This window comes from Coturnix japonica, chromosome 8, assembly GCF_054131305.1.
Source record: "Coturnix japonica strain WE chromosome 8, WE-NBRP24, whole genome shotgun sequence".
NCBI lineage: Eukaryota > Metazoa > Chordata > Aves > Galliformes > Phasianidae > Coturnix > Coturnix japonica.
In genome coordinates this window covers 19,036,267-19,099,390 of record NC_140670.1, presented here as the reverse complement: position 1 = coordinate 19,099,390, position 63,124 = coordinate 19,036,267, and the positions used below count along the sequence as shown (strand labels likewise).

Here is a 63,124-nt window from a genome sequence, read left to right as displayed (position 1 = left end):
ATTCCAAGTTGCTTCTCTAGTTTCCAGACTTGAGAAGAGTTGTAGCCTTATATTCTTCTGTTTTATATCCTTTCTGGAGTAAAGTAGTATCTTCCACCTAACTTTCAAATGGCAAATCAAGCCTGACTATCAAATTATGCAGCTCTTCCATTGCTCCCTGATCCAACAGCATCACCAGTGTCTACTGCATTTTTATATTCCTGAATGAGAATTAATCCTTCTCATCAGCTCATGCTTGACACTGCCATCCTCTTTCTCACCTCTTCATTCAAATGCTACATAGAATAATCTGACCATCTCTCAAATTTGGCTTTCTTTCCTAAGTAGAAATAAATGCATTTGTCAGGAGATTTTGTTTAAGGTTTTCATAGGCAGTTTTACACTTTGAGGTCTTTCATCCTTCTGGCCAGATGTTCTGTTTTCTCCTACGTGTGGTTTAGTTATCAGCCTAGAATGACCTTTTTCAGGACTAGAGTTGACTTCTTTCATGGCTGGAGAAGAGCGCATCACTGATGACACTTAGGTGATAGGTGGGTGTTTCTGCATTTTAAACAAGTGTCATTGCTGGAAGCATAATAAGTACACAAGGTGAAAGTCATGGCACAGTCTTAAACAATGGGCTGTACTTAGCATATTTCTTCTTTGCCTTTCCTGGTGTTTTGTCTGCCTTGTTCCACATTCAGCAGAAGTTCAGCCAGCTGCTCATCCTGACCCCTATCTTGTTCTTCTGTATAGTTTGTTTTTGGAACCCATCAATAAGTGCCTGTTTAGCAGGATTGTCTCTCCCATTGTGTAACCTTGCTCTTGCCTGCAGTGAAATTTACATTCCATCATGCTGCTTTGAATGACAGTTTGATTGCTTGTCATTAAATCATCAAATAAGCTTTGAAACCAAGAAAATCTACAAGGTAAGTGCAGGATAGGAAGGATGCTGAATTTCTTGTGGTCTGATTTCTTTATTCACTCGAACGTACAGAGGATAGTGGAAATATCTTCAGCCACTCGACATCCGTGTGAATCTGCCAATGGAGAATGTATGTTCTCTTCCCTATCAAATGCAAAATGTCTCCATTTCAAGTAATTTCTTCCATCTTTTGTGGGTAAAAATATAGGAAGTAGAACAAGTGTAACAGTGGGCTTTTCTTGTTGGGATTTTGCTCCTTTCTGTGAAAGGAGAACGGAATATTTTGGGGTGTTTTCTCTGTAATAGGGCAGCTCTCTATAGACATGGAAATACTTGAGCTTCCTTGGGGTTTGATTTGCGCTGCGACAGAAGAAAAGTCAAGATATGAACGAGAAGTGTGTACGTGGGGTGCACGGCCGTCTGTATCCTTGTGCGCCCACACGATGGCGCTGAGGCCCTTATGAGCCTTGGTCAACAGCCTTCCCTCTGCCAGCGGCGGTCAGCAAGAGCGCTTCGCTCCTTTCAAACACACCCACATGTCGATACGCGTAGCTGGGTTTCACAGAGCGGTGCTGCTGGTAGTGTAACCCCTTCAGCTCCTGTATTTCCGTGTCACCTGTGGTGAGCATCTCCACTGCAGTGCATTCAGTGTCTCTCCCTTTTGTTGCTCCTGGAGCTACCTTTCACGCACCTGCCCCGTTTAGGAGATGTACTGCACATGAGTTGTGTCAGAATGGTGGTCAGCACTTGTTGAACTTCTGTGCTATTTCCTCTACTTAAAAAGGGACTGAAAAGCACATAGCCAAGTTCATCTGAACCGCTTACGGTCAAAAGTTTGGCTGCCCTCCGCATGCTGTAACCCAGTGTCTACATTGCTTGAAGTTTTTCCAGTTCTTTTGCATGTGTTCAGAAAATACAACTGTTTGAGCAGGTGTGCTAAAAGCTCTGATTTTCACATGTTTTGCTGTTATTGCTATTCAGCTGTGCTCATGGTTAGTGAATGTAGTGAAGCTGAGCTTCATTCAGCACCTGTGACTTACAGCTGATTCAGTACCACAGCCCACTTCCAGGTGACTTCGTCAAGGACCGCTTGAAAATCTTCAGTGGTGTAGCTTCCCCTATAGGAGAATGTCTTAGAGAGAGAGGAGTGTCAGTGTTGGCCTAAGTCTCCTACTGAAGTCAGCAGGAATTCCTGCTGCTAATTTTACTTGGAGCAGGTAAGTGAATGTTGTGTGCTTTTCCAAGGTGGCTACTGCTTGTGAAGCTGGGTGTGCAAGATGGAAAGCAGTCTAGAAACTGAATTGTTAGACCTCTAATGAACACCCATTATTGCTCCTCAGTACATCTGTAACAGTCCTTAGGACATCCTCTTGAAAGCTCTCTAAGTGCAGATTTATTGCAGAAAAATGCATATTTACAGAAGTGGCATCAGTTATGCCTCTACATTCTACTAAGTTTGTACAAACATCCTTCACTCAAAGTGAAAACCTGCCTGTTTGTCAGAAGCTCTCAGGAGACTTTCTCGCAGGCTCACAAGCTAAGCCTTTATGTTTGTTTCAGCTGTGTAGTCTTATGCACACACAAACCTTGCAAACAAAAACTACAGCAAAAGACCTGCTCCTTCAGTTGTTTAGAGCTTCTTAGATGTGTTTCTTTTTTTGCTGTGATTTGGAGCCTCTAAAATGATCTTTCATTGTGAGCCTCCACTGCCAACCCGGTCCACACAGGGTTTGCCCTGAAATGGCAGCTGCTGACACTTCAAAAGTGCTGCCAACTGCTTGGAGACAGGCTGGGAGTCAGTTGGTGGGTGGTGAGCAATTGCTTATGTATCACTAGTTATGTACACGTGTACGTATGTCATGATGGTTATCTGAGGTCCTTTTCCTTTTCTCAGTCTTCGTAAACAGTTTTATTTTGACATATGAGCTCTACTTTATATATATATATATATTTTTATTCTCTCCCCCATTCCACTGGGAAGGGAGTGGGGGGTGAATGAACAAACACCTGTGTAGTGCTGAACCACCTACTGGCTTAAGCCACAATAGATGACTTCTGATATTCTAACATTTCCAACTGCTTGAAGTGTGCTCTGTGTAACTCCTTCTCATCATAAATGTGGTGTCTCAGCATCACTTTATGTCAGATGGGAGAGAATGAAAATACTGGGAGAAAAAGTGGAAAAGGACAGGTGTGCTATACATTAAGATAAAGCACTGTACCTTATGAGCAGGTACATCTTGGAGATCTCACTGAAAGTGGTGAATTTTGGCCATATTTGGAGAAAGCTGTTTAGTAATGCTTTCATGTGCATATGGTTCATCAAGAAAGATGAAGGTATTCTTGTCATCTGTAGTTGCTAGTCTTAAAATAGCATTTCCAATTGGATGTTTGCCGCAAAATAATACTAAAATGATTATGCAGGTTCTGTGCAAAATCCCAAATACTGTTCCCTCCCTCAGTGAGCTCCGAACCCTTAGATACTGTTGGATGAATTAGCTGAAAGGTTCTCAGCTGGCAGTATGTCCTTGTGTTGTCTCCAAGACCAAAAGTTCCTATAGATTCAATTGCTCAGGAGGTAAAAACATGGATGAAAGCCGACTTGGGTGAATATTTAGAGTTTGATGGGAGTGAATTGCCTTAAAAGCAGCTGGTGATAGAACAATATACTGCTTGTATTTAAAAAAACCCTCAATCGTATTATTTGTTGCTGTGCCAATAAGCTTTCTCCTTGCTTGTAGGCGTGTGAGATCCAGGTTTGCAGAAAACAATCTGTGAAAAATCATGGGAATCATGTGGTTTTATACTCAGCAATCTCATTAAAAACTTGAACTGACTTTTAGAAGCTTTTCTCCATGGTGTTAGCTGGACAAATCTGCACGTGGATGTCAACATGGAGGTTTTTATTGACCTGGAGTAGAAAACAGCATTCGTACCTACCAGGTGAGATGGGCAGCTACTGCACAGGTACACAGAAGAAACTGATGGAAGCATAAGTACTTGAAATCACCCTCTTTCCTGTTTATTGACCTATGTATGTGAATGCCATGCATGAATGCCTCATAGCCAGATGTCAAAATGGAACAATGCTGCCTGAAGTGGTTGGTGACAATATGGAAGATGGTTCTGATTAGCTGCAGTTTGCAAATTACTTGCAAATATTTCATATCCAGAAGACTGCAATTTATCAGCCATGCGATATTGGAGGCAAAGTCATTGCAGGGGATGAGAGTGAACTACTTTTGTTACCTGTGGTTCATTTCACGTCAGGATTCTAGCGTTAAGCCTCCGCGAATCCGACCTGGTCCAGCCGGGGCCCATTTAACTCCACATTCACACCAATATGGTGAATAGCTAAATGACGTTTTACTGTGCGTGTTAACGGTTTAAATAAGCCACTATCTACTTTGTCTACACCCCTTCTACATATGCATAACTCCTTCTACATATGCATAACCGAGCAGGGGAGGGCCTATCGCGTTACATCCCGAGTGTTCATGCACGCCTAATACAACATACTTGTTCCAGGAGCTGTTAATAGAGCTCTCATTGCTACTGGGTACATCATGATATAGACTTAATTACACTACCTTTCAAATGGTATTTTTATTATGAGAACAGCCTCACTGCTGCCTGCTGCTGCATGGGAAAAGTAGTTGCACACTTGGTATAATTATATGTGGTTCTCTGCTGCAAAACTGATCTTTTACAAAATGTCACATGTGGTGTTTGGTGCGTCTCAGACTTGCCTAATTTCTGTGCATTTTCGTAAGGCACAGCAAGTACAGAAAACAGGTTGCTTAGTTTAGGGAAAAGAAAAAACAACCAGGAATGTTTAACCACAGTTCTGTCAGTTTCACAACCCCTGGCACTTAGGCACTGTGTCTTAAAGTATCTCAAAAAGCTGTTGACTTTTGAAGGCTCTGTTATCACCAGGCTCCATCTGAGCTTAGGCTTTGCTGAGTGGCAAGGGCAAGAGGCACCATTACTGCATCGCTTTTCAGCACAACTCTTTTGCTGCTCAGTATTCCTCTGAGCCTTTTGGAGCTGCTGAGAAGCTAGAAGTCTTGGTTTGCTTTCAGCAGTCCAATGAATAATTCTGAAACAGGGGAAATGATTGCTTTGTGGGCAGTCTGTGTGCAGGGTTCTATGGATGTCAGACTTTCCAAGAAGTTTAGCCAGCAGAGGCACATTATCCAAATAATTACATTTGAGTAATCTTTGTTTTCATTGAAGTTATTTTCAAGCAAATCTTCACTCGGGACATCCGAGGTGCCCGCAGCGCTGCCGTTGGCTGCATTTGAAAGGACTCGGCGGGCGTTAGCGGGCGCGCTCTTTGGCCGGCGGCGGTGGTGCGCGCAGGTGGGCGGCGCAGGGGGGCGCTCCGCACGGGATGAGCGGGAGCGGTTGGGCGGCGCGGTGCGGGCACGGGAGGATCCCGCGGGCCGGCGGTTGAAGCGAGAGGCAGAGGCGGCGTTAGCGGCGGCATTAGCGGCGGCGTTAGCGGCGGCATTAGCGGCGTAACTGCGCTTGCAGGTCAGGTGGGAAGGCTGAGCTGTGTGTTGGTACATCCCGGTTTTTTCTGATGCTCCTGGAGAGCAAAAATACGACCGCATAAGAGGCAGTGCTGTCAGCGAGCAAAGGCGCTTTGATCCTTTGGTCCCATCGGTCGTTTAAACGGCTGGAGTTTTAAAACGATTTATATTCCTCATTCGCACTTACAGACACCGTACGAGCCCTGCTGTAGCATAGGTGTGAGGGTGTAGTATTGGAAGACAGCTGAATCTCAGTTCAAGCTGTCGGAAGTGAGGCAGCACCTAAAAGTGCTTTTTGCCATGATATCCAAGTGATACCCTGATAAGCTATTTCAGCGTATTAATAAAAACTGCAAAAGTGCCAACTGTAGTATCACAGTAAGAAGCAGCAGAAGAATGAAGTGTGGACAAAACATGCAGGTATTTTTAGTCAAATGTACTTCTTAGAGGTTATTTTGATGTTCTGTCTGCTATCCGTAACACTGAACCAATTACACTTTCCATTTCTGTTGCAGATTCACTGCTGAGAAGGAGTTAAATTACGAATTTAAAAACCAACAGTTGTACTCTGCCACGAGGTTTTCTGATTTCTACAGTGCCCTCTAAATAGCCAAAGCAACCAATTAGACTTTGCAGTGCCTCTGAGCTCTGTCTAGTGGTAAACTGCATTGAGTTATCCTTTATAATACCAACAATTTATTATTATTACGCTACAGAGATAAGCCATTGCATTGTTTTATTTTAATAATCTTTTATTATGCTCTAACTGCAAAATGAGATGCTGGGTAATGTTATGTAGAGCAGGATTGCTTTTATTAAGTGACATCTGTGACTACTTCCGTCAGCCATCAGGGCTCTAGTGAGGCTGTGCTACATGCAAAAGGGTTTTTCTTGATGGGCATTTGTGGTGTGATTTAGTCTGACAGGCAATTAGGCACTACACGGTTTGCTCCTTGTAGTGAGATGGAGGGGAGAATAGGAAGCTGGTTGAACTTGTGGGTTTGAGATAAAGAAAGTTGAGTAGAACAGAAAAATGGACGAAAAAAGCGTCAGTACATACACACAAAGCAAACTGCAGATATCTCTTGGTCCCATCTAACAGAGGTTAGGAACTCTACATCATGTGTGGAAAGAGCTAAGAATAATTTTCTTTGTATTATTTTGAAGAATGGAACAAAATTCAGATGAAGATAAACTTTCAAGACCATCCTATGTAGATTGTATGGAGCTTCCTGAAAGAACAGAAGCAGTAAACGTGGAAGACATCAAAACAGATCTCTCTGATGAGTTTCGTTCAGCTTCATCAAGCTCAGACACGAGCCGGGTAAGAAAGCTTTAATATTAAAATTAATTGGTTTTTTAAAATAAACTTAATTCTTTTGTATATAAGAAGCATTAGAATCTTACAGAGGAGATGAAAATCATCTTCACTATGCTTTTAGACTGTGCATAGACTAGACCAAGATGTGTGGTGTTATTTGATACCTTATGAGGAGCACCGGTATTAGTGGATGAAGCTAACATTGTCTCAGAAGCACAATAATGGAGTACTTTTGTTTATAGTTGGCCTGAATGCAGTACAGGAGTGTGTTGCAGTAGTACTTGTTCTGAAATTCTAGGCTCTGACAAAGAAGTTTAGCAGGGTCCAAAGCACTTGTGAAAACAGTAAAATATTATTACTTCCTGTGTTAACAAATGAGTCTGTTACAATAGGATGATGAAAATAATGCTGCTTTAATGTGCTAATCATCAAACAGAGGATCTAGTCAGATTTCTAACTTCCAGCTCTTTAATTTTAGAGGTCTAGTTTGGAGCCTAGAGGACACATACAAGTTTGCCTGCGTATTAAGCCCTTTACAGCACGGGAGAGAGCAAATGGATCGCAGGTAAGGCATTTATTTAATCATAAACAAAAAAACAACCCTTAAAGTATATATGTTTTCTTTCCTGTAAGATGACTTTTTAAAACTTTTTTCATGCCTGCATTACTTGTGCTTCCTTGTAATAGGGATGTGTTTCACTTGAGGACTCAACCAGCATTATACTGAAGTCCCCTAAGAGCTCATTGGGAAGAATGAGCATTAAAACTTTAGGACAGACAACACAGAAGTTCACCTTTTCACAGGTAAATTAATTGTCTTTAAATGATTTTAAGTTATTTGTGGAAAAAGTTGCTTGTCTTCTGTTACTTCATAGAAAGCAAACAAGTTTTTCTTAACTGTCTTTAGAATTATCAAGGTGTATCTGACTCCTTACAAGTACCTAAGTATTGCTTAAACAAAATAAAGAGATTAACCAGCTTCTTGGTAACATTCAGGTGTTTGGACCTGAAGCAACTCAAGAAGAGTTCTTTGACGGTACTATGAAGCAACCAGTGAAAGAGTTCTTAGAAGGATGTGATCGCCTTGTTTTTACGTATGGCGTTACAAATGCTGGGAAAACTTACACATTCCAAGGTATGAGCAGAACTGTTTTTTCCTTGAATTAATTTCATAAAGTGAGAACTACTTCTAGAAGACAGAGATGTTATGACTTCTTACCTAGTTACTCAACAGGCCTTGTACGTTGCCTTCTTTTGAATATTAGTAGCCTTGAAAAGTCGTCTTCTTCCATAACAAATATTACTAAATTTACAAGTGTGTAAGACAGTCTACACTACAATAACTTTGGTTTTTGTTCCTACTATAAAGGCGTGCATCTTAAATGCTGTTCTTTATTTGAAGGCAAAGTATGTCTGAGTTTGTTTGATTTATTGTAGGCAGAAATTAAACGTTCTGAAACATTTGCTCAAGGTATTTCAATCTTTTTTCAAATTTCTGATTTTAGTAATAACAGCAGCATAGGAGATTGTGTTCCCTGAGCTTTAGTAGTACAGAAATAATACATCAATGTCCTTTCTGGCTGGGAGCAGTTGTTTTTTATGTTTAATACTGTCATAACAAATGAAACGATTGGGTTCACAGGAAACAAATTCCCCTTATTTCTACTGCTTACTGTTCTGTTGCTATGCATTTCCAATAGTTTTATACGCGTGGAGCTGAAGACTTTCCCACAGTAATACCTTTTTAGGACTTAAATATTAAGAATCAGCAGGGTAGTATCTTCAAAAATTATCTTTCTATGCACCTTCCATACAGCACTATAGAAATTCTTCTGCGTATTGTCCTCTCTTGTGTTCATGACTGACTTTAAAACACTGAAGCTTGCTTGGTATTTAGTGACAGTGGAAAAACTAAGGCGTGAAGTAGTCAAGACGTGGAGGTAGTTGTGTGCTCCAAGAAAAGGCAATGGGAAAGGAGCTGAGTTACTTTAACAGTTTTTATGAGACTTGTAGGTATTTATAAATAGGGTTTGTGGGACGAACGGAATGTTGTAGCAGAGACATCACTCTGGTTGTATTTCAGGGTTGTTTCAGAGCGGGAAGGAAGCCTGGTAAACAGTTGAAAATCTGCAAGTCTGTTAAATGTGGGAGTTTGCTGTGGGTTATTTTTTCTTCTTAAGGCTAAGCTTATGCAGAATATTCTGGCTGTTTTAAAGTGATGCCCTGTAATGTCTAAGGAATGGGATGTGAGCTGTTGCTTAAAGCCAGTATTTTTCAGGGAACAGTCTAGTAACACTGCAAACATTGCTTCAGACTGTAACTGGCCTCTAAATTCTTTGTGTATACCTTGAGATTAGAATCAGTTATCTTTGTCTTCATTTATGTTTATATGTTGCTTACAATAGTAACCTGGCCCTTCTTTTGTGTATTGCTTACAGGGACAGAAGATGATGTTGGTATTTTGCCAAGGACGATGGATATGTTGTTTAAAACTATTGGACGAAGGCTATACACAAAAATGGATATGAAACCTATTCAGTGGCGAGATTATGTAAAACTGACAAATGAGGAAGTGAGAGAAGAAATTGCTCTTAAAAATGCATTGCTTCTTCTGACAAAAGAGGTAGGAAACTACTTTATAAAGAAATGATGAGTACATGCATCTTGTGATAGTTCAGTGTTGTCCTTTCCATTCTGTAATGAAAGAGGGTTCTGTATTTACACACAGTTTTCTATTTGTCTTTCTGTTCCTGCTGAAAAAGAATGAAGCATCTTATTAGCGGTGTGCTATACCGCACTGTGGTATTTTAGTTGTGGAGTATGTTAACATGATCTTACTGATGAGTTGGTTAAGTGTGGACTTCACAGTGTGAAAGGCAGGTGGCAGTAAAATTCCTTCTGAATTATTTCAAGAGCGCAGCTGAGTATGAAGTCCAGCTCCAATGATCTTTAAGTATTTCGGGGAAAAACAACACCTGTCTTCTACATGAACCAAAGATGTGTAAAACTGTTCTAGGTTTAGTGAGTATGTGGAAAGAAAATGCAGTGGACAGCTATATGCTGATCTCATCCTACTCCATTAGAGAGATTAGATGCGATCATGCAATATAGGTGCCTCTTCTAGTTTCAAGAACCGTGTTCCTAGGTAAAATACTTGACCTTATAAGCTGAGTAGGTACAAGCTTTGCTGACTATACAAAGCCAGATCTGGGTGAGTGTCATGTAGATGAAAACTTCTATGTTAAAAGTTTTACTTCTAAGCATACTGTATCTGGTAGGTGAGATTCTTCCTCTTCAGTAGATGAGAATTTCTTTCTACTTTTTTGCTCTATAAAAAAGCAACACAACCTGAAGCCTGGGAACTGAGTATACATCTATGAACATCATGAGATCTACATTTTGGGAGCTATTCTGTATTTTCTTTGACCAAACTACTTAATAATATTATATTTACAAAATTTAGTCATAACTTCATTTGTGTAACACTTTGATAGCCTGAGTTAAGAAATAATAAGCTGCTTATCTACATTAAGTGATCAAGTATTCTACCTTAACTTCCATTTCTGAGAGTTGACCTAATAAGCCATAGGATATGGAAGTCCTGAATTAAGAAAATCCCAATAAGAAAAATATTTCAGGAGTCCAAGATTCATGAAGGGTAAAATGCAGATTATAAATGGGCTATTGAAAATCATCCTATTAAATAACTCCTTTTCCTGTTGGGGATTCTCTCCCTATTTGTTCTTTTTCTTTCTGAATCAGAAAGCTGAAATGCATCAGATCTTATAGTAAAGGAATTGTCAGAAATGAGTAGTAGGGTGAAACCAGTCAAAATGTGTAGCCAGGTTTTTTGTGTTGGCACCTTGGAACTATACTGTATTGTTTTCTGGTAGAACAATACAGCTGCTTTAAATAAATAAATAAATAAATAAATAAATAAAAGCAACCAGTGGTGTATTGGTGCTGTACATCAATAATAAATCCTAAAGCCTCTGTTTTCTTTCATAGGTAGACCATCACAACAGCACTAATGACAAATCCCCAGCTGATTCTAAGGGTATGTTTTATATTAAACAGTAGCAATTAGAAAAGCTTCTGTAAGGTCAACGACTGGCTTTTTTGGCTAATGCTGATAATAAAAGGATTGTTTAGCTTTTATTTGTAACAGAACGGAATAATGGGCAGGACATCTGGGCAGAAAACAGAAGGAATAAAATGGCTAGGAGACTACTGGGACATCTATCGTAACCTGGTTTTATGAGGTGAAAGTAAAACAAAGAAAAAGAGTATGATTTGTGATAAGATCCCTCGTGGTTTTCTGACATGCCTTTAGGGCACTTAAGAACTCACTAAATACTTTTTTTCCCTAAAAAGTCAGAACAAAGTGTCCTTACTAGTTCAGTTCTCTATATCGTAAAGACTGAAGAGTTCTGAATATTTCTAACCCAACTATAGATGTTAGATTGGGTTTTGGAAGTGAAAAAGCAAGCTTTATAGCAGGCGTGTCTTTGCAAATGTGTAGGGCAAGCGTCTTGACTTCCAGATACCTGGTGTTTGTATGAGAGCTGGGGGTTCTCTGTGTTCATGTTCTGGGAAAAGTTTTAAGCTGTAAGCTTAACTATTCCTTATTTTTAAATGCAGCTAGTTTTACTGTCTCTACATTGACTTGTAATATTTTCTACTTTGCAGGTGCAGAAAATCTCTCAAAACTATCAGACCAACTTAGCAGATTATCTATAGATGATTTTGTGAAGTTCTCTGTTTGGGTTTCATTTTTTGAGATTTACAATGAATGTTTTTATGATTTACTGGCTCCTTTATCAAATGACAGAAAAAAAAGGACACTTCGCCTTGCTCAAGACATCAAGGGCTATTCTTACGTAAAAGGTAACTAGAATACTTTGCAAACTGCCAAGCTTGTCATGGAACAGTGTAACAATGTTTCTTCTGAGATAGAAAGCTCTTAAATGTGCTCAGTGTAGCTCTAGAAGTGTCTGCTTGAATGCGAAGGCAACAAGCTACATGTATGTATCTGCATCTTCAACAGTATTCTCCTTATTCCTGTACTTTGCGCATAAAGCCTGTGTGAACTCCACTGCCTTCATCATCCTTGAAAATGAGAGCCATACAGTCGTTATAATGCAGACAAAATCCAGATAACCCATCCCCAATAAAAACTACAAGCTAAAAGAAAAAGCTTCTCAGATTGACTTCTGCACCAATGAACACAAACTTTGGGCTTCTGTAGTTTAAGAACTTACCTTTTGTACTTTCAGTACTAAGGCTGCTTGCTTAATTTGGATGGAGCATTCTTTAGTATTCTGGTAGGATAAACTGTTGTGCTATACTATACCTTGCCCTTTTCTGTGGGAGGAAGAATCTCAGTCTTATCTGCCATCAGCTTGTCGTGTGTTTGAGGCAGAGTTAATGAAGTATTTTATTGTCTTAACTAAATGTTCTTAGTTTGTATACCTTATTTCTTGTTCACTTTCTCTTTTGCTAATGAAGCTTGCAAAAATCACTTTTCCTTCTTTTGAAAGGTTTGCAGTGGGTTCAGATTTCTGATTCTAAAGAAGCTTTCAGACTTTTTAAACTGGGACAGAAACACCAGAGTTTTGCGAGCACAAAGCTAAATACTTGCTCCAGCCGAAGGTGGGAAACTTTCACTAACATTGGGTGTAACATAGTGTGGGGAAGAGGGATGAATGAAAATATTGTCTATGGCTTTTTTCGGGGAAGAGGCTTTAAAAAGGCTTGATATCTAGTGTTCCATGTGATATTTTGTGACAGTTTGTGATTCTAGTGCTTTAAACTAGAGGGATTAGTCCTTCAAGCAGATAAGTGCATACAAAAGCTAAGTGTTTTATCAAAAACTCTCAACAAAATAACTAAGCCTTCTTCCATGTAAGTAATGGTGGTTCATGAGGGGGAAGAAAAGCAAAATAAACCAAGAAAGAATGTCCCTTTAAAAGGTTTAATGCATCTAGTAGAATTATTGTTAATTGAATCTGGAATAAATCCAGCAGTGTTTTGAACAGATGTTATAGATTTTAGAAAATGCGTGTATTTCTGGCTATTGATCTTGCTTCATTTCTCCTTTTAGCCACAGTATATTTACAATTAAGGTACTAAGAATCGAAGACCTTGAAATGCCACAAGTGACACGAGTCAATGAGTAAGTTCAGAGCAGAGTTCCCTTCTTTTTTTAGGATGAAATTGTCAGTTACTTTCAGTATTGATGTATTGATATTAGGCTACGGACACTAGGTTCCCTGATACAGCCTCCTGGATGAGTGGTGGTTCCCCATTTCCTGTCATCACGCAGTACTAAACCATCAAGTTGTAATGCTGTTCTATATCTTGTGCCCACTGTTACACACAGTGTTCCTTTATCCTTCTCACTCAACTTCTGAACTAACGTAAATCCTCAGAAGGAAGAATATGGCAGAAAAATGGAAGCTGTGTTGGAAAAGAGTTTGGCAGGAAGTAGTGTGCAACTTCACTAGGAAAGCAACATTAAAAAGCATGAAAGGGTTCAAGAAATTGTACCTCTGTGAGGAGTGGTTGTGTTGGAAATGATAAATAATCAATGTGCATTCAAAGGCAAGAAAACTTAATTTTCCTTATCTGCCTTCAGATTATCACTGTGTGATCTTGCTGGTTCGGAAAGAAATACCAAGACGCGCAATGAAGGTGACAGACTGAAAGAGAGTGGAAATATCAATGCATCTCTCCTAACTCTAAGCAAGTGTATTAGTGCACTCAAGATCAGTCAGCAGTCAAAGTAAGTCCTTGTACAAACTGTAAACTAGTTGTAGATTTCAGATATCATGTACAATGTTTTAACTATTGTTTAAAATGCAGAGTACGAAAGTACGTTATGAGTGAAAACTATCTGTAGGCTTCTGCAGATGTGTGAAGACTTAATGATCTAAGAAAGTGATCTATTAACTTGCCTGCTTTGTGTTGTTTTTTGTTTCTGTTTTTTTGTTTGTTTGTTTGTTTTTCCCAAATAAAACCATTCCAGTTCTAAATTTCTGAATGTGTTATCATAGACTTAAGCAAATTAGCGTTGTGGGTGGTTTTTTTTGTTTTTTTGTTTTTTTGTTTTTTTTTTTTTGTTTTTTTTTTTTCCTGGCCTTGCCTTCTCAAACAAGTTTCGGGACAGATTATAAAATTTGTTTTCACTATTTTCACTTTAAATGTGTGAAATGTTAGACCTTTTCCTCCTTTGTTAGTTAATTGCATTTATCATTTAGTTCTGCTGTAACAGTTTTCCTCAGGGATATTGCTGTGCTTTGTCCTAGCCAAGAGACATGGTCAGAATATACATATATATATATATATATGTATATATATATATATATATGTATACGCACGCACACACACACACACACACACACACACACATTATATATACATACACATACATTATATATATTTGGAAAAAAAATTATATACATATACATATATATATATTCTTTTTTCCAAATCTTGATGCAACTTCATCATTCTTTCTGATCTAGCTAACCAAATTCTGAGAGAAGAAAAGCCTGCTTACTACTTCTGTCTGAGGTTGTGCTCTAAATGAGTGCAGACAGAGCTTTCTGTATTTTAAACAATGTAGTATTTATTTACAGTCACAGCTGGATATAATTGCAGAATTCTCTGCTGATTCTCATTTGAAGGTGTCTTTCTGTCCCAAAGATTAGGTGAGCTCTGTGTTCATGAAATGCCACACTGTGCCTGGTAGCCTATTCAAATATCTGTTATGCTTAGAAGTAGATGAAAATAGGCCTTGCTACTGGATTAGTCTCTTGTCTGTCTGTGCTTTCTAGGGAAGAAGGATTTCTTAAAATTAGCTGCTGCTTAAAGTGCTTTGATTTATTCAGAACTGTTTTATCTGCTGGTCCTGATCACTTGAAATTTTAACAATACAGGGGAAATGTAGTGATATGACTTTGATAGTAATTTTCTTTAAAATAAGAACTCATTTACCACTTCTGCACTAAAGCTACTTATGGGTCACGTGTGTTGTGACAGGAGCATAGCTATGTGAAGCTTTTAGGTCTGTTTGCAGAATTCAGTAGTTGTAAAGAGTCCAGCAGGTAACCTCACTAGAGAACAGTGTGTTTAGTCATGCTTTAGGAGTTCTCTTCTAATTTTCTGTACATCACCAGCTGTTTGATTCAGTGGCTTAACCTTGGTTTAGGAAACACCAGAGATGTTGTGATAAGTATATGCTTCTTTATTTCCAAAATATTTACTTTTGTCCTTTCCTAGAGACAATATACTGAGAGAGAGGTTATCTCTGATTTTGTTGGGTACCGTTTTCTTAGAAGTAGATAGGTCATTTTGCCAACTGTGGTATGGGAAAGAGAAAGGTGAGAGAGAATTTAAGCTAACGTGAGGCTGTAGGACCTATCTTAGGCTGGATGTTGAATGTACTTTTTGTTTGAAATGTTCTCGTGGGTTGTCTAAGAAGATAATGGCCGCATAGTAGCTGGAACAATCATACAACCTGTCTGCAAACTAGCAAAAAGTATAAATTCAAAACAACCCACAACTCAAAATGATTTAAAGACTAGTGCAGTTATTAATGTGTTGTCTTCCACTTGGATAGCTCTCACATTGAAATGAAGCTGTTAACTTCTGGTAATGGGATTTGTTGTGGTTTTTGTCTTCAAAGGGTGCAGCAGCACATACCGTTTCGTGAAAGTAAGCTAACACACTTTCTTCAGGGATTCTTCAGTGGAAAAGGGAAGATACACATGTTAGTAAACATCAGCCAGTGTGCTTCAACCTATGAAGAAACACTCAATGTGCTAAGATTCTCAGCTATTGCACAAAAAGTGAGTATGTTGTAGTCTATTTTGTTGATCAGTACTTATGATTTGCATTTAAAGAAGAAATTCTGTTCTTCTAAGAATATGAATCTATTTGTGTAGTATCTGTAGTGAATCTAGGTGTTTGTCTCCATACAGCAGTCAGGTTTTTTAATTTAGTGTTTTAGTTGAGCTTAATTTTCCTACAGTTTTCTAAAAATCTCTACTGGGGTCTTTGTGTTTCTTTGGGGTGTGAGGGCAGAAGCATCTTCTGAGATCTCATTCCTAAAAAGTATTCAACCTAACAAGAACCAACTTGTTACATCTGGAGGAGATTTTATGCTGTTTACTTAATTTTTCGCTCTTCTCAAAATATGATCCCATGTAGGAAAGCAAATTCAGCTACCCCATATGTTGCTGCTGTTGTAATTTTGAATACTGTCCAGTTCAAGCGTTGACAAAAGAAGTGGAGCAGCAAAGAGTTTGAAAAGCTGTGTTATGACCATCAGAGGCTTCAGTGGGAAAGTGGGGGTTAAGCGGAATGGGTAGGTGCGAGAGCTATGATATAACACTGAAGAAGTTAAGCTGTCAGATCAGTGCTACAGTCTTGATGGAAAACTTTGAAGTGCTGGGAGTTTGTGTTTGAAGCACAATTGATGGATGTGTGCCCTTGGATTGTGGCCTTATCTGAAAGAGGTTAAGCGTGAAAGTAGAGGGAGCAGCCTATGAGGGTGATGTGGCGCTGCAAGACAAAGAACTGAAAAGATGATGATCAGTTGCGTTGAATGCAACTGGAAACTCAAAACATAAAAAAAAGCAGAAATCTATGGCTGCATGAAGTGGCAGTTCTTGTACATTGTTTGCCTAGTGAAACTCTTGAGGTTAAAAGTAGGATTGGAGTCTGCAATAACTCCTTTGTACTTTCTTGAAAACTGGTTTAAGTAGTGACCAAACAAAGCGTAGGCCATAGGAGCAGGAAGCTCAGGAGAGGAAATCACAGCAGGTACCTCTTGAAAGTTCTAGTCAAGGTTGGAAAAATACTGATGGCTTTGTCTTTTATTTCCTGAGTAGGTTATAGTTGCAGATGCATCTGTACCTCCCAACGATGTGTCATTTGGCCAGAAATCCGCAAGTGAGTCACCAATGCCTTGTTCTAAAACGACCATCCCAAGGAGAAGCACTGGTTTTCTATGGGACCGAACCCTAGAAGATGTAATGGAAGGTGATGTTGAAATGGATAAAGAACATGAGTCAGGAGAAGAAACAATGCTGAAACATGAAGAAAATAAAGTCCTTATAGATAAAGAAGAATACTCAGTAAGTGCCAGGACTACTTCAAGAATTAGTGTATCGCTGAAGCTTATAACAACATCCTTCTTTTCCTACATCTCTCTCCTATTTCTTCTGAACACCCTTTTTCTCCGTACGTTCAGTGGTAAGAACTAAGCAGAATGACTCTGATTTACTGTCTAGTGTGGAAAGGCTGTGTGAAAGGTGTCCAAATTCGAACAGAGCAATGAAACATGTGGACTTGTTTCTGTCTACTTTTAGTTACTTGTGGTCAGTACATAGCAAGGATTACATGTGGGTGATGTTTTCGTTTGTTTTTAGCAATACAGAAAACTTTTCCCTCATTTTTTTTGTTGGGAGGGGGAAGGAAGTTTGTTAAGTAACAGATGTTTTAGTCTATTTTAGGACTGTGCTTCTTTTAGAAGTTACTTCTGAGTAGAGCAAAGAGGCAGAAACAGAAGGTTAGAGAATACTTTGGCATTTAATTAATATTATCCCTCATTTTCAAATAGAGTGAAAGGAGAAAACTCAGTTCTAGGGAAACCATCGCTTAATGACAAATTTAATATTGCTGTTATCCTAGGCACTGCTGAGTCTTGTAGAAGACTTGAAGAACAAACTTGTTGCTGAGAAGGAGGACAAGTTACTACTGGAACTGAAAATTCGTGATGAAGTGGCACAAGAATTTACCCATCGTTTTGCTGAGCAGGAAAAGCAGTTCAAGTAAGTTAGCTTTAAATGTTCTTAAAATTGTTGGTTGAAAAGGAAAGATTGAGGGTATATTCACCTGTGGCCAAGAGTTGGATTGGAGGAAAGTTTTAGTCTACTATTCTGCTGGACTTGTTCATTTACTTCTCCTTAGTCTCTGTTAAGAAATCAGCTTCTGTTTGGACTGTGATTTTTAGGAGAAACACGGTGTAGGAACGGCTTTGATGTGGGGGCTGAGGAGTGCTGGGTATGTTTATTTACCATTTTCTTAGTGGCAAACAGAACTATTCTGGCTCGAGGAACTCATAAAAAATTCTTCTAGTGAACGTTTGCATCTGTTGTTATCTGCTGCTGCTCTCTCTCACCTCCCACAAATCTTGGGGAGAGGGAAAATACATTTCTATGTCACTGTAGCAGTAATATTCTGTGTATTATTCTGTTGTGTCTAAATAGAGAAGCATCTTTGTTTACAGGAAGCTATACTAAATAGCTTAGCGGTTGGCTAACTTAGCTGACTTATCTTTTCTCTTTTGTATTACAGAGAATGCCTTTACCATGAACGAGAACGGCTTGAAGAAAATTCTGAGAAGCGCCTTGAAATTTTCAAGGAACTTGTAAGTGATAATGCTAAAATCCCAGCTGAAGAGAAATTATACAATCTCTCCTTGAAGGAGATCAACCTGGGGTATTATTTAAAAAAAAAAAAAAAAAAGATTCCTCATCATCAAATACTATAAAATATATTAGCTGTAACTAGAATGCCACTTATCTTCCCCCCATACGAATCACTGTCATGTTGTATGTGAATTTGTGAGGTGGGTTTTGAAGCTGAAATTAAAAACTTCTTGTATGGCTGTCTTCATAGTGGCTATCCAGACTATCTGTAGAAATAACAGCTATTATGTAGTCAGCTATTCACCAGTTTTAACTTATTATAAATTACGTTTCAGGGTGGAGAACATAGCATAGTGCCTGACACCTGTGTTGATCCTGAGGGCATTCTTGATTCTGTGCATTATGATGTCATGTATATTAAAGAGCAATTCCAGTAGGCTCCATTAATAGATTTCTTACCGAGCTTAGCTTAACTGAATTTGCCTTTAATGCATTGTGTAATTCAGCTACTTAACACTACATTAGAAACTGATGACTGAATTTTTTTTATTTTTTATTTCCAAGAGAATGAATGCACAAAATGAAAGGATTCGAGAGCTAATGGACATCGTGGTGCAGAAAGATGACATTACTACAGAGCTTCAAGACTTAAAATCTCATTCAGAAGAAAATGTAAAAGATTATCTGTGTTTTACACATCCCAGTATCCTTATACAAAAAAAGAAAAACACTAACCCTATGCTTGTAATCAACACATTTTTGGAAAACTGATTTTCTGTATGTAGCTGGTACTCGCTTGAAACTGTAAACAATTCAAATTTATTTGAAGGTAGTTGTTGTTAACACAAACAACAAAAATATCAGTGTGTTCCACTAACTCCTGCCTCACACGTCCTACATCAGAGGAAGAACAACAGTAAAAGTATATTGAGTAGAGTTTGAAGTATGAGTATGAATGGTCAGGATATCTCCACGTTCTATGCAGTCCATAAAACTTTATCCTGACTAACGTACTGCGAGCTACTGAATATGTGAAGACTAGCTTGATTAAGTATGTGTGCATACCACTTCTGGTGTTTTTTGTTCATTTTTTGATGTTTGGTAGCCTGAAGCAGCTCTGAAAACATTTATAGTTAATTCTGTCACTCAGATCTCTAACCTTGTAAGCTTAGCAACTTGACCCTTCTTAGTCTTTGACTGTCTGCATCACTGCAACTTAGTATTTCCATGGTATTAAAGCTGACTGTGATGAGTAGTCATGTCCTCTCCTATTACTTCTTCCAAGAACAAGGCTCCAACTCTATCTGTGAGATTGTGTGGCCTGAACACTTCTGAAGCTTTTCTTTTCATAAGTTACTAAAGATGAATAATCAGTCCTTGGCAGTGCCAGCATGGCTTAACAATCGTCATCTTGTAAGTAAGGAAGCTTCACTTGTGGTCAAGGACACAATCTAAAATATGCGTGACAGAGCTGACTAAGTTTTAAGGTTGGATTATATCTGTCATGATGAAATTGATTTTAGCAGCTTAGCAGAAGTGTGATGTGATGAACTTGTATGAGAGCTGACCATTTGCTCTTTGACCATGTTTGTAATTTTGTTGACTTCTTGGAAACAGGAAATTCTTTGATAAACTGGTAAACTCTTGATTGTGTGCAAGTCTTTTACTTTGTAACCTGCTAGGCTCTTGCTTTCCCTTGTATACTCTACCGAGTATTGCTCTTGTCATTATCTGAAGGTGTACTTGTTCTGTCTGCTATTGAGATTTGTAACTGATGTCTATAGAGTCACTGGGTAAATATTTTAGCTGTATGGTTTTGTGTAAATATTTGCCTACAGAAGATTACTGAGACTTTAGTGCTCCTTTTGTTAAGCTTCAATGTAACTGATCTTATATCAATACAGGAAAAGACTACCTACCATTTAACTACCATTAAAGCAGAACCGACAGAAGAGAACAGTAATAAAGGAACTGAAAGCAGCCAATTTTCAGTGCTTTCAGTTAAAGCACTGAAACAAGAGAAAACTGAGTTGGAAGTGGGAAGAAAGCGCTGTACTGATGAAGATAAGCCTACTGTGGAAGAGCCACCTCCAAAGAAAGGTACAGTTTCTTCCATCGTTGAACGAAGTGTCATCCAAAACAACAAATTGCTTCCTATTCCGGATCGGAAGCAAAAGGCTGTGAAGCGCGTACCTTATGGTATAAGGAGAAAAGCCACTGTGTTAAACTGTAAATAGAAGTAACTGTTATGTAAATATTCCTTTTTCAGAAGGTCCTATGCTGTTCATTTTTGAATGCTTAAAAATAAAAGTTTTTTGCACTATTTTTTTCCTTTTTGCTGCTTTTTCCTCATCTGTTGATGCACTTGCAGATTTGGTAATAGTTTTAAAGCAGTTTCTTTAGGATTGTTTCAACTGCTGTTGCTGATCCTCTGAGTAGCATCAGCTGTTCAAGTGCTTTTTATTTGTTTGTTTGTTTTGTTTTTCCTGAAGCAAATATCAAAATTGTTGACGACCTGCTAATTGCTCGCTCATGGGCAATATTTGAGCAAAATGGTTTGGATAAGCTCTGATGCATTTAACTTCATTTCTGGGCACAGCTGAGCATCAGTGTTCCTAGAATTATGGAAGGCATATACAATGTAGAAGGGAAAATCTAAAACTTAGCTGTAGTCCCTTCCTTTCTTGTATTCCTCTTGCAAAATACGTGCAAGGGAGAAAGTCAAGGCCTTCTTTGGATGAGATGCTGTTCTTGGATGATTTGTCCCTGCTGCCTTTATTTGGCATAAATATTGAATCCTAATGTGTCCACTGAATGGCATCGCATATATGCATCTTACCAGAGACTGAGGGAGGGATGTGGACTCCTCCATACTCCAAATAGTAGTGGGTTTGTTATAATCATATGACCAAAGCTCTCATTTAAAAATTAATGACAGCAGTGCTCCACATAGGAATTAAAATGGGTAGCTGATAGTCACGATGTCAGCATTTAGTTTTCTGTTAAGAAGTACTGAGTATTCAATCATGTTAAAATTTTCTTCTATTTGTGAGTATTTATAGCGTCCAATTTCAAAAACTGCTTAATATATATTCTTTAGCTATGTTAAATATACACAGTAGAACAATGAGCACAGGTATGTTGTGCTGGTTCTTTTGTAGAATTAGTTATATAAGTAGCACGAGCAAAAGTGTTTTAGGAGATGCTATGTTATCTCGGCTTAAAGTTCAGGGTATTTACACCATTCTCTGAGCTTTTAGGTCTTGTTTCCTATGCTCTGTAATAATGCTTTTTCCCTACTTCCTGTGTAAGGAGCTTCTAGACTGAACATTACACATCTTCTCCCTAGTCTTATTTATCTTCTTTAGTGCTTGCTTGTTGTTTTCAGCATAAAGTGTTTAGATTACTTATAAATCATATTCCCCTCACTAGTGTTGCTGGGAGCAGCAGTCAAAACCCAAAACCTGGTTTGGGGTGGAATATGCCACTGCTGTTTCTTCAGTATGACTTTTAAATCAGTTGAGGGCTGTATATAAAACTCCTTAGATGAGTTGAGAGGCTGTTTCCATGCAGTACATGTGAATCTGTATGTAATGCAGGCTGCACGTGGGCGCTATAGAATTCTGCATTTCTGTAGTTGTAGTAATAAAAGGACTGTACAAGAATCACCATGGAATATATTGTTGTGGTGACCCAATCCCCAGTAAGTCTTGACTTATTTTTATTTTTTTAATACTTAAAGTATGCATATTATGGAATGGACGTAATTGGATGAATTACAGCAGAATTTACGTAATTGATGAAATACAGCAGAAGTCGCTTTTGATAGAAAGAAAATGCATGTGATTTTAGCTAATTGCTCACCAGTTAAAGAAAAAAACAGCCCCAAACTAATGGAATATTTATGGAAACTTGAATCTGCAAATTTGTACAACTTTATGAGCGAACTTTATATGCAAAAGAGTAAGTGTGGACAGAAGTAGGAATCCTCATATTTTGTTTAGAGATCAACTGAATAAGAGAGACAGATATCAACACTTAAGTGATCCACTTGTCCAGGGTTTTATCTTTCTTTTGAAAGTAAGAGGACTGTGAGTTTGAATGAAATTTCTTAGAGAACTGTTTATCTACCATTTAGATGTAGATGGAGTGATTCCTGGCTGCCTTATAGGGATTGCTGAAGCAGGGAAGATAGAAAGAATATAGCTGTGAATTATCTATCTCGTTCCCATGTTTCTTAAATCTAATTAGATTTTCTACTGGTGTGGAGTGGAAGGTTTGAGTAGTGCCATGGTAAAAGTGTTCTACCAGACTGAAAACCTTTTGCTGTTAATTCTGTATAGAAATCTGAGGCACCTGATTACGTGTTCAGAGGACTTTAATTCCTTCACTAGTATCAAATACTATGTGATGTGAGGGTATGGCTTGCATATTACAACAGTTTTTCACTTAGAAGTTGCTACTTGGTGTTGTGAACTGCTATGTAATAATGATTTTAATCAATCTGAGCTACATTCCTTTTCCCTTTTTATTTTTGTTTGTTTGTTTGTTTGTTTGTTTTACAGTAGTTGTAAATGAGAGAGAGAAAAAGAACACTGTAGAGCAAAAGAAAATTGAACACATGAAACAAAAGTGCTCCGCGTATGAAAAGGAAGTACTAGCACTGAGGGAAAGAACTGAAATCTTGGAACGTCATTTAGCTGTGCTTGAAGAACAATGCGGAAGAGAAAAAAATAAAAAAGAAGATTTCGGTAAGCAGGTAACAAGCCTGCGTATTGAGCTTTCTTTTTCTGAAGAAAGAGCTGATGCCCTCCGTGAACAAATTCTGCAGTGTCAAGCTGACTATCGGGGAATTGCTTCTGAACTGGATGAACAGCGATCTATAAATATGACACTAGAAGACCAAAATGCCCAACTAACTAACAACATAGAAGTTGCCAAAGAATGTATAATTGATAAAGTGTCACAAGTAAAAGAAATGAGGACCAAATTAGATGAATTATACAAATGTCACTTAGAGTTTCACGCTATCGGTACTGACTTTGTCAATGTAAAGGATTCCTCAAACTCTGAAAAAGATGAGCCAGGGACATCTCAAATTAGTTCTGCATGCATTCAGTCACGGACTTCTTCCATTTCAGCTCTTGTGCAGGACCTCTCCTTTTACTATAGTCTTGAAAGGATTTGGGAAGTATGCAGAAGTATTGTTGATGTTTCCTCACAAAAAAGTCAGCACATCAAAGCACTGCTTCAAGACAATGAAAACCTAAAGGCGGGACTGAATAATGCTGAAAATCATAATCGTCAACTTGTAATGAAGCTATGTGAGATTACAACTCACACTAGTCAGAAAGATGATCTTGTGAATCAGTTACACGAGCAAATAGAAAAGAAAACTCAGGACTTTGAAGAAAAGACTGCAGAAGATCAGAGAGTGATTGCACAATTTCAGAAGGAAGTTGCCAACTGTGAGGTAAAAATAAGAGAGCTTGAATATCTCCTGGAGGCTTCCAAGACAAAGGAAGACAATGTGTCAAAACTCAATGAATTACTTAAAGAAAAAGAATCTATTATTGTTAATCTAGAGACAGTTACAGCAACTCTGCAGGAGAAGTCTGCTAATGCAGACAAAAATGTTGAAGAGTTAAGTAGCAAAGAAGCAAATCTGATTCAAGAAGTTATGCAGCTGAAAAATAGCTTGGAGCAGATGAAACACTCTCATCAGGAAAAGGAAAAGAGTGAAATGGAGAAAGTGCAACGTATAGAATCGTAAGTAACCACTGAGTTAACTTAGAGCCCTTTGAGAATGAACTAGAGTTAAAAATAGTTAATGGGAACATCCCTTTGACTTAATGCATCTGCATGCTTATCAATAGCCAACCTACTACTTTAGGATGCTTTGGTATGCTACTTGAGTTCCAAGGGAAAACAGGAGTGTGCAAGGAAATAAAGAATAATATGGGGATTTCTGGTGGTTTTGTTGTACATCCCTCAGAATAGCATCTGAATAATTTATTGCTTCAGAATCTGATTATGAGAAGCAAGCTGAAATTCGAAAGTAATTGTTTAAATCTTGTCACTGGTCTAGATAGATTTAAGAGTCTATTTACAAATAGAATTTAACAGGTCAGGGCATGGATTAAGCTGTAATTGCTGTTTCCATGAGATGTGTAACAGTAATGTTCTTTGTCTCTTCTTTTTTAACATAAGGCTAGAAAATATTCTTTCTGAGAGTTCTGCCCTTATACTGAATTTGAAAAAAGATTTGCAGAGGAAAGAAGAAGAGTATGCAGATCTAAAAGACAAACATTCTGATGCCGAGAGACAAATTGAGGAAATTAAAATCGAGGTTTGTAGTCAACTGAGATATTTTTTCTGTAAGATTATGCTTGGCTTTCTGCTGTTAAAACTTCTCAAACTTTAACTATGAAGCTGGAAATTTCACACTAGTGTGGCTAGCAGCAAATCTTAGGTAAAGTTGCCATTGAAGCTCTAGAGGGGAGCAGAAGTTAAAACGTGGTTTCACATAGATAATGAACAGAGGAAAGTAAAGTTGGTTGGTAGTCTGGAATAAGGTTTGTGAAGAGAATAGCTAATCTGCCTCTGGAGGGGACTTGTTATTATCTCTACGTTACTGGTGACTTGCCATTGGTATCCGTGGTAACTCCAAAGCCTAAAACCTAAGTCTTGTGAAAAAACGCTGATAACTGGAAAGAAGAATGCTATTTACTTGAAGAGAAATAGACTAATTTCCAGAGGCTCTTTAATATAAGTAGTATATTTTTTTTCTTCAATTTCAGCTTCAGTGATGTTAATAGTTAAAATTTAATTATTAAACAAGAAGATATCTTAAAACCCATTTTGCGGGATCTTAGTCTGAAAGTTTATTGGGTGTGCTTGGGGTGGAAAATTGAAGCTTAAAAATGAATTCATGTCTTCCTTGCACTTGCTGTCGTTTTCCTACTCAGCACTTGTTTCTGAATTCCTCTTTATTTAACAAAGAAGTATTTGGCCAGGTTGGATTACAGAAGTCTTTTAATGAACCATGAGCTGTGCTTACATTACAGGTGTCCATGATGCGTTCTGTGGAGGAATCCCTCAGGAACAGGATGGATGAACTTGAAAGGATTAATAACCAGTTTAAGGATGAGCTGGATTATAAAGACTATACTATCCAACAACTTAAACAGGTATTCTACTTGCTCTTAATTTTTATTACATGAATGATGCAGGTTTTCCAAACAACGGGGAAAAGGTCAAAAAAAACAATTGGAGCAAAATGAAAGTGGCCAACTGAAATTAGCGGTAGACCATGAAAGATATTCAAATAATTAGTCACTACAGAGCACTGGCAGATTGCTTTAAATACAATAATCTGCATAGTAAATACATATATAATACATGCATATAACCTGATCTTGTTGAGTGACATCACAATATGTTAATTGAAATGTCTTACCATAAACTCTTTTTATCAGCTGGAGTCCTTATTTATGCTATATGAAAAACTTATTAATTCTAGGCTGTCTTAAAGATTCTGCTTTTTTCTACTGTGTATGCTTTTCTTTCAACATGAAATATAGGAGCTGGAGGAAAAGGACCGTAATCTTCAAAAGTGGCGTGAGGAGAAAGATCAGTTAGTAGAAGCTTTGGAAGAACAGCTCAAAACTTTGGCTTCTAATGCCATACAAAAAGAGACAGAAATAGCAGAACTGAGACAATCTGCCTTAAAGGATTCAAGCAAGGTCAGCTCTCCTTTCTTCCTACCTGATTAGCTACCCACAAATTTTGTAAAACTCTTGTACCTGCTCTTTGTATTCTGGGTGTGGTTCTGTTCTTGAACACTGTCGTATTGACATCATGTGCAACTAACCAAAAAAAGCACCAGATTTTATTTTTGTTCTTCAGAAACAGAATTTCTGTTAATTACTAAAATTTCAAATTTTTCAGTAGTTCAGATAAACAGATGTCAGTTTATCCTACAGTCCTACAGTATCCAACAGTTATATATCCTACAGTTATATCCTACAGTTATCCTACAGTCAGACTGGACATCTGTAGCTTTTTCCGATAATTCACAGCATTTCCGGATCCCAAGCTAGGCTCAATACTCAGATAGTAGCTCCGTCTCAGGTTTCTTACTTCCTTTGCTTTCTCTGAGGTAGTATCTACAATGGCATGAAAAGACAGAAGGGGACGTGGAGAGAGATTAAGGGAAGCATCAAAAAGCAGAGGGGGGATGATCTCTGGAAGTTCCATTTCTTATTTCAACATCCAGCTTTTAATCAGGATAGCCAATCTAAGCAGTAGCATAGAATTTCAGAAACTAAACAGAAGACTAAATGAGTTGTGCTCTTTTGAGAATGTTTGGATTCACTTTCTCTGAGAAGAAAGATGTTCTCATAGCAAAACTTCCCCTACAACTGCTGACTTTCTCACAGTACCGAGGATTTGGGAACAAATAAAAGCTCGGGTTGTTATATCTTAAGAAAGATGAAGGCTGAAGCACATAAGTAAAATAGAAGAATCAAAATATATTGTATTACAACTTCCCAGGCAATTCTGTGACTACTGCACTTCTAACAGTGACCATACAAATCTGTGAAATGTTACTGTTCTTGAATAGTTAACTGTTCTAGCCTGCAATTCTAAAACTGATGCTACTAAGTAATTGCAATACTGCTTGTGTGTGTTAATTCCTTTTGCCAGTCCCACAACTCAGCAGTTTTTACTGTTTATTAGGATAATGCAACTGTGATAGAAGAGTTAAGAAAAGAACTGGCTGACAAAGATGACTTTATAAAGGAATTAAAACAACGCATTAACCACAGTAGCCTTCAGTCTTTGCCGGAAATACCTTTACTTGAAGAAAGACAAAGTAGAAGGAATGAGTCTGTAAATGAAAAGGTATGATTATATTTATAGAAAGTAAGTACTTAACATCTTGTTAACTCCTTTTTGTTCTTCAGTTTTCCTAGGAGATACTGGAGCTAGAATCATTTTTCTTAGCATATAGTCCTTTAACTACATATTCAGTGATGAGTACTTGTTGGTTCTTTTTGTCTTCCACTCAAACATGTGCTCTCATCTTCTCAAAAATATTTGATTTACTAGAACACCATCTCTCTGTGTACATTATGGGACTTTTCCATGCAGTTTTCCATGTATTCGTATGTGGATGCTGAAGATTAGGCAGAGGTTTAGCCTTTGGTGTTCTAACATAGCAGCTGTGAGCGTGCAGAGTATGGGGGGAATGGATGACAAAACGACCAGCGTTACAGATTTTGTCCCTAAATAATGTCTCGCTTTCTCTCTTTTGGAGGCAGAATACTGCCTGAGACTGTTAGTGAGACCCAGTAGGGTGTATCTGAAGACCACACAATGAATAGATGTTACTACCTTCCCACACTTGTGCTGTGTTTCAGCTTACGTGTTCATGTGGCGTCTGAGTTTGAGGTTTTACACTGTAACTTTAGAAAACTCAAGATATTTTGGAGGTCTAATGCATAGCCTAATCTTTACTCGTTTTAAATATTTACAGCCTAGGAAACAACAAAGCAAAACTAAAACTGGAGAAAGTATTCCATTAAGATGCAAAGCTGAAGACAATTATTTGTCACATCGATGTACTAGGAGCCTCACTTCGTTAAATGAATCTAAGGTCAGTATGAAACTTCAGATCTGAACATGTTGTGATTGTATTGCTTTTGATAAGGAATGAGTAGGAAAAGATCTCAAGTTCTCTAAACAATTCTCAGTTCTCTAAAAAAGGCAAAAAAGAAAAGAAGTGACGACATGGATGAGGTATGACCTAGAACAAACAGAAAACAAAATATCTGATGCCTTTTTACCATTCTCATTTAAGCATTAAAAAAATGCTATTTCTACCTCAGTAAAGTAGTTGAAGAGTTGAATCAATGAACTGCTTTAATGATACAAAACTAATAGCCAAGCTCAGTGATAAAGGTTTAAGAGAAGGGAATTTCTCTTAACTCCATTGTGTATTTTCTTTGAAACCTGTAGACATAAATTAGCTTTTTAGACATCATGAGATGTCTAATACTGATATCTTAATGTCCTGTTTTTATAATTGAATGCTTATTTATTATTTGATTTACAGTGGAATAGTTACCACTAGCAAATACTTCCCTACGATTAGCAAAAGTGTTTAAAGTGTTCACTTTTGTGACATCAATTGTTCTTTCCAAAAGAATCATGGCTGAAACTTGTCTTATTTTCCCAGGATTCTGTGAAAAGTGAGAACAGGAAAAATACAAAATCTGTCATGGCTTTTAATTCACCCTCTGCAAGTGACGAGAAAACGGTTGGTTTTTGTTCTAGTTTTGAAGCTAGCTTGGCACTTCCTGTAATTGTGTGGTCACACGAAAGAAGCAGTGTCTTATCCTTATCTGTATACCTGAATGGGAATCTTACATGCTTATGAGCTCTTCCAATTAAATTCCATAAGCTAACCAAAGGGCAAGTCAGTCTGTCCCCAGAGCGTGGAATGGCTGTACTGTGTAATGATTTGGAGGGAAGGATATTGCACACTGAATAGTTGGGAAGAGAAGCTTTAGTGTATTATCGTGTGCTTTTGTAAGTGAAGCCCTTGTATTAAACTAAGGTTCATATCATTAATATGCATGGCAGTTATTAAAAACAGATGTTCACATGTGATAGCAGTATCCTTGGCATGGTCAGAGTATGAGTAGTAGATTTTTCCCATCTCTTGTCTTCTGTTTGTATGTTTGTTTATTTTATGTAATTAGAACAGCTTATGTGAGAAACAACTCCACAGCTCGGGAGCTATTTTTAAAAAAACTACTGCCTTATTAAGAAACTTTAAGAAACGTATGCCTTGAAATAGCTGAAATTTTGACAACTCCCTAAAGGGTATAAAATTGTCTACATTACTTGCCGTTGTGGTATCATCAGCATAATGAACAGAGGTGTCAGTAGTAAAGCTCAAAATGTCAACTTAAAATAACGTTGAACTAAAATGAAGTTTAAACAATGCTTTTGTTTCACATGTTCACATCTCTGTTTAACAGAAATCCGGAAAAGACTACTTCCCGAGAAAGCGAGGACATACTTCAAGACTGACAAAAAAGAAGGATGAAACACTGCAAAAAACTGGAGATTTTATTCAAAGCTCTCCTTCTATTATACACTCTAAAGGTTGGTGTAGAATAAGTTTTATTCCATGTTTCCTAGGCATTGTAGAATGGCTTGTTTCTGCTGTAGGCTATTAATGTATGTGTTCTTAGAGAACTTGTCTGCCATGTTAAGTTGTCCTTTGATTTATGAAGTAAATGCATTTATTCGTCTTGATTGTCTTTCATACTCCATTTTAATGCGTGATTTAAGCTGCCGTACCTGAAGCTATAAACTGTTTCAGCTATAGAAGCAATAAAGAACCTCGATGAACAAATACAATTTCTGAGTATTTTCGCTTAAATTTTGCGTGTCATTTATAAACCAAGTTTGTTACGAAGCTTTTTTTGCATTCTTTGATTTAAAGACTCACAAAACCAGTAAGTTGATTGGTTTATGAATCAAAACAAATTTCTTCTAGCCAAGAAGCTGATTTCAGCAGTAAGTTCTCCTAAATCTAATGAACCTGAAAGTCTCGAAGAAGGAGAGACCAAGCCAAAACGATCCAAAAGGAAGCTGTATTCAACTGACATTTCTGGCCCTCTAGATATACCTGCTTCTTCGGTAAGCGATTATACTGTAGTCTTGGCTTAAAATAAACTACTAAGGAGTCCAAACAGACTGGAGGTTTCATCTATTTGCAGGAGGAGGTTGAAAGTACTGAGGTATTTCTTTATTCTACCAAGTCATTCTTGTTGGTCTTCCTGCTGTTCTGTTTTATTTTGTCCTCAAAGATCTCTGTGTTTGGCTGGCTTACAATTTACTAAGTAGGTGATGTAGCAATCACGGAGATGTCTTCTAATTTGGAATCATAGATAATTTCAGTGTGTTGGAGTGGGATTATTCTACCACACGCTTTTCTAGAGCACAACTTAGACAGCTTTTTAGGTATGCTTAAACTATGATCTCCTGTCTAAGCCAACTTGCAAAGGATCTGATGTGCCAGTTTCATGACTCTGTCAGCAGCTATTGTGCTAAGAACATTCTTGCTCTGTTGGAACTGCATCTTTTAATTATAGAGTCCTTTTTCTGTTCAGCATAGTGATCATTTGCCCATACTGTAATATCCCTCTGAATTTTTTGTTGATTTGACGAAAGATAGGGGCAGAAACCAAAATGTTATTTTTTTTTGTTAGAGGATGAAGAAGATGAGACAATTTCTTCTCTCACTGTAGTTCTGAGAACATGGAACTGAACCGAGAACTGAAATTCTGGGCAAACCATAGCTACAGGGTTTGGGGCTAAAAATGTTTTCTGAACGCTTCATGTTTCACAAAACAAGCATAATAAGCAAATTCCATTCTGAAATCCATTTAGGGCAAGAAATATGTTTGCGTGGGTCAAGAAGAGCTTGTCAGACTTGTGTAAAAAGATGAGTAACTTTTGAAATGTTTTCTTCAGGAATTTGAGGAACCAAAGAAGGAAAGTGATCATCTGATCATCAAGCGACGGCTGAGATCCAAAACAGCTAAAAAACCTTGAAGAAGCACGTTTGTTCCCCTTTGTCAGGACATACTTCTATCATATTATTTAAACTGGTTGTTAATAAAAAGTAACAGTTACTCCATGTTCTTGAATTTGTATATAGGTGTACAGTGTCTCTCTGACAGTTTCAAACTGACTCTATTGAGGCTGAAATAAATACAAGCTTTCTTAAACTGTGTTTGGATTTTATTGTGGTTAAGGGTTTATTTATTTTTGTCTTGCCTCCCCTGTACAGGAACATTATCTCTAGGACTGATTGCTATTTACCCATTGTGCAGTAATAACAATCTATTTTATAGATAATTAACAAAACTTTTATTTTTATGTTGTTCATTAAAACACAAAAAGAGGAACGTGCACGGTTCAGTTCCATACATCCTGAATTGTAAGATCAAATTCTCATTCCAAGTTGCTTCTCTAGTTTCCAGACTTGAGAAGAGTTGTAGCCTTATGTTCTTCTGTTTTATATCCTTTCTGGAGTAAAGTAGTATCTTCCACCTAACTTTCAAATGGCAAATCAAGACTGACTATCAAATTATGCAGCTCTTCCATTGCTCCCTGATCCAACAGCATCATCAGTGTCTGCTGCATTTTTATATTCCTGAATGAGAATTAATCCTTCTCATCAGCTCATGCTTGACACTGCCATCCTCTTTCTCACCTCTTCATTCAAATGCTACATAGAATAATCTGACCATCTCTCAAATTTGGCTTTCTTTCCTAAGTAGAAATAAATGCATTTGTCAGGAGATTTTGTTTAAGGTTTTCATAGGCAGTTTTACACTTTGAGGTCTTTCATCCTTCTGGCCAGATGTTCTGTTTTCTCCTACGTGTGGTTTAGTTATCAGCCTAGAATGACCTTTTTCAGGACTAGAGTTGACTTCTTTCATGGCTGGAGAAGAGCGCATCACTGATGACACTTAGGTGATAGGTGGGTGTTTCTGCATTTTAAACAAGTGTCATTGCTGGAAGCATAATAAGTACACAAGGTGAAAGTCGTGGCACAGTCTTAAACAATGGGCTGTACTTAGCATATTTCTTCTTTGCCTTTCCTGGAGTTTTGTCTGCCTTGTTCCACATTCAGCAGAAGTTCAGCCAGCTGCTCATCCTGACCCCTATCTTGTTCTTCTGTATAGTTTGTTTTTGGAACCCATCAATAAGTGCCTGTTTAGCAGGATTGTCTCTCCCATTGTGTAACCTTGCTCTTGCCTGCAGTGAAATTTACATTCCATCATGCTGATTTGAATGATTGCTTGTCATTAAATCATCAAATAAGCTTTGAAACCAAGAAAATCTACAAGGTAAGTGCAGGATAGGAAGGATGCTGAATTTCTTGTGGTCTGATTTCTTTATTCACTCGAACGTACGGAGGATAGTGGAAATATCTTCAGCCACTCGACATCTGTGTGAATCTGCCAATGGAGAATGTATGTTCTCTTCCCTATCAAATGCAAAATGTCTCCATTTCAAGTAATTTCTTCCAGCTTTTGTGGGTAAAAATATAGGAAGTAGAACAAGTGTAACAGTGGGCTTTTCTTGTTGGGATTTTGCTCCTTTCTGTGAAAGGAGAACGGAATATTTTGGGGTGTTTTCTCTGTAATAGGGCAGCTCTCTATAGACATGGAAATACTTGAGCTTCCTTGGGGTTTGATTTGCGCTGCGACAGAAGAAAAGTCAAGATATGAACGAGAAGTGTGTACGTGGGGTGCACGGCCGTCTGTATCCTTGTGCGCCCACACGATGGCGCTGAGGCCCTTCTGAGCCTTGGTCAACAGCCTTCCCTCTGCCAGCGGCGGTCAGCAAGAGCGCTTCGCTCCTTTCAAACACACCCACATGTCGATACGCGTAGCTGGGTTTCACAGAGCGGTGCTGCTGGTAGTGTAACCCCTTCAGCTCCTGTATTTCCGTGTCACCTGTGGTGAGCATCTCTACTGCAGTGCATTCAGTGTCTCTCCCTTTTGTTGCTCCTGGAGCTACCTTTCACGCACCTGCCCCGTTTAGGAGATGTACTGCACATGAGTTGTGTCAGAATGGTGGTCAGCACTTGTTGAACTTCTGTGCTATTTCCTCTACTTAAAAAGGGACTGAAAAGCACATAGCCAAGTTCATCTGAACCGCTTACGGTCAAAAGTTTGGCTGCCCTCTGCATGCTGTAACCCAGTGTCTACATTGCTTGAAGTTTTTCCAGTTCTTTTGCATGTGTTCAGAAAATACAACTGTTTGAGCAGGTGTGCTAAAAGCTCTGATTTTCACATGTTTTGCTGTTATTGCTATTCAGCTGTGCTCATGGTTAGTGAATGTAGTGAAGCTGAGCTTCATTCAGCACCTGTGACTTACAGCTGATTCAGTACCACAGCCCACTTCCAGGTGACTTCGTCAAGGACCGCTTGAAAATCTTCAGTGGTGTAGCTTCCCCTATAGGAGAATGTCTTAGAGAGAGAGGAGCGTCACTGTTGGCCTAAGTCTCCTACTGAAGTCAGCAGGAATTCTTGCTGCTAATTTTACTTGGAGCAGGTACGTGAATGTTGTGTGCTTTTCCAAGGTGGCTACTGCTTGTAAAGCTGGGTGTGCAAGATGGAAAGCAGTCTAGAAACTGAATTGTTAGACCTCTAATGAACACCCACTATTGCTCCTCAGTACATCTGTAACAGTCCTTAGGACATCCTCTTGAAAGCTCTCTAAGTGCAGATTTATTGCAGAAAAATGCATATTTACAGAAGTGGCATCAGTTATGCCTCTACATTCTACTAAGTTTGTACAAACATCCTTCACTCAAAGTGAAAACCTGCCTGTTTGTCAGAAGCTCTCAGGAGACTTTCTCGCAGGCTCACAAGCTCAGCCTTTATGTTTGTTTCAGCTGTGTAGTCTTATGTACACACAAACCTTGCAAACAAAAACTACAGCAAAAGACCTGCTCCTTCAGTTGTTTAGAGCTTCTTAGATGTGTTTCTTTTTTTGCTGTGATTTGGAGCCTCTAAAATGATCTTTCATTGTGAGCCTCCACTGCCAACCCGGTCCACACAGGGTTTGCCCTGAAATGGCAGCTGCTGACACTTTAAAAGTGCTGCCAACTGCTTGGAGACAGGCTGGGAGTCAGTTGGTGGGTGGTGAGCAATTGCTTGTGTATCACTAGTTATGTACACGTGTACGTATGTCATGATGGTTATCTGAGGTCCTTTTCCTTTTCTCAGTCTTCGTAAACAGTTTTATTTTGACATATGAGTTCTACTTTATATATATATATATATATATATATATATATATATATTTATTTATTTATTTATTCTCTCCCCCATTCCACTAGGAAGGGAGTGGGGGGTGAATGGACAAACACCTGTGTAGTGCTGAACCACCTACTGGCTTAAGCCGCAATAGATGACTTCTGAAATTCTAACATTTCCAACTGCTTGAAGTGTGCTCTGTGTAATTCCTTCTCATCATAAATGTGGTGTCTCAGCGTCACTTCCTGTCAGATGGAGAGAATGAAAATACTGGGAGAAAAAGTGGAAAAGGACAGGTGTGCTATACATTAAGATAAAGCATTGTACCTTATCAGCAGGTACATCTTGGAGATCTCACTGAAAGTGGTGAATTTTGGCCATATTTGGAGAAAGCTGTTCAGTAATGCTTTCATGTGCATATGGTTCATCAAGAAAGATGAAGGTATTCTTGTCATCTGTAGTTGCTAGTCTTAAAATAGCATTTCCAATTGGATGTTTGCCGCAAAATAATACTAAAATGATTATGCAGGTTCTGTGCAAAATCCCAAATACTGTTCCCTCCCTCAGTGAGCTTCGAACCCTTAGATGCTGTTGGATGAATTAGCTGAAAGGTTCTCAGCTGGCAGTATGTCCTTGTGTTGTCTCCAAGACCAATAGTTCCTATAGATTCAATTGCTCAGGAGGTAAAAACATGGATGAAAGCCAACTTGGGTGAATATTTAGAGTTTGATGGGAGTGAATTGCCTTAAAAGCAGCTGGTGATAGAACAATATACTGCTTGTATTTAAAAAAACCCTCAATCGTAATATTGGTTGCTGTGCCAATAAGCTTTCTCCTTGCTTGTAGGCGTGTGAGATCCAGGTTTGCAGAAAACAATCTGTGAAAAATCATGGGAATCATGTGGTTTTATGCTCAGCAATCTCATTAAAAACTTGAACTGACTTTTAGAAGCTTTTCTCCATGGTGTTAGCTGGACAAATCTGCACGTGGATGTCAACATGGAGGTTTTTATTTACCTGGAGTAGAAAACAGCATTCATACCTATCAGGTGAGATGGGCAGCTACTGCACAGGTACACAGAAGAAACTGATGGAAGCATAAGTACTTGAAATCACCCTCTTTCCTGTTTATTGACCTATGTATGTGAATGCCATGCATGAATGCCTCATAGCCAGATGTCAAAATGGAACAATGCTGCCTGAAGTGGTTGGTGACAATATGGAAGATGGTTCTGATTAGCTGCAGTTTGCAAATTACTTGCAAATATTTCATATCCAGAAGACTGCAATTTATCAGCCATGCGATATTGGAGGCAAAGTCATTGCAGGGGATGAGAGTGAACTACTTTTGTTACCTGTGGTTCATTTCACGTCAGGATTCTAGCGTTAAGCCTCCGCGAATCCGACCTGGTCCAGCCGGGGCCCATTTAACTCCACGTTCACACCAATATGGTGAATAGCTAAATGACGTTTTATTGTGCGTGTTAACGGTTTAAATAAGCCACTATCTACTTTGTCTACACCCCTTCTACATATGCATAACTCCTTCTACATATGCATAACCGAGCAGGAGAGGGCCTATCGAGTTACATCCCGAGTGTTCATGCACGCCTAATACAACATACTTGTTCCAGGAGCTGTTAATAGAGCTCTCATTGCTACTGGGTACATCATGATATACACTTAATTATACTACTTTTCAAATGGTATTTTTATTATGAGAACAGCCTCACTGCTGCCTGCTGCTGCATGGGAAAAGTAGTTGCACACTTGGTATAATTATATGTGGTTCTCTGCTGCAAAACTGACCTTTTACAAAATGTCACATGTGGTGTTTGGTGCGTCTCAGACTTGCCTAATTTCTGTGCATTTTCGTAAGGCACAGCAAGTGCAGAAAACAGGTTGCTTTGTTTAGGGAAAAGAAAAACCAACCAGGAATGTTTAACCACAGTTCTATCAGTTTCACAACCCCTGGCACTTAACCACTGTGTCTTAAAGTATCTCAAAAAGCTGTTGGCTTTTGAAGGCTCTGTTATCACCAGGCTCCATCAGAGCTTAGGCTTTGCTGAGTGGCAAGGGCAAGAGGCACCATTACTGCATCGCTTTTCAGCAAAATTTTTGCTGCTCAGTATTCCTCTGAGCCTTTTGGAGCTGCTGAGAAGCTAGAAGTCTTGGTTTGCTTTCAGTATTCCAATGAATAATTCTGAAACAGGGGAAATGATTGCTTTGTGGGCAGTCTGTGTGCAGGGTTCTTTGGATGTCAGACTTTCCAAGAAGTTTAGCCAGCAGAGGCACATTATCCAAATAATTATATTTGAGTAATCTTTGTTTTCATTGAAGTTATTTTCAAGCAAATTCTGGAGGAAAGGCATTGAGCTCAATTCATGTCATCTTTTCAAGCACATGATAAACATGCAGAATGATGATGAAAGAGGAAAATTCTCTTATATACAGATTGTGCCAAAAGACAAAGTACTTCATAAGTCAAACACTTTGGTGTTGTGGGAAGTACATATCTATGTTTCAGTGTGAGATATATATCTTTCCTGCAAGCTGTATTTCCTAAACTTTTGTGATTTGTGTAAAATGAATTATTCTACTTGACTCAAACATGTTTGTAGTGCATAATTCCTATATAATTTTGAAATTTACAGTTTACTTCAGGAAAAAGGTTTGACAACCTGTGCAAAACAACCTTTCTCATCTCTGCTGTTGTGTTGTTACTGCTGTCAAGGAAAATACTTTGTTAGAAGTTAATATTTTACTGACAAAAACAGAGGTGGGCCCTGACTGCTGTGGTTATGCACTCCCTGATTGATAAGGAAGGTGAAGTTATGGCTAAAGGATATCTCTGTAATTAGGGAGTCTTCCCACACTGTGTAAAGCTTAGATGTTGCATCAAATTATACTTTACTGCATGCATTTAAGTACTGTGATTAGTACTGATTTTCACTTTTGCCTCACTGCCTTTTATTATTTTGATTTTTTTCTATTCTTCCTCTGTGCATGGTTTTTCTGTTCCATACAATATTGTTGCTTAAAAGATGTTTTTAATGTCAATCATTCAATTTCTTCTCCCTTTCACAGAGATAAATGCTGTACTGTGTAATGGTCTCATGCAATTTTTCTCTCGCTTTCTGTCTCAAAACACTTTCATCTGAGCAAAAACTATGCACAATTCCAAGGGTATGTTACCTGATTCAGTCCAGATGCTTCAAAAGTTATCAGCATTATAAGGTAAGACAAAATTGCTTGGAATCAGTAGGTAGTAGGGAGAGGATGTGATGTTTGACAGAACTTTGAAACACACGCAGTCAATACAGCTATGTCTTAGCACTACCAGTAAGGGCTTGCATTAAGACATGAAAGAAGTGGGCTGCAGTGGCATTATTGTCATGTGGAGGAAGGGCTGTCCCTCCACCTTGCAGCCTCCAGGGCAGCAGTCAGCACTTTGACATGGTGCCCAGGGCACCACTATCACCAAGTGTGGGTGAAGGGGAAAGATGGAGCTCTGCAGGTGCTCTGTCAGTCCCCTGGCAATTCTCAGCCTTCCTGGGGAACTGCTGTAGTGGTGGGGTCAAGAGGAACCCCCCCATACACTGATTACTTATTACACTCAGCAGGATGTACAGTGTCAGTTGGATTGTCCATTAATATCCTACTGTTTTCTAATGTACCACAAATTCCGCCTCCCCCCGCCCCCCCTCTTCTGAGTTTCCCATTCACTACAGCAGGAATGGGCTGATGACCCTTAGTTCTCTCTGTCATCAGTGTTTTATCTTTTATCTTTCAAAATATCAATGATATTGATATTTTATTGATTTTATTTTTACCTTTACTGACGGGTCTCATTGCTAGAGAAAACACAGTAACACTTTTTAATTTTTGTTGACAAATTCTTTTTTCAGTTTTTGTAAACATTTAGTTTAAAAAGATCTAATCATTTAAAGCAAAATCAGAGAATCATATGCAGTGAGGCTCTAAATTAAGTGAGATTTTTGGCTTGTTAGTGTCAGATGACTGACTATTTATTACCACCTGGAAAAAAGTGAATTCAATTTAAACTATGGGTGGAGAAATTCTGAATTACTTTTTACATTGCTTCCCTTTGACAAGTCTTTCTCTTGTTTATTGACATTTTTGCCTTTCATTAACTCAAAACATGAGCCTGTGTGAGTGGGATTGGTTTGGTGGTGTTTTGGAACAGTCATCATAGAAGCAGTGACGGACAGGAAAACAAAAGTATGTTCAGAACTATGGCATGGTAGGACATGGTGTACTTGGCTTTTGGACTAGCAGAGCAGTGCTGCAGAGCATACTGATATGAGATGTACCAAGTTTCAGATTTTAGGTCATGACATTTTTCCTTACTTCACAGCTTTACTTTTCAAGACTGATTCAAAGACATGCATGCTAAGGGCTAAAACAACAAGTGGAGACTTGTCATTGTTGCGAGCTCACGTACCATTTTGATAGAGTATCCTTCCCTGGCTTGGAAGGTAATCTAATCTGTAAATTGAATTGGAATGAATTGCCCATGTGATAAATCAAATTTCTATATTAGCTGCCCTATTGTTCAAGCTGCCCTGACTGACTGATAACTGGAACGTGCCAAAACCTGTTCTTAAAGGCATTGCTATCTGACTGTGTTGGCTTCCATAGAAATTTGCCTGCTATCACTCTGCGGCATCCTTAGAGCCTGTATTCTGAAGCAAACACCTCAGGAGATAACAATCTGTGAGTTCTGAGTGAAAAGTGAGAAGTCTGCAGCTCTGAGTCTGCCAAAGCAACAAAAAAATTGCTGTTTCACGGGCACTCATCAAGCAAAACACTGAATTAATGGCTGCCGGTATCAGAGATTCATTTTATTGAGAGCAGGAGCTGAAGAAGCTCTCAGCAGCTACTACTGAGGGCGAGGTCTCTTAGCAGAAGCTTAAAGACTAAACTACCTTGGGTGTTTTAGCTACTTTCTCATCAAGGGCTGCTGAGTCTCTGCAGTGCTTCCTCGGGGTACTCCAAACAGCAAAGGGCTTTTAAAACACATGAATAAAACTGCGTTGTTTTTGGCCTGCAGCCTTTAGAGAACAACACCATTTTCTTGACAAAAATCACCTCTACAAGTCTGCCTGCACACGTTCAAGTCAACTTCCTCCCGTTCTCAGGAATGGCACCAGCAGTTTCAGCATCAGAGAAACCTCCTGGAGCTCCCTCAGTATCCGGAGAGAGCAAACCAGCCTGGCAGAATCTGTGCTCATCTTCCTCCCAGCTCTCATCTGTGTTCTGTCAAGGCTGCTATCTGAAAGCTGTGAGCTTGCACACAGAATTGAATGAAGGGAACTAGGAATGGGATGAACTTGAGGGCAGAAGTCCAAGGTGGTATTATCTAGATTGCCCATCAGCACAAAGATTTTCTAACATCGGTGTTGCCTGCCACCTGAAATAGGAATAAGCTGCTTTTTCAGGCTGTTCAGACGTGATGCCTGTCAGAGATGTTACAATGAAAGCATAGAAGAGTAATGTACCCCCAGGAAGGATGATTTTTCACTTTAACAGTATTTGCAGTCAACTTTGCAGCAAATAACCTTCCAGAAATGCCCCGTGTTATCTGTCTCTCTGAAAGGTTTTTCTCTCACACAACACAAACTACAGAAAATATCTAGATGTAGGCAGCTGTCACAGAGTTATCTAGACCTATCTGTGCCCATGACAGGGGAACAGCTGGGCCATGGGTCTAATAAGTGGCATTGTAAATAAATGAAATTTATGTTCTTGTAAAGAAAACCTGAGAAATCAGTTTCCATTTGTTTTTATCTTAGAGATTCCTACCTCTCCAGGAATCTGTGTGAGTAAATACAACCATGTATGAATATAAAAATTCTCTTGATCAAGAGCTCTAATTCTGAGCATAATTTTAGTCTCTGCAGAGAAAAAAACTAAGGAATTGTTGCATGCTGTACTTCAGCCATATAGTCTTCCAAAAATAGGAGGTAAAAATTAAGGTAATTATTTCCTTAGAAAGGTCAGTTCTTGGTAACTACTGATGGTACTCTTCAGTGTCACCCACTTTTTTCTCCACAGGCACCAGGCATACTAAAATAGGTGGAAAGAATGTTGCCATGGATAACTGCTGTATGATCTGCCTTGATAGCTGCCAGGCAATAATTAATTTTCATCTTGTGAATTTTTTTTTTTCCATCCAGAAATCTGAATTGTCTCATAGAGGAATTTCAGTAGTGGTTTCTCATTTGAAAAAAACAAAAACAAACAAAAAAAAAGTAATATGTTCCTCTTTATTTCTCAGTGGTCAATAGCTACCTGGGCCCTGAATGTTCCATGAGTTTTGGGAAGAGAAATGGAATAATTGATAAGAGTTCTAACTGCCTGCTCAGTCTTCCTGGACTCTTAATCTTGCTACTTGCCTCAGGAGTTATGTGGGTTGAACTTTTCTTCCCCTCAGATACCCTACTGAATTAATCTGGAAATACAGCAAGCAGACAACAGGTGAGCCTTGGAATATTCATGAATGCCCAAAGCAAATTCTTCCTAACTGCTATCTTCAGCATTTGGCAAAGAGTTTTTGGTATCCTAAACAAATTAAATTGTGTGCAGTCCAGCAAAGCCCCCTTATTTGATTTAAACTGACCATAAATCAAGAGCTGTCTGCTGAGCTGCCTTCTAACAAGCATGCGGAAGGTGGGAGAACTTGTATTCACTTCTGAAAAGAGATAGCCTTCTTTCAAAGGCAGCCTTTGCTTTAGTTGTAGGAGACTTAAAGAAAAACAGAAGCAATGCTTGCTCACACTTGGCTGGATATGTGCTCTGTCATGGTGTTTGGGGATGGAATATTTATGTCCCTTGTACCTGGTTTTTCCTTGGCCCTGCCAACAAGCAGCTGGAGCAGCAGAAACGACAATGATAAACTAAGGGCTTGTGTGGATCTGAGATGGATCTAACAACTGCTCCTAATGGGGACTTCATTCACCTTAACTTTGCAAGAAATTCTCTAGAAAGGATCGAAGGCCTTGACTTCATGTAAGCCAGTTTGATCTTCCTTTTAGAACTTGTACTAACTGATAAACCAATAAAATCATGATGTAAAGTAATGTACTTGGTAAAGAGACAGCAGCTTAATTTATCTTCACATGGATCTATGTATGACTTTTTTTCTTTTTTTGCTTAATTTCCCTTACTGACCAATGTGTGCTGAGCTGTGTACCTCAATAAGTGTTCTTCCCTCTGAAAACTTGTAATGTAGGAGGAAAATCCATCTCTGAGTCAGAAGGTGCAGTGTGGCACATCATCATTTGTCTTCTTCGGCATTATTTGTAAATATTTTAACTGTGTTAATTAAAACTCCTAGAAAAACTACTAGGCTATTTTGAAAATCTTATGGTGGTGACCTTGGGATTCTGATTTCTTTTAATGAGTGGAATGAAGGATTCTTGTGCTATAAGGAGTTGATCTAAAGCAGCTTATGGGTAGAATTTTTTCAGTTTTCTTTTAATTCAGATCTTATGGAATTCCCATTCACCTTTCAGGCTGCTTCAGTCTCAAAGATGGTAAATAAATTTATGTGTATATGCGTGTGCATATTTGAGGAAGAACAGGACTTTCAAACTCTGAAATCCATTGTGATAAGCAAATCTCTGCTCTGCCTGATTTGTTGCCATGATTTTACAGCTGCTCCCAGTTAAGCCAATTGATCACAACCCTTTTAACAACCTGGTGTCAGAGAGCACAGGTTAAGCTTAATTAAATTATGACTGCAATGCTATGCAGTATAGTAGGATCTTTCAGTGAGTTTCCCTCTATGTCATGGAAGATAGGAGGAAATAGACTGAACTCAGAAATGGGTTTAAGTGGATAAGAGAGTTCTGTTTTTCTTAAACGTCCACAGTTCCCATTTTATGGTATTTTGCTGTTTACCACTGAATTTGAGAATTATCATAGTGGGTGGTCTTAAGTCAATGATTGCAGGTAGAAACAATTATTTCCATTGAAAATAACAGGATTTGAACATTCCACAGAAGTGTTAAGTCCTGAGGAAGGGAGAGCTTGAAGTTTTGTGTACTGATGTTCCTTAGTCAGGCTTCAGCTGTCCTCAATGTCTGAACCATTGGTGCTCACCTGTGGTGTTCCAGGTGGCCAAAGCTGATTGCAAAGGAGTCTTGAATGCCTTTTTAGTGTGATATGCCTACATGGGCTGAGAAAGAAAAAACATTCCTCGTCCATTCAGTCCAAGCTGCTCTATTGCAAACTGAATCTTTGCTGCCTGTGCTGTCTCCCCCTCTGGTGAGATCCTGGTGCTGTTGGAAATGAGGGTCAGAGAATTAAATGATGTTTCTCTTGGATGCAATTCAAATGAGAAAAGCGCAATTCAAACAAATTGTGGCCAGATTTTAAAAATAAATAGAGTAGCTGTTTGAAGGCACAAGCAGTGCATGATTTGTCTCCATAACATGAAATTGGTTTTGCTGCTGCTTTTTCAACTGGTCCCTTGAGTGCTTTTGGATTCATAGCAGGCCTATTCTGCTGGTTTTGCTCTTTATTTTCTGCACTGTTCCCTTGAGGATATTTCCTATTTCTGTGCAGGAAATGTGTAATATCTCCTGCCACGGAGTGAAGGCCTGAAGGGGGATCAGTCTGCTCCTCACTCCATGCTTTTTGGTGGGGAGGGGACTATGCAGAAGCTCCATCATGCTCTGCTCTGGTTGCAGGTGCAGAACTCTGCTACTTCCCAGCTCAGTTTTAAGCGCTGAAGGATTTTCCAGTATTTTGGAGGAGTATCTGATCTGTAAACCAGATAGCATTATTCTTATTAACAATGTAATTGGTCAAACATGGGGCAATTTACAGAAGTGCTCCATACCTTTCATCTGATGTCAACTGCTACAGGCTTGCCAGGCAAGCTTTCTTAGTAGGGGTAAAATGGCACTCAAATTCACTCCCTGAGCCACTTAACAATTTCTCTTTGCAATTGAAAGTCTCATGAAACGTAAATTATCATCAGGCGAAAAGTCCTCCATCAAAGTGCCTGTAGGATTCTCAGAACAACTGCAGTTTTAAGCCATTTGTGTGGCAGTAGCACACAGCAACATGACATTGCTGAATGTTTTAAGGAGGGAGTTTATAGGTATTTGACTGCATGACACACTCCTATGGCATAGAAGGCCCTGAGGAGGCTTTCTCCTGTGGACTACAAATAGAGCTGAAGTTTGTTATTCAGTAATGTGTCTGAAAGTCATTGCAACAACTGCTAAATATCCTCTCCCATCCTCTACATGTCAGCAAAAAATGTCCTGGAGAAATGGTAAGAGGAATGGCAAATCCCCCAAAGTGGCTGTTAGTGGAAGATCACTGAACAGCAGTTCCCATGGAATGGCAGAGAGTAGCTCTAGCTCTGTTACAAGTCAGGACTTTCTATGAATGGCAAGAAGAGGAAGTAAGAAAATAGCCACCACCTTTTTCCCCTTAAAATTATTAACTTTTTCTAAAACATTACTCTGGAAATGGGAAAACTCATTTCTTGATATCATTGGGCCTTCCTGCAAAAGAAGCCAAACACAAGTGGTTTTGCTTAAGGGATGCTACAATGGCTTATTTTAAATACTTTTCAGAGAAATCTGAGACTGAGGAGGGACTGACCAGTCAGATCCCCACAAAAATCCTTTGGCATCCTTTTGCTTTAACCAGATGCAGGGGAGCAGTTAGCTGTATGTAAGTGGAGGCTGTTTGCAGCTGTGTCCTTTGCTGTACTTGCAATGTTGCTGCAGGGCAGCTGTGATGCTATCATAGGTACTACAGGGGAGGAGGCAGAAGTCTACAGACAATACGCTTCTGTGACATTAATCCTGAACTCATCACAGTTTCTGAGCAGCAGTGCACTCCATGCATGTCTTCTCTGCCCAATCCAACCTCCTGCTTCTCCAAGGCTCTTCAATCTTTCCTACGTATAAATCAGAAACCGGTTTCAACTGCTGAGGTTTGCAGCCATTATTTGTACATATAATTTATTTTGTCTGGAAAACAAAGCCTTGGCTGCATTAACAAGTACAGTAAAAATGAGATGATGAGGCTCTTCTGAGTGACATTATTTTATATTAAGAATTCTCTGAGTTGTAGTTTGAGTGAAAGATGTCTTCTAAAGTGCCTGAAATAGCAACTATTATTGGGTAAGTAACAGTGCTTTTGGAAGTTTGTGATTTCACAGCCAGGAATATTGTAGGCATCTGTTCCCTGCTGCCATCAAGATATAGCCAGGGATAATGCTCGCAGTGACTAAATCCTATAACAAATCCAACAATTTGGGGAACTGCTACTAAAAGAGGTTATTTCTCATGTAAATCGGTTTGCTTTCTGTGTCAGTGACTGTGCTATAATCTTTCTAGGTAAAGTTTTCCCTATTTAAGGAAATCTGCAATTAGCGTAACTCTCAAAGAAATTCACTTCAAAGGCTTTTGTGGCAGACAGAAAGAGAAAAATAACATAATTTGCTTCTAGTTTGTGTTTTTATGGAGTTTACAAATGAGTGAGCATGTGTTCTGTACAGGATGGCAGCAGAGGATATGCCAGGACCAAAAAACACAACATTCCTGCCTTGTAAGACCTACTGCAATACTGTCAATAACTGTCAAGAGGACTTTTCTGCTTGAAGTCAGAAACTTGTTAGAAGGTAAGTATGTAACACAAATATGTCACTGAAAACTTATCTGAAGAATAAAAAGTAAGACATATATTGGTAGATAAAATTTCCTCTACTGGTCTTGTGGAGAAGAACTACCTTCCTTTTTCTTTTTCCAGTTTGCAAAATTATGGATCAAGAAAGGGAAAGGTAACTATTTATTTCCACTTCCTTAAAACTGTGGTTATGTAGGGAGCAAGATGGAGCTTTTGGGGTCTTGTTTTTAACATACTTTAAAATTCAAAATCTTATATAAGTTGACGATGTTCTCTTTTACTCCTAAAAACTCCCTGATTTTCTCCTAAATTTTCTATAGATTGCCTCCATCTTCTGGAGGCCATCCAGAATACAGCAGGGAAGCCAGGCTGTGCTAACCCTTCTGCACTGCCTGCAGAATCATATACTGAGGTAAGTTGATTAAAGGTATTAGTGTTACTGCAGGTGTAATCTGAGACAGTGAGGTTGTACAGGTGTTAGTGATGATTACTGAGCTGGAGATTGGTGGCAGCAGAAGCCAAAAGCTTAATAGGTCTGTGGTGTGGAGGTATTTTGTTTTGTCTGATTTGTGTGGTTAGGAATGATGGAGGAAGGTTTTGGAGTGTAGGTGAGGGTCTGCACTGCTGCAGGCGAGTTTGGGGCTCTGACTGCTGAAGGCCTTGCTGGAACTCCTACAGATCCAGTCCTCTGTAAGGTAAGTGCTTGGTCAGCATTTAAATTATCATTGCTGTGATGATTTCCTTCTTTATTTCTAATTAAATCTTCTTTTTCTCATGAGATTGTTATTTTGCCTTATGCTCAGGGTTCTCATTTGTGAAGTATTTTGCTGCTTGTCTGGGAGGCTGCTGAAGTGACTTGTGTTGTAGGCTTTATCTTTTTGTGGTGCAGAGAGAGATAAAAAAATACCAAAGGCTTTTCAGATTCTCTGATCTTTCTTTAGCCTGTGTTTTGTGAAGTTTTTTTGTTTTTTTTTTTTTCTCTGTTTCAAAGAGTGTTCTGCTTCCATAAGAACTGAAATAAGCACTTTCAAAGAACAGCTATTTCTGTATCAGGTGAGAGGACTGAATGCTTTTCCTATTCTGTTGGGTTGCACGATTGGTACCGTGGGAGGGATTACTTGACCAAGAAATCCCTGCAGTTTGTATTGATCTTTGGGCTTTCATGAGAACAACGTATTCCTTGTCAATGCTCCAGGAAGTAGGTATTCAAATATGTTTGCTGGTAAATGTTGTAACACTGTTCCTATGTAAAAGGATATGAATTTAGCTGAATATTAAACAACATTCTTCGGTTTTTTCCCTTAATTGTAAGTAAAAGATCTATATAGTTATTAAAAAAAATACTGAAGCACCTCTGTAATATAATGTGGGAAACAATGTTTTTGCCTTAGCACTCTCAAGCTGGATGGTTGTTTTGTTCTCTCGTTATGTTTAGCTCAGATATCTCTGCATTGTTTCTATCCAGAACACTAGAGATATTGAAGAATGGATTCTCTGTTATTGAAAACTTTCTTAATTTTTTTATTTTTGGGGGGCATGCTGGTTAAGTGATTTCATTTTGTGGGGCAACCTGACTACAAATGAGGTCTCCTGAAGCTCTTTCTAGTCAGCAAACAAGTCATTCTCGAAGAGCTATGCTATGCACAGGTATCTGTATTTCAGATTAAAGAGATTCTGGCACAAAATCTGCTGGCTGGTTCTGTCATCTAGTGTGCCCTGAAGTAGAGGATTCCCCTACTGTTTGTTTATGAGTGTTAATGCAATGGGGCTGCTTCTTAAAACTTAGGCCATTTGAGGAAGAAATTTCTTGTCTGGTTAATTTAAAGATGGTGAACACTGCTGGGCTGGGTAAAGCAGCTGTGTGCTGAAGCTGAAGAGACCTTGCCGGTTCCATGTCTCCTCACACCTGAGTCTGGATCACAGAATGTGATGTTAGGGCCAGTAAGGAGAGTGTAGCCCTGCCAGGTTGTGTCACATAGGGGATAAACAAGGCTGCATGCTGGTTCTGAGTGCATACAACTGACCTTGGGGTTGAGTGAAGATAGATGCGGGGAGTCTGAGCAGATGAATGACTTAATGTGGTTACTGGTTTAGAACAAGAAAATGCGGGAATGGACTTGCAACAAATACTTTGCTCTGAGGGAAGCATGCTTGAACAACTCTGAAGCGTAAATGAGCTGGGGAATTGGAGGATCTACAGGTGACACAAGGTCTGGCTTCCTGTTAGGATCTCTGTCTAACCTGTTAATTTCATAATTCATTTGCAAGCTGACTGCGAGGGAAATAACGATTTTCCATCCAATGTGACATCCTGAAATCCCAAGATGTTAGTTGAAACACATAATTTGCATGAAGGGTATAATTCCTCTGCCACTTTTCTTGCAAAAGTGTTACGGGAACTTAATTGCCAAATAGCAACTATGAGCCAGAAATCATAAAAAATGCAGTGGTAAGGGAAGGATGGCTCTGTCTATAAGTCATTCATATTCAACAAATAGCAATTTCTATTAGTAGATCTGTTTCCTATCACTATGAGCTCTGTTAGAACAAAGTAAGGTGCTTCTGTTTGATCTCTAAACTTAATTAACTATTGCCACTGTGATGACTCTGGATGGTACTTCTAGAAGCATAGAAGTCCTCTTGGGTGCCACTTAAGGAGACCAGCATTGAAAGAGGGAAATATTTCTTCTTGAGTACTACTGAACTCAGGATACTGTACTAAATATCAACTGGCAGCCTTAATTTGCAGTTAATAAAGCTGTTTAGATAAACTTTTCGGGGGATGGAGTGGAGAGTATTTTTAAGTGAAAGTTCTCACACATGGATTAGTAAATGTATCCTGCAGATCATAGCTGTGTATGAGATTAAGTGCAGATGTGTGGGTGCTGTAACCTTGTTCCATCAAAGTCTCATTGGAGTGGGTGTGAAGCCTCCTCCCAGGCCCATGCATTTAAAAGAAGCTGCTAACAGCACTCCTTTTCTGTGTTCTGGCAAATACAGAATATGAGTGTTACGCTGAGCTGTAACTGAAGCTGTATTGGTTACGCCTTGCAGCAGGTCTCAGTACTGCCTGCTCATTCTCAAGGGCAGGAGAATTTCATATGCAGGCACCAGGCATTTAAGGAGCAGCTGTGATTTGGGGGCTGAATGCCTGGTCTGTATAGATACATTCGCATCTCTGAAACATCAATGAATGGTTTGGTTTGAGTTGCAATGTTGAATTTTCTGTAGAGCCTGCTGGTTTGTTGGTTTTTAAGTCTTCAAGGCAGCAGTGGTTTAGCTTTAGCACAGGGAATGAAGCTGAGAAAAAGATGAGGAGGTCACTGTTCCAGTTGTTCAACTTCAGATCTCACTGTGCTTGTAGTTGTCAGGTGATCAGGTGCACCTGTTGTTGGAGAGCAGGTGGGTACATTCACAACTTGGCTCATTCTTACTTGTGTGTGTTTCTTATCATAGAACAAGGAAAGTTGCTCGTCCCTAATTCCTCAGCTGTTCCCCTTCCCCCCCCAGAACTCTCCCCTTTGCCCTGATGCATCAGAAAGCACATGCTGAAGCCATGTTTTTCTCAGAAAAAACCACCCTGTTTCTATTCTGGCTTGCTGTATTTTAAGCATTTGATACTGATATGGCAACAGTTTAGATCACTCAAGGAAAATTAACAGAATCAGCTAAGGAAATACTTCTTAAAAGCTTATTCAAAAGTAATTGTAACAAAAAAATCTGGAAAAGTCATTGGTCAGTGAACAGCAGACCATGGAATGGCACTGCTGGAAAATGGTTACTACTCAGTATTGAAAGGGTAATTTGCATTTGGATAACAGCAAATTATATTACTTTTTCAAAGAGATGAAGTGATTACACACCTGTCCTTTCTTAATAGAAAAATGAAGCAAGTTCATAATGATTAGGTGGAGAATTTAATATTCTCTAATTTGAATATTTTGAATAACTAAGGTATAAAAGTTCATCCAAACAATGAAATAGATTGTTTGGGATCTAGGATATATATATAGTACATGCCAGGTTTTTAATATGTTTTTAGCAGAAGGAGATTTTTTTTCCTCTCAACTGTGGGGAAACTTATCTATAAACTTACACAATCAAATCCTTTCTCTCATCTTGCTCCAAAAGTACATGTGGCGTCCTGTATTTATGTCCTTCAGGTTCCCGTTGTATTGCTCAAGACCATCTTGGGTAGATGTAAAAATGAGTGGCTGACTTGCCTTCCTTGACAAGGCAGCTGTGTTCACTGTTTTTTACTGGCGAATTCACCATACTTCCTGGAGGGCCATGTCCTCGGTGTATTCTGTGATCCAATTAGCTCCATCACTCTCAGTTTTTGAGAAAGCTGTAGTCTTATTTTTTCCTGAGGGTTTCACTCGTAATTTAACATCCTGTAGAGATTAATGCCTCAGTAATACTGTTTTGCTCTTTGCTCCAGTCTGGTAATTGCTCTTTTTGTTTTTCAGCAAAAATGTGCTAGATATTACTGTATTACGATTCACTGTTCCTAGATATAAATTTGCTGTTTGACTGATATATGCCAAAATATTTTAACAAAGGTAAATATTACCACTGAAGGAAAACAAATTCAACCATATAATTTCTTCAGCTACAGTACTATGTTAAACAAATCACCAGAGGTAGTTTATTGGGCTGTTCCATTAACATTAATTAAATATCTCAGAGAGGGACCCAGTGGACTTCAAAAAGGAATAAATCTTGAACTTAACAAACTTTTATGATGCAATAACCTTATTCCTTGTTTTGGGTTTTCTGTTTTCTGAGATGCTGAGATGAACTTTCACATGAACTGGTTTAGTTATTGCTGGTACAACTTATTCAAATGTTAATTATGGAATTAAAATAATTCTGGTATTTGGTTTGGCCTATGCATTTAATTCCAATGTTTTGGAGTATTTTGGCATTTATTAATGAAATTTAATTACTGAAAATGCATATTTTTAGTGCAGCGAGCAACATTTGTCCACCAAGAAAATACTTTCAAAAATGTCTCTAACTGAAGGAATGAAACCCAAAACATTTATGAAAACCCTGAGTTGAGTTTTCTGTCACTTCATGTAGATTAAAACCTACACAGAGAGAGAAGCAAATGTTGCCAAGGTAACTGTAGTATTCAAAACTCTCAGTTTAAGTGATGTTTGACCCTACTACTGCTACTTCTTTGCACTTTTAAATTACTTTTAAGATTAGCCTTTTCTAAAAACAGAACAAAAAGCAATCAAGGTTAGCACGATCTCTCTGTTTATGTCCTCTTCTGTTCTCTTCACCTGGATACCTGTATGTATCAGAAACTTCATATGATACGAGTGCTAATAGTCTGACAGGATTAAAAAGTCAATTGTACTGGTAATGTATAAGTAGAGATCTTCACTTACCTTTCACGTTTTCACATACTAGTGTATGAATTTATTACATATGTGGATTTAGTCAGATTTGTTAAAAAGGGTTTTAAGCAGGTGCTCTTCTAAATATATTTACTAAACAAAATGAATTTAAACACATTTTGGAAATGGGCATCATATTGTTTCCATCCTCTTTTGGGATGAGATTGCTCAGGTTCACATGAGAAACCCCATCTTGGCTTTCCATCTGCAAATGGGTGTTGCATAAGAACAAACACTGCATCTTGAGCAGTAGAGCTGATGGCAATGTGACTAGAGAGCAAACTTCAGCTGTGAAGCCAGGCAGCTAAGATGTGAAATGACCAAGACTGAAATTCTATAATTGAGAAAAGATACTTAATATGCAGTTGTGGGGGGACTTAGGGGTTCCTTATTGTGTCTTGCTGGTACTCACTGGTCCTCTGGCATAATAGGGAAGGTGATATGTGTGCATTTGCCCATTGAAGATGTTGAAGGATTTGAGGCAAAAGAAGCTAGCGCAACGACACATCATCAGTAGGGTAAAACTAACCTGTCTCACGACCGTCTAAGCCCAGCTCACGTTCCCTGTTAGTGGGTGAACAATCCAGCGCTTGGTGAATTCTGCTGAGGGCTGGAAGTTTTACTCTAATATCTGTGTGTAGGCAGGACAGGTACTGGATTTGAGAAGGGAAGAGCTCTGCCTAGGCTGATGCTGAGTTTATAGTTACTTTGACTATTCCAGCAGAACTCCCATGTCAACAGCAGAAGATTTACACAGAGCAAGCAAGCAAACACATTCTGGAGAGTTTAACTGGAGGTAAAAATGCAAAGTAAGAGCCTCCCATAGAGGGTGTACACATATTGGTAGTCAAGTTTTAGAACTTAAATATGTAACTGATCAGAAGCTGCCTCATTTGTGCTTGAAATGTGTATTTTTACAATGCACGCTCTCAGAATATTGCTGATACAAATGCACTGATTGTGTGTGATTCCTTTGATTATATCCTGTAAATTGCTCGTTTAGAACCATTCAGCTCTGTTTTGTCACTAAAGACCTTCTATCACCTGTGTTATGTCTGTGTATGTCATAGCTAATAGCGGGGGAAACATAATCTATTGTTTGCAGCAATGATGCATCCTCACTGACTATGAGACTTCAGTCTCTACAGAGCAGTGGAGGATCCGTGAATGTGATTCTCTGCCTGCAGAACTGCTGTGACTTTCTGCTGATAGAATAGGGCTGCTATCCTTCCAGGTGCTATAGCTCCATAATATCATGTGAAAATGTTCCTGTTTCACACTTGTCTTTTAAAATAACACTTTCAAAAATAATAGCTAAGTGTTTTTATTAGTTATGTGTTTCTGGTCTGTGGTTCAGGCATCAACTTCAGTTTTCCCTTGTGCTGTTTTCATCCTAAGTTGTGTTGCGCTGCCTGGTGAATTCTGTGTAAGCAATTTTGCTGAACCACGCTTCATTTAATCTAATGTAGTAATATAAATATCATTAAATGAAACTTACTCCATATATATTATCTCAACTTAATTATCAAAAACAGTAATTTGGAGTGTTTCATTAATAACTTCTGAGATTTAAAAAGAATAAATAAGGAGCATGACTATATAATAACCAGTTTTGCATAGGAGTAGCTTATAAAATGATTTCTCTATTGTTAGACATCTCTGAATTTCAATGAAGTCTTATTTGGGAAGGCTTTTGTTTTGGTTAAATAAATGCAATTTTGGTCTTACTATAGTTAGCGAGGAAACAAAATCTTTCCTTTGTCCTTCATGACATAAATAGCTCCATGCTTATATCCTCAGTGACTTAAGCTTTCCAATATAAGGGCTGCTCCAATAATAATGCTTCCTTTTATGCTTTTATTATGTTGACACACCACATCAGAGCCAGATGTTGGTGGTATGGCAGTAGAGGATGAACCCTTCTGCCAGTATTCTGTCACATTTTGACACTGTGTGACAGACTGCAGCAGAGGGGCAATCTGATTAAATGCTGTCAGACATGAAAGTGCGTCTGAAGCAAAGGTGTCACTGAATTTTTCTATGCAGAAAAAGTGTCACTACTGACATTCATTGATGTTTGCTGCATGCTTGTGGAGCAGAAACGGTGGACATGAGCACAGTGAGGCAGTGGATGGTGCATTTCAGCAGTGGTGATAGTGATATGGAAGATAAGCCATATTCTGGATGGCCATACACAGCTGTCACACCACAAAATGAAGAGTCTTGACCAACTCATCTATGTGAATTAGATAGTGGTGGTGACCCTTTGGAAAAAGTGTTTTATTTTTTGTTTTTTTTTTCTTTAGCTGAAAATTTGCTCTATCATCTAGCGTTACTGTGCTCTGTATCTGTTACACTTTTCATGGAATTAATAGGAGGCATTACTTTATGAGTGACCTTGGGTCCTTGACGTGTATGACAAAATTCTCCTTTTCCTGCCAGTCGCATGCATGAGCTGTAGCCTTAAAGGCCTTTGGGTGCTGCAGATTTCATATGTGAAGACTCTGCTGTGGTAGTTATCTCCGCTTCTCGGGGAGGGTGCTTCGTATAATTGTGTAATATATTATGTTGCCTCACATGCTGGTTAAGTGATATACTATCATAATTCTGGATTTTAGCCCTGATGAGTAAGTGCATCTCTTCAGCCAAGTAATACCTATTTATGATGCAATGGTTCAATTTTCTCTTGGCTTGGACTGTTTTATCTTCTCCAGTTCATATCCAGTCTGTGTTATATTGCACATTTCTCACAATTCTGTATTTAATCAATCTGAAACTAACCTTCAGAGCTCACTGCTTCATTGTCATGAGGAAAAAAATAGGAATGTTAGTCTCAGTGAGTAGATAGTTACTTATTTGTGTGTCTCAGGTCTTTCTGACAGAAATACAGGTTGAATATTGATTGCTTTAGGAATGAGAGTCGCACAGAAAAGGCAAAGGCAGTGGGGAGAACAGGGTTTGTGTAGGTTAGAGATCTTGCTAGAAGCAGAGCAAACACTCCTGATATGGATGCTCTCTCAGCATCAAGCAGTCATGCTTATCTTGAGGAAGGGTGTAAGAGTTGGTTTCCCAGAGATCTCTCTCAAGCTGTTTTCCATTCCCACTACATAAATGACTTATTGCTCATTTACATAAACTTCACACTACTTTGCTGTGAAACTTAAATAGGAAAAGAAACTATTTGTACTGCAGTAAGATGGAACCCTGAGAGGCAGTCTTTTATTTTTCCTGTAATGACTTCTGCCTTTGTCATACAAAAATGTCACTGCTTGTGCTCTGCAAGACCCACAAGCAACGCTATTAACATAGTTCTGACTCAAATGGTAGCCTGTGGATTTGTGCCCTTTCTGGGAAGACTGGTAGGTTTTTTTTCATGCTGAGCTTTGTTTTCAACTCTTCTGAGAAATAAATGAGTGAAAATAGAACTAAAAATACCCATCAAATCTTTTCCCTCAGAGTTGTTCTGTCTACCACAATGCTCCGCTTCAATGTTCTCTCATGTTACTAGTACACTCTTAAGAGACTGTGGCCATATGATGTTGTTGTTGCTAGAATTGGTCCTTTGCAGGCAGGATTTTCACTGTTTTCCTGCTTTGTCAATATTTTTAATTCTTAACCTTAGTAGGAATTTTTATCTCCCCTACTCCCTTTCTACGTAAGGCATAGATAATAGCATGATAGATAGTGGCATGAAGAACCGGTATGCATAATGATTATCACCATATGTGAATGTTCTATTGTTTGTCTTTTTAGTTTATTCTGTAGTACTTTTTTAGGAGGCTTTTTGACCCAAACTCATGAAAACACCACTATACGAAAAATGTTTCGTACATATCTATAAAAGATGGTGTTAAAAATAATCTCTTGTCTAGTACTTGTTTTAAATGAGTTATGAAGTATCAGTTGCAAAGAGATCTAAGACATTAATCATACTGCTGTTCCAGATTCCCCTTCTCTTTAGCTCCCTCCTACAGGTTCATTATTTCAAATCTTAAATACTTACAAGCAGAATTAACTCTTTGATATTACTCTCACTTTAAGAAAAAGCAGACTGCAGGCAGTACAGAAAATGCAACGGTGACTGCAAAATGATTCTGTAGTAGAATACTACTAATGATGAGTAAAGTCCTAGTGACAAAGCTTGAGTAAACGTCAACTCTCTGAGGTAATAGGAAGTTATAGTGGACTTTTCTTTTTGTCTGGGAAAATGCAGTGTCTGGTAGCTTTGTCTGGTTGAGCAATGCTATAAACAGATCATATGCCAGTGGTTTAATCAAGAAAAACCTTCCTAGTGTTGTGGACAAGCTTTTAGTTCTCTACTGTGTCACTTCCCTCCACCCTTTACTTTCAGGCTTCTGCATGCTGCTTCTTGGAAGGATAATATTTCTGCTAAGGACAAACTTACTAGACTTTTCTAGCTCAGGAGGCAGTTTGGAAGAGTACTTATTACTTGTTAGATGGGAAAGTCAGTTGTGGGAAAGGAAATATTCAACTAATGTACATCCGTACAGTGCTGCTTGTTCTATGTGTGTCAAAAGTTCACTTAAAATGAAGGGCTTGCTTATTCTCTTTACTATATTCATCTGTTTCCTTTCAGTAAATTCACTATTTCTGTAGATCTTGTGAATGATATAAACAGTCATACAGTCTTTGCTGGAGTAGCACTTGAAAAGACGTGACATGGCCATGTTTCCCCCTCCAATGTCTAAATAGTAAATTACTTGAGACAGTTGTTTTGAAGAAAACTCTCATGCCTATTGCCTGGTTTAAAACCCTTTTAGTACAAAGCATCCTAATTGCTGAGGCTTTTGGACCCCTTTCCTCAGCATCCCACTTGCCTTACTGGGACTGTCTACAGTTAAAAGTAATTACGCAGTCAAGTAGTTGTGTGTGTGTGGAGTGTAATAAAGATGGCTATGAAACTCATGTCTGTGCTTTGGGTTGCAGTTGTGTAGACCTGTGTAGTCATAACAGGACATCTTTTTGCTAATGTGAGCTAGTGTGGTCAGTCATGTGCAGGTTAGGCCAAGTTGCTGTAGATGCCATGTAAAAATGAACAAATCTGTAAACTGTGTCTTCATATCTAGTAACTTACAGTTGTGCCCTTACCAGTACTCCAAAACACTCTGGTTGTAGCCACTTCCCACTCTTACATCTGCCACTTCTTCCTATCTTTAGTTTTCATGTCTGTTTTCTTGTCTACCAGAATGATTCTGGTCTGTCCTCTTATTTCATTTCTGTAACTGCCATAGTTTTCACCCTGAATCATTAAATTATTTCTTCAGCCTTTCAGTTGTTGGTAGACATCCTTTCCTTCTGTCTTCTCTTCATTTCCTTCCCCTTTCTCTCAATACAGTTGTTCCAGCTTTGTGATTCTTTGGCTGCATGGGACAAAATAAACTGCCTTTGTTCTTCAGCTTTCATTAGTTCTTCTTTACTGTGCTTGGGTAGCACTGAGATTATTAACCTGCACATCTGATGTTTCCTTGGAAATAATAGCTGAAAATTCAGAAGAAAATGGGGGTGGGGATGGGGGGGGGGAAATCTCACTGCCTCATCATTTTTAAGTATATTTTTCAGAAGGCAATGAGTTGAAAATGACTTCCACAATAATCCTTTCCTACTTTCTCCCAGTTTTCATTGACTTCAGTAATTAATAGCCCAGTAATCAGAAAAATGCTCTGAAGAAGCCACTGAAAATGTGACACCAGAAACCAGTGAGCTTTTCTCTAAAGCTTTTAGTAGCTTTTTCTCTCTGCAGTGCTATTGAACTCCTGGCTGTTGAAGATCAGTGTTGTTTGTCAGCACTGAAAGGAAAGAGCATGCAGCTTTATGTGCATACATCTGTAGTTTGTTATCTCCTGAAACAGTTTTAGAACTGTTAAAAACTGTTTTGACTTTAGCTAATGGCTTCTAGAAACAGTAGATTTTAGAACATAATGACATATTTGGTCCCTGTCCCTCTTAGCATCAGACTACTAAAATCATCAGAAAAATGTCAAGATGCTCTCTGATTAGTTAAACTTTACCTGTTGAAACATTCTCAGTCATTAAGTTGCTACTTCAGAAGGGAATGGGAAATGTGCTTAGGATTTTCATTATTTTTGACCTCAGATGAGGGCTTTAGTGCTCAAGAGTCAGGAGGTAGAAGATGATCAAGTAATGCCTATCACTGTCTTGACAAATATCCTAATATACCTTGCCAAACATTTCTCCTCTTTTTATCTGGGGATGCGAATACAAATACAGAATACTTGTGTTGCTGAAAATAACCGGTGAAATACAATAGATTTGTACAGCTGAGCTGCACAAATGGCTTGGCAATTGTATAACACCTATGCAGGAAAAAAATGGTTCAGAAACATATTGGGGAAAATTAGTCAAGTCTATATAAAGAATTTGAAAAAAATGACATTATAACCTACAGACTTCTGAGTTCAGGCTTGTTGATGCTCAGAGCTCAGTTCTCTGTGGTGGCATATTTTTTACCTTTGCATGTGAAAATTTATATACTTTCTTGGCACTCCTTTTTCCTTTAAACAGCAGGAAAAAAAATCTCTACAGTACTGTCTACTGATGTTAGTGAAAGAACTGACTTAAATAGAGCTGGATGTCACCTTTATGCTTTGTGTGTTGGATGAGAGAGATGCTTTGTGACTACTGTGGTTTACAGTTCGTGGGATGAAAATATGAAAAAGCAGTTTCAAGCTTCCATCAAAAATACTGTAAGGGTGAGCTCAAACACAGTAATATTTAATGAAGAAATAAACAACAACATTCTCTATCAGCAGAAAAAGAAAAATCAACACTGCTAGTATGTAAACTGCCATAGTATTGTGTAGTTTAATTCATAGTTCTGGATGCTGATCAAATTTTAAACAACTAACAGTGGTTCTGTGGTCAGACAAGTGTATGAAAAACTGGAAAATGGCTGAAAAGTTTTCAAGTTAGTTCTCGTAGTTCTATGGAAAACATTTCATAAATGGAAAAAATAGAATGGTTTCTGACTTCAGAGTTAACCATTTTATTAATACAGTACTAAAAGAATAATGACGCTTTCCCTGTGCTTGCGATAAGCCTTGCTTTCATTCGAATAAGGAATCATAAATGATGATGGATTATCTCTTAATGGAGCAGAAGAAAGAATGATTTCAGGAGATTAATTTAGTAATTAAAGTTAATCAAATGTAGGCAACACAGGTTAACTTATTCCAAGTTATTTTCTGCTCTGTTGGGATTTTCTCTCAGGAGACAGGACTTCATGGTCAGCAAGCACCATCTGGTGTTACACTTGGTTGTCCACTCTGGTCTGAACACGCTCTATTCTGCACAGATTCCAGGAAAACCTTTTCTGGTTAGGATGCACTTATTCTTTGTCTCACAGTAAAATTAAACAATGACCTCAAGCTCTCTTGCACAACGTTGTTATTGAGCAGCTCTATCAATTGTCAGATAAACCTGAAGCATTTGAAACACCACTGTTCCTTACACTTTTTGATTGTTAAGAAGTAGATGTTTTGGTGCAGTAATCTTAGATGACTTTATGGACAAGGATTTCTGACACTTCATAGATACTTAAATGTACATATTAAAAAATGATAACAAAATGCAAATCAATAAGAAAAAATGCAGTCCAATACCAAGCCAAACAGTTAACTAGAAGGGTTTGAGTAGAGTTTGTGAACCTTAATAAGATACCCTGGTAGAATCTATTTGTATTAAAAACAGGAGAGGTAAACTTAGAGTTAACCTTCACAAATCACGTGTGGTGTGGGGCTCAATATGGGAACAACTGGATGAAATGCTATGGTATCTCCTTACCAAATAGATTAGACATGATAGTCTAATGACTTTTCTTTAGTGCACGCATATCTTTCATGCAGAACTCTACAGTACTGCAGTGGTTCCCTTCTGCATAATGTCTTGAGAAGGCTGGAAGTTTTTGTGACTTTGAGGACGGCACAGAGGAGCAGTAAACATGGGCTGCACAACTGAAGGGGAGACACAAAAGGCAAGGTTGACAGTTACATTCACTTTATCCTGTCAAGGTATAAATATTGGTCTATTTCCTTTTATTTGATTTCTATTCCATCCTAAGCTCTCCCTGTAGGACAGTGACATAGTCTTAGTCCTTTTCTCAGCTGTGCTTGTACTTATGAAGAGCAGTTCAATGTGATAGTGTTGTCAAGCTTCCCTCCTTTGGAAGAAAATGTTGCAATGAATGGCATCAAACAAAAGGAATAATATAAATACCAGAAGGCACAGCAAATCTCACATCCTCTGATGATTTTCCCCTGGTGTTTCTGGTAATATCCATACTTCAGAGGAAAGGCTAATGCAAGCAAGCAATTCTCGCTCACAGATGGGAAATCTAGTTGGATTATTTCTGTCCCTTCTCTGAGAGATGTAGAATAGCAGATTGATTGTAGGAATGACTTTGTAACATTCTTTTTCAAGCTTTAAAACTGGCTAGGAAAAGACTCTAATTGCTATTTCCATTCTTTATTTATCACTTTTTTCTTTTTTTTTTCTTCACAATTTCCAAACGCAACTCACCCTACCCAGCAAAAACAGACACACAGTATTCTGGGTTTCAGAATTTAGCTACAAAACATCTCTTGCTCTTCTTCTGTGAGGACCATATACAGTAGCCTTTGAAGAATGGTACTACACCTGTAATGACAAGAGGGTGTGTTCATTTCTGGTAATGAAACAGTCTTCATGAGGAAAAGCTTGTGAGAACTGTATCTAGCATTAATTGCTAGAATGGCTTTTAAATTCTTCAGTGATTATTTGAGAACTGAGCTGCTTATGCAATTGTGGTGCTATGAGTGTGATAAAGGTATTACTTATTCAAGTTATTCTAAGTAGAATATTGGAGATTGTAAATCAGGTGAAATGGCTGGGGGGGGTGGGGGGGGGAGGAGAGAGGAGAGGGAATGGAGATGCATCAAATATACGTTTTCTTCTGCTGTCTTAAATTCCTCTCCCCAGGTTAATGCAGAATATGCCAAACACTTTGAATTTTTTTTTAAAAGCATACTTTTTCTGTGAAAAGAAGTTAAAAGAATTTTGTAACTCTGCTTTATCAGGGAAATATTTTCTCATGAGTTTTCATGGTTTCCAATACGTGTATATATATATATATTTTTTTTGAGAATACATAGGTTGCTGCAAAAATAATACCTCCCACACTTTTTTTCCATGGAAGTTGCGACAGACACAAAGAACACAGTAACACTTTTTGGCAGCAAATTCACAGCTATGAAATATGCTTTTTTCCAACATAGCTATTAGATATGCATTTTTCACCAGTGATGAACAAAAGCCCGCATATTATTGTTGCCAGCATCTTTATCAGTGGATGTGACCCACTGTCACCTCTGTTGAAATGCACCACCCTCCACCTCATCACTGTTTGGTCTCTGTAAATGTTCAGCAAGTATCAGTGAATTGCAGTAGTTGGAAAGGACTTCTAGAGGTTATTGATTCCAACTCCAACTGTTATAAACAGCAATCAGATCCACCTACAGTCTTCTCCAGGCTGAACAGACCCAGATCTGTTAGCCTTTCCTCATGCAAGATGCTTCAGGCCCTCCATCACTTTTGTTGTCCTCTGCTGGACTTCTAGAAGATCCCTGGCTTTTTTTGAATGGGGAAACCCAGAACTGGACACAGTGCTCCAGACGCGGCTTCACCAGGGCAGAGTGGGGGGAGGGATCACTTCCCTCTACCTGCTGGCTGCACTCTTTTTAATGCACTCCAGACTAAATGTCAGTGGGTGCAATCAACGCAGGGAGGTATTCAATGCCTCACTTCGCTTTCATCTGCATTTCAATGTCAGATGCCATTGTGTCAGATTGTCCCACTCCTGCCATCTGTCACATGGCAACAAAATGTAGCAGAATATTGGTGGTAAGGTTCAGCCTCTACAACCCTACTACCAACATCTGCCACTGACATCATGTGCTAAAAGAATAAATTAGGAGGTATAATTTCTGGCGCAGCTCCTATGTATTCTGTGTAAACATGAACTGGTCTACAAATCTCCCTTGCTGAAACTAGAAAACAGCCTCCCCATGAGTTACTGCTTTCAAAGTTTTAGATTTTGATCTGATGTAAACATAACTGAACATTATGCATACCATTTGCAGCGAAAGCTTTATTTCTGTTCTTCTATCCTAACTATGCAGTGCATTGCACATCTTCAATGCTGAACCTCTAAAACTTGTGCATTCAGCCTGGAGAAAGTCTGCTGTGAGGAAGGGCAACAGCAGCTGTGATAAAACTAATGCAAGATAAGAAATGCTCATGGCTGCATGTACCCTTTGCTTGTGTTGTTTTTATTTTAAACAGCAGTGACCTCAGTTCTTCAGGGCAACATTTGCCAAGTAGCAGTGTCAGTCTGTATACATTATGCATTAGTCCCGATTCTTTTATAATACACTGCTTTGGGGGGAAGATGAGGAGGATGGCTGATTATGAATATGCATGCTTCCCCTTATCCCTACATGCCCCATGAAGGGAGAACTGTAAAAGCAAGTACAACAACTGAAAAGGAAGACAGCCAGCTGGCCTTCTCCACTGTCCCAGACAAATTCAGCCTGGCCTTGAATCCCGAAATAACCTGCCTGCCTATTACTGTTAAACTGGAGCTCAGGCATGCATATCTTTATTAAAAGTAGGTCAGAATAACAAAGTGAAGACAAAAGAGAGCAGGTCTGCTCATACTGTAAAGCTAATGAACAGATTATATATCTGCAAAAATAATTCTGAAGGTATTCATCACATTATGAAAATCTTATTCATATCTGAGACTTGATGAATGGATTTTTTTATTGCTTCTGTCATCATTTATGGTGTTCCTGGTCATCGTCTGGGCATCTGTTACACAAACGATCATATACAAGTCCACTGCATTTCAGGCAAGGTAGATGGATGTGGATGTTGTGTATCTAGTAGTTTAAACACGGGTATATCTGGACTAGATAATAATCTAGAATTTGCTCAATTCTTCCCTGTTTTCCATCTGGAGATTATGGTATAATGGTTATTGTGCACAAGATATGTTATTGCTGCCAGTAAGGCGAGGATCTTGCATGGGGCAGAGCACCACTGATCATGTTTGTACTTTTAGGGTAGAACTGTGAGGCAGTTTTTCTCATCCTAGTGTCTTTCAAGATGCCCCACTTCAGTTAAGATCATACCAATTGTCTTCTCTCTATACAGAGGGCACTTTCTTTGTGCTGTAGAATAGACCCAAAGGGGCAGGTAATTGATGTTTTTTTCTTAGTAAGGTGAGATCCCTTGGTATGATATTAGCAGTGCGGTTTCATTTGTCAGCTGAGTCATGGCTGGTATGCTTTTCTTGTCAGAGGTGACTGCATCTTCACTGCTTTAAGGATTTAATATTCTCCAATCATCACAGCTGACTGATAGGGAAAATTGCACCTGTGGCTGAGAGGAAACAATATGAAGCTCTTTACCCTTTTTTTAAAAAAAAGGGGGGGGAGGCACCCTGGTTTTATCTTTTCTTTCTTTCTTTCAGACTTAAAGTAATACATCCTTCTATGCATGTTTTATTATGGTTGTTTTATAGAAGCCCATAAATGCATTCATGATGGCAAATCTTAAGACTTTCCATCTTAAACTTTCCATCTTAAGGTGGAAAGTTTAGAAACACATCAAAGCGGCTGGAAAAACTCTTGTTTTTTGACTGTTTTAAGCTCCCCTCTCCTTTTGCTGCAGACCCATGATTTTTAGTGAGGAAAATACCTGCTGTGTCTGGAGCAATTTTCTTCTGTAAGTGCTTGTAAGATGTATTTTAATTACAGCTTTTCTGATGAAAGTAGAGGTAACAAATATAAGTGTTCTCTCTATACTTCAATTACATGCTATAGTATTTTTGAATTCTTATTGGTTTCTTTAAAGCAATTTTTCCACTTGTGAAATTACTTTTGCTTTTTTTTCAGTCTTTGTCCTTTCAAAAGGTTATAACTTCTGTACTTCATGTGGAAAGATTCTTTGTGCTAATGGAGCTATTCATGGGCTATGAAGGAAGAACTCAGTGGTCTTAGTACATGTGGAATGGCAACGCCTTGAAATCGTCTCACTTTTTCTCTTAACAAATAATCACCAGCTTGATTTGATATCTGCTATAAGCATATGGATACATATACTAAACAAAGCCTCTTATGAAGGTTCCCACAGCTAGCAATTTTTAATTAGACTTTTTGAAATATGTTTACTTGTAATATAAAATATGTTCTGTGTTAATTTCCACGAAATTAATGTTTTCTTCCTAAGATTTAACATGAAAAATGAGTAGGTGGAAGGTAACTTTTATCTCTTTCATTATAGTCTCCACAAGGAGATAAGAGCTGTAAAAGCTACTTTTCCTTAACAAATAGAAATTTGGACTAGAAGTCGAGAACTGTTGCTCAGCAACTTGAGATCTGGTAGGTGTGTGCACTCTAATTTTCCTCTGGTGCTAGAGATCTACTGGGCTAGAAGGAGAGCTTCTTGACATGCAAATGGTCTGTCTTTCTCCAAATGAATATGCACAGTGGAATATTCCTTTGAAACTCTATTGATTCTATAGGCAAATCAGCTCCTGAAAGACACACCAGGATGCTGCCTGAGCATTGGAAGCTTGCTTTGACTCTTTTCTGGATGCTGTCTTTCACAGAAGTAGTGTCTTCCAGCTAATTTTGAAGAACTGAATATTCAAACCCAGGTGAAATCACCAGGCAAGTTTTTGTGCAGTCCAGGGGCCTATATATGATAGGAATACCATTGGGAGGGCTGTGTTTCTGCTGCATCAGCTTTCAGGGGGAAGTTTGACCTTTGCAGCAACTCAGTATGCTCTTTGAGATAGTAAAAAGATGCCTCTGAGAACTGTCATGCTAGAAACTCTGGACCTATAGAAACTAGTATCCCTCCAAGGGGAGTGACGTTGGCAGTAAACACTATCCAGAAACTT

At 38.6% G+C, this 63,124-nt stretch overlaps 1 protein-coding gene across 7 annotated transcripts; it reads left to right on the top strand.

The window, feature by feature from the left end:
• Positions 1-5,191: 5,191 nt before the first annotated feature.
• LOC146759970 (kinesin-like protein KIF20B) lies at positions 5,192-31,164 on the top strand. Of its 7 annotated transcripts, none has more exons than XM_085555143.1 (27): positions 5,192-5,266; positions 5,955-6,763; positions 7,239-7,325; positions 7,448-7,564; positions 7,757-7,895; positions 9,199-9,383; positions 10,769-10,817; positions 11,450-11,647; positions 12,301-12,412; positions 12,864-12,935; positions 13,398-13,544; positions 15,450-15,612; positions 16,657-16,902; positions 17,459-17,598; positions 18,125-18,197; positions 18,763-18,870; positions 20,103-20,298; positions 22,764-23,967; positions 24,409-24,547; positions 25,266-25,388; positions 25,782-25,943; positions 26,941-27,105; positions 27,740-27,859; positions 28,442-28,522; positions 29,250-29,376; positions 29,774-29,916; positions 30,754-31,164. In XM_085555143.1, exons 2-27 carry the CDS (start codon positions 6,608-6,610, stop codon positions 30,832-30,834), a joined length of 4,533 nt encoding a protein of 1,510 aa, XP_085411269.1. In that variant the 5' UTR covers positions 5,192-5,266; positions 5,955-6,607; the 3' UTR covers positions 30,835-31,164. The 7 variants fall into 7 exon arrangements, with proteins under 7 accessions (XP_085411269.1, XP_085411272.1, XP_085411267.1 ...); XM_085555146.1 differs by having other exon boundaries at positions 5,192-5,440; positions 6,607-6,763; XM_085555141.1 differs by having other exon boundaries at positions 5,192-5,859.
• The last annotated feature ends 31,960 nt before the right edge of the window (positions 31,165-63,124 follow it).

Coding starts and splice junctions, on each gene's coding strand:
- LOC146759970 (XM_085555143.1), top strand. CDS start 6,608: ATGGAACAAAATTCAGATGAAGATAAACTTTCAAGACCATCCTATGTA. Junction 12,936..13,397: donor CAAGTGACACGAGTCAATGA/GTAAGTTCAGAG, acceptor ATCTGCCTTCAG/ATTATCACTGTGTGATCTTG. Junction 17,599..18,124: donor GAGCAGGAAAAGCAGTTCAA/GTAAGTTAGCTT, acceptor TTTGTATTACAG/AGAATGCCTTTACCATGAAC.